Source organism: Ranitomeya imitator, chromosome 5 (genome assembly GCF_032444005.1).
Source record: "Ranitomeya imitator isolate aRanImi1 chromosome 5, aRanImi1.pri, whole genome shotgun sequence".
Lineage (NCBI taxonomy): Eukaryota > Metazoa > Chordata > Amphibia > Anura > Dendrobatidae > Ranitomeya > Ranitomeya imitator.
In genome coordinates, this window is record NC_091286.1 from 4,649,690 (window position 1) to 4,721,778 (window position 72,089).

At 49.7% G+C, this 72,089-nt stretch overlaps 1 protein-coding gene across 1 annotated transcript; it reads left to right on the top strand.

Annotated features, from left to right (window-relative positions):
- The first annotated feature begins 19,045 nt into the window (after positions 1-19,045).
- LOC138681027 (zinc finger protein 318-like) lies at positions 19,046-43,411 on the top strand. The gene is made up of 10 exons (XM_069768225.1): positions 19,046-19,411; positions 25,637-25,743; positions 34,961-35,108; positions 35,414-36,904; positions 38,749-38,848; positions 38,932-39,182; positions 39,380-39,820; positions 39,977-40,067; positions 40,148-40,266; positions 40,421-43,411. Exons 1-10 carry the CDS (start codon positions 19,076-19,078, stop codon positions 42,638-42,640), a joined length of 5,304 nt encoding a protein of 1,767 aa, XP_069624326.1. The 5' UTR covers positions 19,046-19,075; the 3' UTR covers positions 42,641-43,411.
- Positions 43,412-72,089: the final 28,678 nt, after the last annotated feature.

Sequence of the window (72,089 nt, forward strand, 5' to 3'; positions counted from 1 at the left end):
CGTATTCGGGCACGCTGCAGACCGGTAGGACGAAAGGTTCACGTTCGTGATGAGCCTTCATCATGTTGACGTGAAAGGCCTTTCGCCTACCCCAAGCGTGGTCAAGCGTGACCACGTAAGTGACCGGGTTGAGCTGTTGGTGGACGACGTACGGGCCCTCCCAGGCTGCCTGAAGCTTATCCGTTGGTACGGGGACTAGCACCCACACCTTTTGACCCACGTGGTAGGTCCGCTCTCGGGCGTTCTGGTCGTACCAGTGCTTCTGGTCAGCCTGAGCCTGCGTCATGCACCAACTACGTCAAGTTCTGCATCTTGTCACGGAAGCGCATGACATACTCCACTATGGACACTTCAGAAGGGTTCGGCTCCTCTTCCCAGGATTCTCTTACCAACCCAAGGGGTCCCCGGACTCGCCTGCTGTACAGCAGCTCGAAGGGGGAGAACCCTGTCGAGGCCTGCGAAACCTCTCGGTAAGCGAACAGCAGGTGTGGGAGGTACCGCTCCCAGTCACGCCCTTGAGTCTCAACCAGCATGCGTAGCATCTGTTTGAGGGTACCATTGAAGCATTCACACAAGCCATTGGTCTGTGGGTGATACGTACTCGATACCAGGTGCTTCACCTGCATCCTCTTACAGAGAGGCTCCATTAGGCGAGACCTAAATTGGGTCCCTTGATCAGTAAGCATTTCCCTGGGAAATCCTACACGTGAAAAGATAGCCAACAGGGCATCCGCCACCTTATCTGCCCTAGTTGACAGAGCTACCCGGGTACCGGGTAGCGTAGTCTACCACAGTAAGGATGTATTGCTTTCCAGAGCTGCTGGGGACGGCCAGCGGGCCCACAATGTCCACCGCGATCCTCTGGAAAGGCTCCTCTATCACTGGCAAAGGGATCAGGGGAGCCTTAAGATCAGGCCCCGCCTTCACCACTCTTTGACAAGTGATACAGGAGCGGCAGTAGTTTGACACATCTGTCCCCATCTTAGGACAATAGAAGTGTTGAGACAGCCGGGCCTTAGTTTTGCTGATCCCCAAGTGTCCAGCTAGCGGGATCTCATGGGTAATCCGTAACAACTCACCCCAGAATTGCTGCGGGACGACCAGCTGTCTTTCCCTCAACCACTCCTTTTGTGATTCTCCGGGTACTGTCTCCCGGTACAACCTTCCTCGTTCCCAGAACACCTTCTCCTTATCAGTCTCGGAGAAGAGCGTCCCGGCGAGTTGTCTCAAACTCTCTAGGCTCGCATCTGTGTGCAGAATGGCCTGAAACTCCTGGCTAGGGGAAGCCAAAAGCGACGTCAGGGTCCCTTCCCCACGGGAACCCTCTTGGACCTGCTCTGGGTCCACCTCTGGTTCAGTCACAGTGATTACTGAGGAGGGTCCGGAAGGCAGACAGTTATCTGCGTTCCGGGCACTCTGACTGCGGGTGACAGCAGCTACGTAGGCTGTCTCCCCGGGGGTTTCTACAGGCCCATCAGCCGGCGCTGCTATGGGCTCTACCTCCCCATCCACCCCCAACACTCCAGGGGCAGTGCTACTTATGGGCCAGTTACCTTCCTCGGTGGCACTGGTCACTTTCATGGCATCACCTTCCTCACGGTTCCCATGCATCTCCCCATTTCCTGTAGCTCCGACACTTGCCCCTGTTAGGGGTTTCTCAGCCGTCTCACTCCGCAGAGCAACATGGCTGGGCACGCCTGTACCTATGGACACATTAACCTTCACAGAAAAATCATTATCAGGTTCAGTTGGCACAGGTACAACATTTTCACCATCAATCCTAGGGAAAAAATGGTTAATAGATGCATCATTACAAGATAAAGCATGGTCAGGTAACACATGCGATTTCCCATCATCATCATCATCAGGGTTAACTTTACCCTTATTAGTAGATTGGGGAGGGGTGTCAGGGACGTAGTATGCAAACATCCTCCCCAAATCAGTCCCCAACAAAACATCAGTGGGCAAATTATCAGACAGCCCCACTTCCTTCACCCCGCTCCCGGCACCCCAATCAAGATAAACCCGGGCTATCGCTAAGGGACAGCTGATGCCCCCAATCCCCGTGACAGTTAGGGTTTTCCCCGGAATGATTTCTCCAGGGGCCGCCAGTTCGGGTCGGATGAGGGTTCGTTCAGCCCCGGTGTTCTTGAGGCCTGTAGCCACATAGCCTCCCACCGTGACGTGCTGTACGTTGTCACACACCCTCCCAACCACACCACCCACCAAAAGAACTGCTGCATTAGGCCCTGGGGCCTTGGCTGGGGTGTTCTTCTGCTTGTCTGGACAGGAGGGACTGAGATGACCAGTCCGATTGCAGAAGTAACACTTGCAAGGTTCGGTGGTAGGTCTGGTGTTGTTGGCCACGGGGCCAGGACCTCTGGTGTGTTGGCTGGCAGGGGTACTGGCGTTGGTTGCAGGCTTACCCCCTCTCCAGCTGGTGGTGACTGGCTTCTGCACTTCCAATCTACGGTTGGCCTCATAGGCATCGGCAATCTGCGCTGCTTTCGTCACGTCTTTGGTTTCTCTGTCCATCACGAACTGTCGCACCTCAGCTGGGCAAAGATGAAAGAACTGGTCTTTGATCATCAGGTCTCGCAGCTGTGCAAAGGTGGTCACTGACAGTCCTTGGGTCCACTGGTCAAAGTGGGTCCCCAGTCCATGCACCACATCACTGTAACTGTCGTGTGGGCCACGTTGGAGGTTCCGGAACTTTCTACGGTACACCTCGGGTGTAAGCTGGTACTTTGCTATCAGGGCCTGCTTGATGGCCTCATAGTCTCCATCTTGTTCTTGAGGGAGGGCACCAAACGCCTCCAGAGCTGTGCCTCTCAGCCCTGGTGTCAGGTATTGGGCCCATTGGTCTGCAGGCAGCCTGTACTGTCTGCAGGCTTTCTCAAAGGCCCGCTGAAACGTGTCCAAGTCCCCATCCTTTTCCATCACAGGAAAGTGCTCAGGCCGGGGCTTCGGTGTCTGAGCGCTGCTGGGCTCACAGCTGGACTGGGACGACCCCTGCATTTGCAGTTGGGCCATCCGCAGCTGGTACTCCCGCTCCGCTTGCCGCTCGGCTCTCTCAGCCTCTCGCTCGGCTCGCTGGGCCTCTCGCTCGGCTCGCTCATGGTATTGCTGAATCAGCTGCCGACGTCCCTCATGGTCGTCAGTGGGGAATTCTTTCAAGGCCGCCTGCAGGTGGGGGTCCAATTCGCCCGGATTGCTAACAGGGCCAGCATTCAGTGGTTGGACCTCTGCTGCAGCACCATGTTTGCTTGTGCTGGCTTCTGCGGCCTCTGAGCTCTGAGAGTGGTCTAGAGCGGCTTCCCATTGCACCAGATCTGCGACCAGTTGGACTTGCATAAGATAACAAGGGTGTCTCTGGTCTGCTTCTCATAAGACTTCTCCCAGCACAACCATGGTTGCCAAATAAAAGATAGGACAGAAAAACAAAGAGAAGGGTAGGGGATAATTACCAGTACACATTTGTCTCAAGACTAATAAACACTGAGTTCGTTCTCCAAACTTATTTGCGCAGAGTTCTCGCAAGAACTTTCTGCAAGTTTTTAGTGAGAGGAATGATTGCTCAAACCAAATCACTAATGCTCTAATATCCCACCGCCTTGCCACCAATTTGTCAGGAATCCCTGACCGCTGCCACCAATTTGTCACGATTCACACCGTGACCGTCACCCCTACGTCACGGATCGGGGTGACTTTGGGCCAACAGACGGCTATCACATGTGCCGGGGGGCTTATCTTAGTTATCCCTCCACTGCTAACAATGTGATGAAAAAACACCCACAAGGCTATTAACCTCTTAGTTTACAGCAGGGGCTTATTCTAGGTATCCCACTGCTTTTCAATATACCACGAACTGCAGGGATTTATGTATATCCCGCTTACAGTTCCACTTAACACTTGCAGCTCTCTGGCGCCCGCCTTACTCTCAGGTCAGATTAAGTACTGCACCCTGGGTAATTAGTCGCCAGACGGGCTGCCTGCTATGTACTGGCTATTGGGCACGCTGCAGCGACGCGATAAACTACTCCCACTCAGGCAGGAACAATAATTATCAACGCCGCAGTCGCTACAACATCACCCCAAAAGCCTGCACGGTATCGCTGCCACCAGCTTCGATTAAACGGGTCCGAAGCTAACCCAAAACAGTAGCGTAATTCCCTTAAGGAGACTTAGTTTACGTTTTTAGAGCATGGAGAAAGAACTGGCATGAAATAATATACTCCACAAAAGTTAGGCAGTGCTTTATCAAAATATTTTACAAAGATGTTACAAATGAGACAATTGCAAATATGTACAAGGTAATTATAACATAAAGGGGATTAAAGGAGAATAGATAACACTCACATGTTCTCAGTTCATTGCATTGCAGGCAACCATACCTCCCAGTTCATTGGAAGTGCTCAGGGCTTCAGGAGAAGACAAGAAATCAAGAAGAAGACTGAGCTGGGGATCTTGGCAGTTATAGCTTCAGCCTGTGACATCCCAGAAAGGGGTTGGATCACCTCGTCCCTCCTACCTCTTCAGTCTAACTAAACTTTAAACTATTTTCTCTAACTATAACTTCGCTACAAAACATGTCAGAGTCATAACAAACCCAGCATTCATCTCGGATTAACGTGGGCATTCTGAGATCAAATATGTCCTGTCTGTGATATATATTTACAGAGAAATCCCTACTTCTTTACCAGATGGAGTTAGAAGCCCGTGTTTAGAGGGATGGGTAGATCCACCGAGGGAGATTAAGAATATATATTTTCGTGTTCTTAACGTAAACGGTTTGCATAATATATTACAAAAACAGAACAAAGAACTTCCATGGATTTCTGGAAACTTCTAGACACTTCTAAACAGTTCTCTGCTAGAGGAAGATTTGAGCCTAGTCGTAAATACCTTCCGGCCATAAAACTCCCCCCAGTACATTGACAAGGCAGCTCTTGGCTGAGTGAAAGGGAAGGGGGGGCTTTTTAGCCCGCAGCCTAACAAGAGAAACTACTTATATGATATTTCATACCATATCGTGACATACTGGTGCGGGTGTAGTAAGATGACGCGGTCTGTACAGTTGTAGCGGTGCGGGTGTAGTAAGATGACGCGGTCTGGACAGATATAGTGGTGCGGGTGTAGTAAGATGACGCGGTTTGTACAGATGTAGTGCGGGTGTAGTAAGATGGCGCGGTCTGTACAGATGTAGTGCGGGTGTAGTAAGATGGCGCGGTCTGTACAGATGTAGTGGTGCGGGTGTAGTAAGATGGCATGGTCTGTACAGATGTAGTAGTGCGGGTGTAGTAAGATGGCGCGGTCGGTACAGATGTAGTGCGGGTGTAGTAAGATGGCGCGGACTGTACAGATAAAGCGGTGCGGGTGTAGTAAGATGGCGCGGTCGGTACAGATGTAGTGCGGGTGTAGTAAGATGTCGCGGTCTGTACAGATGTAGTGTGGGTGTAGTAAGATGGCGCGGTCTGTACAGGTGTAGCGGTGGGGGTGTAGTAAGATGGCGCGGTCTGTACAGATGTAGTAGTGCTGGTGTAGTAAGATGGCGCGGTCTGTACAGATGTAGTGGTGCGGGTGTAGTAAGATAGCGCGGTCTGTACATATGTAGTGGTGCGGGTGTAGTAAGATGGCGCGGTCTGTACAGATGTAGCGGTGCGGGTGTAGTAAGATGGCGCGGTCTCTATAGATGTAGTGTGGGTGTAGTAAGATGACACGGTCTGTACAGATGTAGCGGTGCGGGTGTAGTAAGATGGCGCGGTCTGTACAGATGTAGCGTGGCGGGTGTAGTAAGATGGCGCGGTCTCTATAGATGTAGTGCGGGTGTAGTAAGATGGCACGGTCGGTACAGATGTAGCGGTGCGGGTGTAGTAAGGTGGCGCGGTTTATAGATGTAGTGCGGGTGTAGTAAGATGGCGCGGTCGGTACAGATGTAGCGGTGCGGGTGTAGTAAGATGGCGCGGTCTGTACAGATGTAGTGGTGCGGGTGTAGTAAGGTGACGGTCTGTACAGATGTAGTGGTGCGGGTGTAGTAAGATGGCGCAGTCTGTACAGATGTAGTGGTGCGGGAGTAGTAAGATGGCGCGGTCTGTACAGATGTAGTAGTGCGGGTGTAGTAAGGTGGCGCGGTCTGTACAGATGTAGCGGGACGGGTGTAGTAAGATGGCGCGGTCTCTTTAGATGTAGTGCGGGTGTAGTAAGATGGCGCGGTCGGTACAGATGTAGCTGTGCGGGTGTAGTAAGGTGGCGCGGTCTCTAGATGTAGTGCGGTTGTAGTAAGATGGCGCGGTCTGTACAGATGTAGTGGTGCGGGTGTAGTAAGGTGACGCGGTCTGTACAGATGTAGTGGTGCGGGTGTAGTAAGATGGCGCAGTCTGTACAGATGTAGTGGTGCGGGTGTAGTAAGATGACGCGGTCTGTACAGGTGTAGCGGTGCGGGTGTAGTAAGATGACGCGGTTTGTACAGGTGTAGTAAGATGGCGCGGTCTGTACAGATGTAGTGCGGGTGTAGTAAGATGGCGCGGTCTGTACAGATGTAGCGGTGCGGGTGTAGTAAGATGGCGCAGTCTGTACAGATGTAGCGGTGCGGGTGTAGTAAGGTGGCGCGGTCGGTACAGATGTAGCGGTGCGGGTGTAGTAAGATGGCACGGTCTGTACAGATGTAGCTGTGCGGGTGTAGTAAGATGGCGCGGTCTGTACAGATGTAGCGGTGCGGGTGTAGTAAGATGGCGCGGTCTGTACAGATGTAGCTGTGCGGGTGTAGTAAGATGGCGCAGTCTGTACAGATGTAGTGGTGCGGGTGTAGTAAGGTGACGCGGTCTGTACAGATGTAGTGGTGCGGGTGTAGTAAGATGGCGCAGTCTGTACAGATGTAGTGGTGCGGGTGTAGTAAGGTGACGCGGTCTGTACAGGTGTAGCGGTGCGGGTGTAGTAAGATGACGCGGTCTGTACAGGTGTAGCGGTGCGGGTGTAGTAAGATGACGCGGTCTGTACAGATGTAGCAGTGCGGGTGTAGTAAGATGGCGCGGTCTGTACAGGTGTAGTGCGGGTGTAGTAAGATGGCGCGGTCTGAACAGATGTAGTGGTGCGGGTGTAGTAAGGTGACGCGGTCTGTACAGATGTAGCGGTGCGGGTGTAGTAAGGTGACGCGGTCTGTACAGATGTAGTGCGGGTGTAGTAAGATGTCGCGGTCTGTACAGATGAAGTGTGGGTGTAGTAAGATGGCGCGGTCTGTACAGGTGTAGCGGTGGGGGTGTAGTAAGATGGCGCGGTCTGTACAGATGTAGTAGTGCTGGTGTAGTAAGATGGCGCGGTCTGTACAGATGTAGTGGTGCGGGTGTAGTAAGATAGCGCGGTCTGTACGGATGTAGTGCGGGTGTAGTAAGGTGACGCGGTCTGTACAGATGTAGTAGTGCTGGTGTAGTAAGATGGCGTGGTATGTACAGATGTAGCGGTGCGGGTGTAGTAAGATGACACGGTCTGTACAGATGTAGCGGTGCGGGTGTAGTAAGATGGAGCGGTCTGTACAGATGTAGTGGTGCGGGTGTAGTAAGATGGCGCGGTCTGTACAGATGTAGCGGTGCGGGTGTAGTAAGATGACACGGTCTGTACAGATGTAGCGGTGCGGGTGTAGTAAGATGGCGCGGTCTGTACAGATGTAGAGTGGCGGGTGTAGTAAGATGGCGCGGTCTCTATAGATGTAGTGCGGGTGTAGTAAGATGGCACGGTCGGTACAGATGTAGCGGTGCGGGTGTAGTAAGGTGGCGCGGTCTATAGATGTAGTGCGGGTGTAGTAAGATGGCGCGGTCGGTACAGATGTAGCGGTGCGGGTGTAGTAAGATGGCGCGGTCTGTACGGATGTAGTGGTGCGGGTGTAGTAAGGTGACGCGGTCTGTACAGATGTAGTGGTGCGGGTGTAGTAAGATGGCGCAGTCTGTACAGATGTAGTGGTGCGGGTGTAGTAAGATGGCGCGGTCGGTACAGATGTAGCGGTGCGGGTGTAGTAAGATGGCGCGGTCTGTACGGATGTAGTGGTGCGGGTGTAGTAAGGTGACGCGGTCTGTACAGATGTAGTGGTGCGGGTGTAGTAAGATGGCGCAGTCTGTACAGATGTAGTGGTGCGGGTGTAGTAAGATGGCGCGGTCTGTACAGATGTAGTAGTGCGGGTGTAGTAAGGTGGCGCGGTCTGTACAGATGTAGCGGGACGGGTGTAGTAAGATGGCGCGGTCTCTATAGATGTAGTGCGGGTGTAGTAAGATGGCGCGGTCGGTACAGATGTAGCTGTGCGGGTGTAGTAAGGTGGCGCGGCCTCTAGATGTAGTGCGGGTGTAGTAAGATGGCGCGGTCTGTACAGATGTAGTGGTGCGGGTGTAGTAAGGTGACGCGGTCTGTACAGATGTAGTGGTGCGGGTGTAGTAAGATGGCGCAGTCTGTACAGATGTAGTAGTGCGGGTGTAGTAAGGTGGCGCGGTCTGTACAGATGTAGCGGGACGGGTGTAGTAAGATGGCGCGGTCTCTATAGATGTAGTGCGGGTGTAGTAAGATGGCGCGGTCGGTACAGATGTAGCTGTGCGGGTGTAGTAAGTTGGCGCGGCCTCTAGATGTAGTGCGGGTGTAGTAAGATGGCGCGGTCTGTACAGATGTAGTGGTGCGGGTGTAGTAAGGTGACGCGGTCTGTACAGATGTAGTGGTGCGCGTGTAGTAAGATGGCGCGGTCTGTACAGATGTAGCGGTGCGGGTGTAGTAAGATGACGCGGTTTGTACAGGTGTAGTAAGATGGCGCGGTCTGTACAGATGTAGTGCGGGTGTAGTAAGATGGCGCGGTCTGTACAGATGTAGCGGTGCGGGTGTAGTAAGATGGCGCGGTCTGTACAGATGTAGCGTGGCGGGTGTAGTAAGATGGCGCGGTCTCTATAGATGTAGTGCGGGTGTAGTAAGATGGCGCAGTCGGTACAGATGTAGCGGTGCGGGTGTAGTAAGATGGCGCGGTCTGTACAGATGTAGCGTGGCGGGTGTAGTAAGATGGCGCGGTCTCTATAGATGTAGTGCGGGTGTAGTAAGATGGCGCAGTCTGTACAGATGTAGTGCGGGTGTAGTAAGATGGCGCGGTCTATAGACGTAGTGCGGGTGTAGTAAGATGGCGCGGTCGGTACAGATGTAGCGGTGCGGGTGTAGTAAGATGGCGCGGTCTGTACAGATGTAGCGGTGCGGGTGTAGTAAGATGGCGCGGTCTGTACAGATGTAGCGTGGCGGGTGTAGTAAGAAGGTGCGGTCTCTATAGATGTAGTGCGGGTGTAGTAAGATGGCGCGGTCGGTACAGATGTAGTGCAGGTGTAGTAAGATGGCGCGGTCTGTACAGATGTAGTGCGGGTGTAGCAAGATGACGCGGTCTGTACAGATGTAGTGCGGGTGTAGTAAGATGGCGCGGTCTGTACAGGTGTAGCGGTGCGGGTGTAGTAAGATGGCGCGGTCTGTACAGATGTAGTGCGTGTGTAGTAAGATGGCGCGGTCTGTACAGATGTAGTAGTGCGGGTGTAGTAAGGTGGCGCGGTCTGTACAGATGTAGCGGGACGGGTGTAGTAAGATGGCGCGGTCTCTATAGATGTAGTGCGGGTGTAGTAAGATGGCGCGGTCGGTACAGATGTAGCGGTGCGGGTGTAGTAAGATGGCGCGGTCTGTACAGATGTAGTGGTGCGGGTGTAGTAAGGTGACGCGGTCTGTACAGATGTAGTGGTGCGGGTGTAGTAAGATGGCGCAGTCTGTACAGATGTAGTGGTGCGGGTGTAGTAAGGTGACGCGGTCTGTACAGATGTAGTGGTGCGGGTGTAGTAAGATGGCGCAGTCTGTACAGATGTAGTGGTGCGGGTGTAGTAAGGTGACGCGGTCTGTACAGGTGTAGCGGTGCGGGTGTAGTAAGATGACGCGGTCTGTACAGGTGTAGCGGTGCGGGTGTAGTAAGATGACGCGGTCTGTACAGATGTAGCAGTGCGGGTGTAGTAAGATGGCGCGGTCTGTACAGGTGTAGTGCGGGTGTAGTAAGATGGCGCGGTCTGTACAGATGTAGTGGTGCGGGTGTAGTAAGGTGACGCGGTCTGTACAGATGTAGCGGTGCGGGTGTAGTAAGATGGCGCGGTCTGTACAGATGTAGCGGTGCGAGTGTAGTAAGATGGCGCGGTCTGTACAGATGTAGCGGTGCGGGTGTAGTAAGATGACGCGGTCTGTACAGGTGTAGCGGTGTGGGTGTAGAAAGATGACGCGGTCTGTACAGGTGTAGTGCGGGTGTAGTAAGATGGCGCGGACTGTACAGATGTAGTAGTGCGGGTGTAGTAAGATGGCGCGGACTGTACAGATGTAGTAGTGCGGGTGTACTAAGATGGCGCGGTCTGTAGAGATGTAGTGCGGGTGTAGTAAGATGGCGCGGTCTGTACAGATGTAGTGCGGGTGTAGTAAGATGGCGCGGACTGTACAGATGTAGTAGTGCGGGTGTAGTAAGATGGCGCGGTCTGTACAGGTGTAGTGCGGGTGTAGTAAGATGGCGCGGTCTGTACAGGTGTAGTGCGGGTGTAGTAAGATGGCGCGGACTGTACAGATGTAGTAGTGCGGGTGTAGTAAGATGGCGCGGTCTGTACAGGTGTAGTGCGGGTGTAGTAAGATGGCGCGGTCTGTACGGGTGTAGTAAGATGGCGCGGTCTGTACAGATGTAGCGGTGCGGGTGTAGTAAGATGGCGCGGTCTGTACAGATGTAGTGCGGGTGTAGTAAGATGGCGCGGTCTGAACAGGTGTAGTGCGGGTGTAGTAAGATGGCGCGGTCTGTTCAGGTGTAGTGCGGGTGTAGTAAGATGGCGCGGTCTGTAGAGATGCAGTGCGGGTGTAGTAAGATGGTGCGGTCTGAACAGGTGTAGTGCGGGTGTAGTAAGATGGCGCGGTCTGTACAGGTGTAGTGCGGGTGTAGTAAGATGGCGCGGTCTGTACAGATTTAGCGGGGCGGGTGTAGTAAGATGACGCAGTCTGTACAGGTGTAGTGCGGGTGTGGTAAGATGACGCGGTCTGTACAGGTGTAGTGCGGGTGTAGTAAGATGGCGCGGTCTGTAGAGATGTAGTAGTGCAGGTGTAGTAAGATGGCACGGTCTGTACAGGTGTAGTGCGAGTGTGGTAAGATGACGCGGTCTGTACAGGTGTAGTGCGGGTGTAGTAAGATGGCGCGGTCTGTACAGGTGTAGTGCGGGTGTAGTAAGATGGCGCGGTCTGTACAGATGTAGTGTGGGTGTAGTAAGATGGCGTGGTCTGTACAGGTGTAGTGCGGGTGTAGTAAGATGGCGTGGTCTGTACAGGTGTAGTGCGGGTGTAGTAAGATGGCGCGGTCTGAACAGATGTAGTGCGGGTGTAGTAAGATGGCGCGGTCTGTACAGGTGTAGTGCGGGTGTAGTAAGATGGCACGGTCTGAACAGATGTAGTGCGGGTGTAGTAAGATGGCGCGGTCTGAACAGATGTAGTGCAGGTGTAGTAAGATGGCGCGGTCTGTACAGATGTAGTGGTGCGGGTGTAGTAAGATGGCGCGGACTGTACAGGTGTAGTGCGGGTGTAGTAAGATGGCGCGGTCTGTACAGATGTAGTGCAGGTGTAGTAAGGGATTCAAGCTTCAGGAGGCTAATTTGCATATCCCAGGTGCCTTCTGGGAGAAGCGAAGTCTCCCTAAGCTAGAAGATCGTTGGGTTCAGCCGGGACCAGCTGCTTCGAAAGCATCACCAAACCAGGGATTCAAGCTTCAGGAGGCTAATTTGCATATTCCAGGTGCCTTCTGGGAGAAGCAAATTTTTGCCTGTAGGACATTATTGCAAGAGAGCTTGGCTGAGTAGATTACACAAGAAGGAAAACACACAGCAAGTCAGCAGGATCTAGGAGCAACATGGCAGATGTGACAACCTACATGGTGAGCTGCAGCATGTGCTACATGTTCACAGATCGACCAGAAGAAGAATCCAATTTCACCTGTCAGAAGTGTAGACTAGTGGCCCTTTTAGAAGAAAAGGTGCGGGGTCTGGAAGAAAGAATAGCAACTTTGAAACTCATCAAAGAGAATGAAGACTTTCTAGACAGAACAGAAGCATCTCTACTGGTCACAGAAGGTGCAAAAAGTGTCAGAGAACCTCCAAAAGCAGATGAGTGGAAGCATGTGACCAAAAGAAGCAAGAAGACCATGGAGAAATCACCAACCACACAACTGAAGAACCGATATCAAATCTTTGTAGAGGATGAAGATGGCACACCTAAGGATGAAGCAATACCAGCAAGCAAAAAAGAAAAGGGCACACAGCAACAAGTGACAGCAAAAAGTACAGCCAAGAAGCAACGAAGAGTGGTGGTGGTGGGAGACTCACTACTGAGAGGCACCGAAGCAGCCATCTGCAGACCGGACATAACTGCAAGAGAAGTATGCTGCCTTCCAGGTGCGATGATCAAGGATGTGACCGATAGGATACCAAAGCTCTTCAGCTCCAAGGACGTCCACCCATTTCTTCTGATACATGTTGGCACCAATGACACGGCAAGGAAGGACCTACCGACAATCTGCAAGGACTTTGAAGAGTTGGGGAAGAAAGTAAAGGAACTGGATGCACAGGTAGTTTTTTCTTCTATCCTTCCAGTAGACGGGCATGGCACCAGGAGATGGAACAGGATCCTTGATGCAAACAACTGGCTAAGACGATGGTGCAGACAACAAGGATTTGGATTCCTGGACCACGGTGTGAATTACTGGTATGATGGACTCCTCGCCAGAGACGGACTACACCTCAACAAACCTGGGAAACACACATTCGCCAGAAGACTCGCTACACTCATCAGGAGGGCGTTAAACTAGAAGAAGAGGGGACGGGAAGAAAAACATTAGACTCGAACAAAGACGACCCAGGAAAACATACTCAGAAGGGAGGTAAGAACATTTCTAAAACAATCCACAGTGAGGAGATTGGAACAAAACAAAATCCTCTAAACTGCATGCTCGCAAACGCCAGAAGCCTGACAAACAAGATGGAAGAACTAGAAGCAGAAATATCTACAGGTAACTTTGACATAGTGGGAATAACCGAGACATGGTTAGATGAAAGCTATGACTGGGCAGTTAACTTACAGGGTCACAGTCTGTTTAGAAAGGATCGTAAAAATCGGAGAGGAGGAGGGGTTTGTCTCTATGTAAAGTCTTGTCTAAAGTCCACTTTAAGGGAGGATATTAGCGAAGGGAATGAGGATGTCGAGTCCATATGGGTTGAAATTCATGGAGGGAAAAATGGTAACAAAATTCTCATTGGGGTCTGTTACAAACCCCCAAATATAACAGAAACCATGGAAAGTCTACTTCTAAAGCAGATAGATGAAGCTGCAACCCATAATGAGGTCCTGGTTATGGGGGACTTTAACTACCCGGATATTAACTGGGAAACAGAAACCTGTGAAACCCATAAAGGCAACAGGTTTCTGCTAATAACCAAGAAAAATTATCTTTCACAATTGGTGCAGAATCCAACCAGAGGAGCAGCACTTTTAGACCTAATACTATCTAATAGACCTGACAGAATAACAAATCTGCAGGTGGTCGGGCATTTAGGAAATAGCGACCACAATATTGTACAGTTTCACCTGTCTTTCACTAGGGGGACTTGTCAGGGAGTCACAAAAACATTGAACTTTAGGAAGGCAAAGTTTGAACAGCTTAGAGATGCCCTTAATCTGGTAGACTGGGACAATATCCTCAGAAATAAGAATACAGATAATAAATGGGAAATGTTTAAGAACATCCTAAATAGGCAGTGTAAGCGGTTTATACCTTGTGGGAATAAAAGGACTAGAAATAGGAAAAACCCAATGTGGCTAAACAAAGAAGTAAGACAGGCAATTAACAGTAAAAAGAAAGCATTTGCACTACTAAAGCAGGATGGCACCATTGAAGCTCTAAAAAACTATAGGGAGAAAAATACTTTATCTAAAAAACTAATTAAAGCTGCCAAAAAGGAAACAGAGAAGCACATTGCTAAGGAGAGTAAAACTAATCCCAAACTGTTCTTCAACTATATCAATAGTAAAAGAATAAAAACTGAAAATGTAGGCCCCTTAAAAAATAGTGAGGAAAGAATGGTTGTAGATGACGAGGAAAAAGCTAACATATTAAACACCTTCTTCTCCACGGTATTCACGGTGGAAAATGAAATGCTAGGTGAAATCCCAAGAAACAATGAAAACCCTATATTAAGGGTCACCAATCTAACCCAAGAAGAGGTGCGAAACCGGCTAAATAAGATTAAAATAGATAAATCTCCGGGTCCGGATGGCATACACCCACGAGTACTAAGAGAACTAAGTAATGTAATAGATAAACCATTATTTCTTATTTTTAGGGACTCTATAGCGACAGGGTCTGTTCCGCAGGACTGGCGCATAGCAAATGTGGTGCCAATATTCAAAAAGGGCTCTAAAAGTGAACCTGGAAATTATAGGCCAGTAAGTCTAACCTCTATTGTTGGTAAAATATTTGAAGGGTTTCTGAGGGATGTTATTCTGGATTATCTCAATGAGAATAACTGTTTAACTCCATATCAGCATCGGTTTATGAGAAATCGCTCCTGTCAAACCAATCTAATCAGTTTTTATGAAGAGGTAAGCTATAGACTGGACCACGGTGAGTCATTGGACGTGGTATATCTCGATTTTTCCAAAGCGTTTGATACCGTGCCGCACAAGAGGTTGGTACACAAAATGAGAATGCTTGGTCTGGGGGAACATGTGTGTAAATGGGTTAGTAACTGGCTTAGTGATAGAAAGCAGAGGGTGGTTATAAATGGTATAGTCTCTAACTGGGTCGCTGTGACCAGTGGGGACCGCAGGGGTCAGTATTGGGACCTGTTCTCTTCAACATATTCATTAATGATCTGGTAGAAGGTTTACACAGTAAAATATCGATATTTGCAGATGATACAAAACTATGTAAAGCAGTTAATACAAGAGAAGATAGTATTCTGCTACAGATGGATCTGGATAAGTTGGAAACTTGGGCTGAAAGGTGGCAGATGAGGTTTAACAATGATAAATGTAAGGTTATACACATGGGAAGAGGGAATCAATATCACCATTACACACTGAACGGGAAACCACTGGGTAAATCTGACAGGGAGAAGGACTTGGGGATCCTAGTTAATGATAAACTTACCTGGAGCAGCCAGTGCCAGGCAGCAGCTGCCAAGGCAAACAGGATCATGGGGTGCATTAAAAGAGGTCTGGATACACATGATGAGAGCATTATACTGCCTCTGTACAAATCCCTAGTTAGACCGCACATGGAGTACTGTGTCCAGTTTTGGGCACCGGTGCTCAGGAAGGATATAATGGAACTAGAGAGAGTACAAAGGAGGGCAACAAAATTAATAAAGGGGATGGGAGAACTACAATACCCAGATAGATTAGCGAAATTAGGATTATTTAGTCTAGAAAATAGACGACTGAGGGGCGATCTAATAACCATGTATAAGTATATAAGGGGACAATACAAATATCTCGCTGAGGATCTGTTTATACCAAGGAAGGTGACGGGCACAAGGGGGCATTCTTTGCGTCTGGAGGAGAGAAGGTTTTTCCACCAACATAGAAGAGGATTCTTTACTGTTAGGGCAGTGAGAATCTGGAATTGCTTGCCTGAGGAGGTGGTGATGGCGAACTCAGTCGAGGGGTTCAAGAGAGGCCTGGATGTCTTCCTGGAGCAGAACAATATTGTATCATACAATTATTAGGTTCTGTAGAAGGACGTAGATCTGGGGATTTATTATGATGGAATATAGGCTGAACTGGATGGACAAATGTCTTTTTTCGGCCTTACTAACTATGTTACTATGTTACTATGGCGCGGTCTGAACAGATGTAGTGCGGGTGTAGTAAGATGGCGCGGTCTGTACAGATGTAGTGCGGGTGTAGTAAGATGGCGCGGTCTGTACAGATGTAGTAGTGCGGGTGTAGTAAGATGGCGCGTTCTGTACAGATGTAGTGCGGGTGTAGTAAGATGGCGCGGTCTGTACAGATGTAGTGCGGGTGTAGTAAGATGGCGCGGTCTGTACAGATGTAGTAGTGCGGGTGTAGTAAGATGGCGCGTTCTGTACAGATGTAGTAGTGCGGGTGTAGTAAGATGGCGCGGTCTGTACAGATGTAGTGCGGGTGTAGTAAGATGGCGCGGTCTGCACAGATGTAGTAGTGCGGGTGTAGTAAGATGGCGCAGTCTGTACAGATGTAGTAGTGCGGGTGTAGTAAGATGGCGCGGTCTGTACAGATGTAGTGCGGGTGTAGTAAGATGGCGAGGTCTGTACAGATGTAGTAGTGCGGGTGTAGTAAGATGGCGCGGTCTGTACAGATGTAGTGGTGCGGGTGTGGTAAGATGGCGCGGTCTGTACAGATGTAGTGCGGGTGTAGTAAGATGGCGCGGTCTGTACAGATGTAGTAGTGCGGGTGTAGTAAGATGACGCGGTCTGTACAGATGTAGTGCGGGTGTAGTAAGATGGCGCGGTCTGTACAGATGTAGTGCGGGTGTAGTAAGATGGCGCGGTCTGTACAGGTGTAGTAGTGCGGGTGTAGTAAGATGGCGCGGTCTGTACAGATGTAGTAGTGCGGGTGTAGTAAGAATGCGCGTTCTGTACAGATGTAGTGCGGGTGTAGTAAGATGACGCGGTCTGTACAGATGTAGTGCGGGTGTAGTAAGATGGCGCGGTCTGTACAGATGTAGTAGTGCGGGTGTAGTAAGATGGCGCGGTCTGTACAGATGTAGTGCGGGTGTAGTAAGATGGCGCGGTCTGTACAGATGTAGTAGTGCGGGTGTAGTAAGATGGCGCGGTGTGTACAGATGTAGTGCGGGTGTAGTAAGATGGCGCGTTCTGTACAGATGTAGTGCGGGTGTAGTAAGATGGCGCGGTCTGTACAGATGTAGTGCGGGTGTAGTAAGATGGCGCGGTCTGTACAGATGTAGTAGTGCGGGTGTAGTAAGATGGCGCGTTCTGTACAGGTGTAGTGCGCGTGTAGTAAGATGGCGCAGTCTGTACAGATGTAGTAGTGCGGGTGTAGTAAGATGGCGCGGTCTGTACAGATGTAGTAGTGCGGGTGTAGTAAGAATGCGCGGACTGTACAGATGTAGTAGTGCGGGTGTAGTAAGATGACGCGGTCTGTACAGATGTAGTGCGGGTGTAGTAAGATGGCGCGGTCTGTACAGATGTAGTAGTGCGGGTGTAGTAAGATGGCGCGGTCTGTACAGATGTAGTAGTGCGGGTGTAGTAAGAATGCGCGTTCTGTACAGATGTAGTGCGGGTGTAGTAAGATGGCGCGGTGTGTACAGATGTAGTAGTGCGGGTGTAGTAAGATGGCGCGGTGTGTACAGATGTAGTGCGGGTGTAGTAAGATGGCGCGTTCTGTACAGATGTAGTGCGGGTGTAGTAAGATGGCGCAGTCTGTACAGATGTAGTAGTGCGGGTGTAGTAAGATGGCGCGGTCTGTACAGATGTAGTGCGGGTGTAGTAAGATGGCGCGTTCTGTACAGATGTAGTGCGGGTGTAGTAAGATGGCGCGGTCTGTACAGATGTAGTGCGGGTGTAGTAAGATGGCGCGGTCTGTACAGATGTAGTAGTGCGGGTGTAGTAAGATGGCGCGTTCTGTACAGGTGTAGTGCGGGTGTAGTAAGATGGCGCAGTCTGTACAGATGTAGTAGTGCGGGTGTAGTAAGATGGCGCGGTCTGTACAGATGTAGTAGTGCGGGTGTAGTAAGAATGCGCGGACTGTACAGATGTAGTAGTGCGGGTGTAGTAAGATGACGCGGTCTGTACAGATGTAGTGCGGGTGTAGTAAGATGGCGCGGTCTGTACAGATGTAGTAGTGCGGGTGTAGTAAGAATGCGCGTTCTGTACAGATGTAGTGCGGGTGTAGTAAGATGACGCGGTCTGTACAGATGTAGTGCGGGTGTAGTAAGATGGCGCGGTGTGTACAGATGTAGTAGTGCGGGTGTAGTAAGATGGCGCGGTGTGTACAGATGTAGTGCGGGTGTAGTAAGATGGCGCGGTCTGTACAGATGTAGTGCGGGTGTAGTAAGATGGCGCGGTCTGTACAGATGTAGTAGTGCGGGTGTAGTAAGATGGCGCGTTCTGTACAGGTGTAGTGCGGGTGTAGTAAGATGGCGCAGTCTGTACAGATGTAGTAGTGCGGGTGTAGTAAGATGGCGCGGTCTGTACAGATGTAGTAGTGCGGGTGTAGTAAGAATGCGCGTTCTGTACAGATGTAGTGCGGGTGTAGTAAGATGGCGCGTTCTGTACAGGTGTAGTGCGGGTGTAGTAAGATGGCGCGGTCTGTACAGATGTAGTAGTGCGGGTGTAGTAAGATGGCGCGTTCTGTACAGGTGTAGTGCGGGTGTAGTAAGATGGCGCGTTCTGTACAGGTGTAGTGCGGGTGTAGTAAGATGGCGCAGTCTGTACAGATGTAGTAGTGCGGGTGTAGTAAGATGACGCGGTCTGTACAGATGTAGTGCGGGTGTAGTAAGATGACGCGGTCTGTACAGGTGTAGTGCGGGTGTAGTAAGATGACGCGGTCTGTACAGGTGTAGTGCGGGTGTAGTAAGATGGCGCGGTGTGTACAGATGTAGAGGTGCGGGTGTAGTAAGATGACGCGGTCTGTACAGATGTAGTGCGGGTGTAGTAAGATGGCGCGGTCTGTACAGATGTAGTGCGGGTGTAGTAAGATGGCGCGGTCTGTACAGATGTAGTAGTGCGGGTGTAGTAAGATGGCGCGGTCTGTACAGGTGTAGTGCGGGTGTAGTAAGATGGCGCGGTCTGTACAGATGTAGTAGTGCGGGTGTAGTAAGATGGCGCGGTCTGTACAGATGTAGTAGTGCGGGTGTAGTAAGATGGCGCGTTCTGTACAGATGTAGTGCGGGTGTAGTAAGATGGCGCGGTCTGTACAGATGTAGTAGTGCGGGTGTAGTAAGATGGCGCCTGCCGTGATGACGTAGCACGTAGAGCGTGTGACGCAGCAGGACTCAGCCGCAGTGATCGGAGCCTCCGCCATGTACCGGACTCCTGGACGCCGCGCTCTGTCCCCGGACTCTCCGGTCCTGTACCGGGACAGCCCCCGCTCTCCGGAGGAGCGCTCCTGGTCCCGAGGCCACTCCCCGGCCCGGAAGCCGCGCTCTCCCAGCAGGCGCAGCCGCTCACCTGACAGAAGAGGCCGCTCCCGGCTCCGCTCCCGCTCCAGACCTCGGGGAAACTCGCGCTCCAAGTCCTGGAGCCGTGCAGGCCGCTCCCGCTCCAGGCCCCGCCGCTCCCCGCCCTCCCCGCACCGGCGCCGCTCCCCGCCCTCCCCGCAACGGCGCCGGTCCCCGGATCATGAGTACCGCCGTGAGGTGAGAGCCCGCCCCCGCGGACAAACCACGCCCCCGCGGACAAACCACGCCCCCGCGGACAAACCACGCCCCTCGTGCCCTGCGGTCTGGGATCTCTGCGGTCCTACACTCGGGGGTCCGGCCCTGCGGTCTGGGGGCTCTGCGGTCCTACACTCGGGGGTCCGGCTCTGCGGTCTGGGGGCTCTGCGGTCCTACACTCGGGGGTCCGGCCCTGCGGTCTGGGGGCTCTGCGGTCCTACACTCGGGGGTCCGGCCCTGCGGTCTGGGGGCTCTGTGGTCCTACACTCGGGGGTCCGGCCCTGCGGTCTGGGGGCTCTGCGGTCCTACACTCGGGGGTCCGGCCCTGCGGTCTGGGGGTCTCTGCGGTCCTACACTCGGGGTCCGGCCCTGCGGTCTGGGGGTCTCTGCGGTTCTACACTCGGGGTCCGGCCCTGCGGTCTGGGGGCTCTGCGGTCCTACACTCGGGGGTCCGGCCCTGCGGTCTGGGGGCTCTGTGGTCCTACACTCGGGGGTCCGGCCCTGCGGTCTGGGGGCTCTGCGGTCCTACACTCGGGGGTCCGGCCCTGCGGTCTGGGGGTCTCTGCGGTTCTACACTCGGGGGTCCGGCCCTGCGGTCTGGGGTTTCTGCGGTCCTACACTCGGGGTCCGGCCCTGCGGTCTGGGGTCTCTGCGGTCCTACACTCGGGGTCCGGCCCTGCGGTCTGGGGGTCTCTGCGGTTCTACACTCGGGGGTCCGGCCCTGCGGTCTGGGGTTTCTGCGGTCCTACACTCGGGGTCCGGCCCTGCGGTCTGGGGGCTCTGCGGTTCTACACTCGGGGTCCGGCCCTGCGGTCTGGGGGCTCTGCGGTTCTACACTCGGGGTCCGGCCCTGCGGTCTGGGGGCTCTGCGGTCCTACACTCGGGGGTCCGGCCCTGCGGTCTGGGGGCTCTGCGGTCCTACACTCGGGGGTCCGGCCCTGCGGTCTGGGGGTCTCTGCGGTTCTACACTCGGGGTCCGGCCCTGCGGTCTGGGATCTCTGCGGTCCTACACTCGGGGGTCCGGCCCTGCGGTCTGGGGGCTCTGCGGTCCTACACTCGGGGGTCCGGCCCTGCGGTCTGGGATCTCTGCGGTCCTACACTCGGGGGTCCGGCCCTGCGGTCTGGGGGCTCTGCGGTCCTACACTCGGGGGTCCGGCCCTGCGGTCTGGGGGTCTCTGCGGTTCTACACTCGGGGTCTGGCCCTGCGGTCTGGGGGCTCTGCGGTCCTACACTCGGGGGTCCGGCCCTGCGGTCTGGGGACTCTGCGGTACTACACTCGGGGGTCCGGCCCTGCGGTCTGGGATCTCTGCGGTCCTACACTCGGGGTCCGGCTCTGCGGTCCTACACTCGGGGTCCGGCCCTGCGGTCTGGGGGCTCTGCGGTCCTACACTCGGGGGTCCGGCCCTGCGGTCTGGGGACTCTGCGGTCCTACACTCGGGGGTCCGGCCCTGCGGTCTGGGGACTCTGCGGTCCTACACTCGGGGGTCCGGCCTTTCGGTCTGGGGTCTCTGCGGTCCTACACTCGGGGTCCGGCCCTGCGGTCTGGGGGCTCTGCGGTCCTACACTCGGGGGTCCGGCCCTGCGGTCTGGGGACTCTGCGGTCCTACACTCGGGGGTCCGGCCTTTCGGTCTGGTGGCTCTGCGATCCTACACTCGGGGTCTGGCCCTGCGGTCTGGGGGTCTCTGCGGTCCTACACTCGGGGTCCGGCCCTGCGGTCTGGGGGCTCTGCACTCCTACACTCGGGGTCCGGCCCTGTGGTCTGGGGTCTCTGCGGTCCTACACTCGGGGGTCCGGCTCTGCGGTCTGGGGGCTCTGCGGTCCTACACTCGGGGGTCCGGCCCTGCGGTCTGGGGGCTCTGCGGTCCTACACTCGGGGGTCCGGCCCTGCGGTCTGGGGGCTCTGCGGTCCTACACTCGGGGGTCCGGCCCTGCGGTCTGGGGGCTCTGCGGTCCTACACTCGGGGGTCCGGCCCTGCGGTCTGGGGGCTCTGCACTCCTACACTCGGGGTCCGGCCCTGCGGTCTGGGGGCTCTGCGGTCCTACACTCGGGGGTCCGGCCCTGTGGTCTGGGGGCTCTGCGGTTCTACACTCGGGGTCCGGCCCTGCGGTCTGGGGGCTCTGCGGTCCTACACTCTGGGTCCGGCCCTGCGGTCTGGGGGCTCTGCGGTCCTACACTCGGGGGTCCGGCCCTGCGGTCTGGGGGTCTCTGCGCTCCTACACTCGGGGGTCCGGCCCTGCGGTCTGGGGGCTCTGCGGTCCGGGGGTTCTGCGGTTCTACACTCGTGGTCCGGCCCTGCGGTCTGGGGTCTCTGCGGTCCTACACTCGGGGTCCGGCCCTGCGGTCTGGGGTCTCTGCGGTCCTAGACTTGGGGGTCCGGCCCTGCGGTCTGGGGGCTCTGAGGTTCTACACTCGGGGGTCCGGCCCTGCGGTCTGGGGTCTCTGCGGTCCTAGACTTGGGGGTCCGGCCCTGCGGTCTGGGGGCTCTGAGGTTCTACACTCGGGGGTCCAGCCCTGCGGTCTGGGGGCTCTGCGGTCCTACACTCGGGGTCCGGCCCTGCGGTCTGGGATCTCTGCGGTCCTACACTCGGGGGTCCGGCCCTGCGGTCTGGGGGCTCTGCGGTCCTACACTCGGGGTCCGGCCCTGCGGTCTGGGGGCTCTGCGGTCCTACACTCGGGGTCCGGCCCTGCGGTCTGGGGGCTCTGAGGTTCTACACTCGGGGGTCCGGCCCTGCGGTCTGGGGGCTCTGCGGTCCTACACTCGGGGTCCGGCCCTGCGGTCTGGGGGCTCTGCGGTCCTACACTCGGAGGTCTGGCCCTGCGGTCTGGGGGCTCTGCGGTCCTACACTCGGGGGTCCGGCCCTGCGGTCTGGGGGCTCTGCGGTCCTACACTCGGGGTCCGGCCCTGCGGTCTGGGGGCTCTGCGGTCCTACACTCTGGGGTCCGGCCCTGCGGTCTGGGGGCTCTGCGGTCCTACACTCGGGGGTCCGGCCCTGCGGTCTGGGGGTCTCTGCGGTCCTACACTCGGGGGTCCGGCCCTGCGGTCTGGGGGTCTCTGCGCTCCTACACTCGGGGGTCCGGCCCTGCGGTCTGGGGGCTCTGCGGTCCGGGGGTTCTGCGGTACTACACTCGGGGTCCGGCCCTGCGGTCTGGGGGCTCTGCGGTCCTACACTCGGGGGTCCGGCCCTGCTGTCTGGGGGCTCTGCGGTCCTACACTCGTGGTCCGGCCCTGCGGTCTGGGGTCTCTGCGGTCCTACACTCGGGGTCCGGCCCTGCGGTCTGGGGTCTCTGCGGTCCTACACTTGGGGGTCCGGCCCTGCGGTCTGGGGGCTCTGAGGTTCTACACTCGTGGTCCGGCCCTGCGGTCTGGGGGTTCTGCGGTTCTACACTCGGGGTCCGGCCCTGCGGTCTGGGGGCTCTGCGGTCCTACACTCGGGGTCCGGCCCTGCGGTCTGGGGGCTCTGCGGTCCTACACTCGGGGTCCGGCCCTGCGGTCTGGGGGCTCTGCGGTCCTACACTCGGGGGTCCGGCCCTGTGGTCTGGGGGCTCTGCGGTCCTACACTCGGGGTCCGGCCCTGCGGTCTGGGGGCTGTGCGGCCCTGCGGTCTGGGGTCTCTGCGGTCCTACACTCGGGGTCCGGCCCTGCGGTCTGGGGGCTCTGCGGTCCTACACTCGGGGTCCGGCCCTGCGGTCTGGGGGCTCTGCGGTCCTACACTCGGGGTCCGGCCCTGCGGTCTGGGGTCTCTGCGGTCCTACACTTGGGGGTCCGGCCCTGCGGTCTGGGGGCTCTGCGGTCCTACACTCAGGGGTCCGGCCCTGCGGTCTGGGGGCTCTGAGGTTCTACACTCGGGGGTTGGGGGGGTGATCCGGCTCTGCACTCGTACACTTGTTGCGGGGACAGGGGGGATCCGGCTCTGCACTCGTACACTTGTTGGGGGGACAGGGGGGATCCGGCTCTGCACTCGTACACTTGTTGGGGGGGAGAGGGGGGATCCGGCTCTGCACTCGTACACTTGTTGGGGGGGAAGGGGGGATCCGGCTCTGCACTCGTACACTTGTTGGGGGGGAGGGGGGATCCGGCTCTGCACTCGTACAGTTTTTGGGGGGAGGGGGACTCGGCTCTGCACACGTGCACTTTTTGGGGGGACAGGGGGGATCCGGCTCTGCACTCGTACACTTTTTTGGGGGAAGGGGGGATCCAGCTCTGCACTTGTACACTTTTTTGGGGGAAGGGGGAATCCAGCTCTGCACTCGTACACTTGTTGGGGGGGGAAGGGGGGATCCGGCTCTGCACTCGTACACTTGTTGGGGGGACAGGGGGATCCGGCTCTGCACTCGTACACTTGTTGGGGGGGAGGGGGTCTCTGCTCTGCACACGTACACTTGTTGGGGGGACTCGGCTCTGCACTCGTACACTTGTTGGGGGGACAGGGGGATCCGGCTCTGCACTCGTACACTTGTTGGGGGGGAGGGGGGACTCGGCTCTGCACTCGTACACTTGTTGGGGGGGAGGGGAGACTCGGCTCTGCACACGTACACTTGTTGGGGGGACAGGGGGGATCCGGCTCTGCACTCGTGCACTTGTTGGGGGGACAGGGGGGACTCGGCTCTGCACTCGTACACTTGTTGTGGGGGAAGGGGGGATCCGGCTCTGCACTCGTACACTTTTTGGGGGGAAGGGGGGATCCAGCTCTGCACTCGTACACTTGTTGGGGGAGGAAGGGGGGATCCGGCTCTGCACTCGTACACTTGTTGGGGGGACAGGGGGGATCCGGCTCTGCACTCGTACACTTGTTGGGGGGACAGGAGGGATCCGGCTCTGCACTCGTACACTTGTTGCGGGGACAAGGGGGATCCGGCTCTGCACTCGTACACTTGTTGGGGGGACTCGGCTCTGCACTCGTACACTTGTTGGGGGGGAGAGGGGGGATCCGGCTCTGCACTCGTACATTTGTTGGGGGGGAGAGGGGGAATCCGGCTCTGCACTCGTACACTTGTTGGGGGGAGAGGGGGGATCCGGCTCTGGACTCGTACACTTGTTGGGGAGGAGAGGGGGGATCCGGCTCTGCACTCGTACACTTGTTGGGAGGGAGGGGGGGACTCTGCTCTGCACACGTACACTTGTTGGGGGGGGGAGGGGGGATCCGGCTCTGCTCCCGTACACTTGTTGGGGGGACAGGGGGGACTCGGCTCTGCATTCGTACACTTGTTGGGGGGACAGGGGAGATCCGGCTCTGCACTCGTACACTTGTTGGGGGGACAGGGGGGATCCGGCATTGCACTCGTACACTTGTTGGGGGGACAGGGGAGATCCGGCTCTGCACTCGTACACTTGTTGGGGGGACAGGGGGGATCCGGCTCTGCACTCGTACACTTGTTGGGGGGACAGGGGGGATCCGGCTCTGCACTCGTACACTTGTTGGGGGGACAGGGGGGATCCGGCTCTGCACTCGTACACTTGTTGGGGGGACAGGGGGGATCCAGCACTGCACTCGTACACTTGTTGGAGGTAGAGGGGGGACTCGGCTCTGCTCACGTACACTTGTTGGGGGGAGAGGGGGGACCTGGCTCTGCTCCCGTACACTTGTTGGAGGTAGAGGGGGGACTTGGCTCTGCACTCGTACACTTGTTGGGGGGGAGGGGGGATCCGGCTCTGCACTCGTACACTTGTTGGTGGGAGAGGGGGGATCCGGCTCTGCACTCGTACACGTATGGAGGGAGATGGGGGATTCGGCTCTGCTCCCGTACACTTTTTTTTGGGGTGGAGGGGGGATCCGGCTCTGCACTCGTACACTTGTTGGTGGGAGAGGGGGGATCCGGCTCTGCACTCGTACACGTATGGAGGGAGATGGGGGATTCGGCTCTGCTCCCGTACACCTGTTGGGTGGGGGGGGATCCGGCTCTGCACTCGTACACTTGTTGGGGGGGAGGGGGGATCCAGCTCTGCTCCCGTACACTCGTTGGGGGGGATCCGGCTCTGCTCCCGTACACTTGTTGGGGGGAGAGGGGGGACCCGGCTCTGCACTCGTACACTTGTTGGTGGGAGAGGGGGGATCCGGCTCTGCACTCGTACACGTATGGAGGGAGATGGGGGATCCGGCTCTGCTCCCGTACACTTGGGGGGGGGGGGGGGGGGGTGTCTGGCTCTGCCGTCTCTTCCTTTTCTCTCCTGGAGATTACTTTGCTTTTTCCTCCTCTTTGTTTTCAGCGTCGTCGATCCCCCGGTCGCCGTTCCCCCAGTTTTCGCTCCAGTCCGGCCAGGGATCCCCGAACTTCTGGGCGTCGGACTCGGGCCAGCCCACCGCAGCACGACAGGTAGGTGTGAGACCCTTGGGTGTGTGAGGCGCGCACCATGTGGTTGTGCGGTCAGAGGTGGCCAATCACAGCAGGGGGGACATTGTACCGTTGCGGTGTCACATCCTCTCGCTGTTGTTCCGGAGTTTGCTGGTTACAATGTTGTTTGTTGTTGGGAAAACCCCTTTAACCCTTTCCGTGGCGCGGCCAGTTTGCGTTTCCATGCTTTCCCTCCTGTTGTTTCTGCCCTCGTAGACGTATCAGGCTCGTGTTCTCGGTACAAGTTGCGCTCCAGTGACACCGCTCATCTTACCGCACTGGAAAATACCAAGTGCTATTCTCACCGACTTATTTGTACGCCACATGGTGTGGCCAAATTACCTCACAACACAGTTCTCCTCGTCTGTGCGGTTGCGGCCCATCGGGACACCGTTCTCCCTCTATGTTGACGTAAAGAGTCGACACATGCGCATCCCGTCATATCCGGCGCAGGTTTGTTGAAGACACTGCAAATTCGTATATATGGTGTCTTCCAATAAAATGGTGTTAGAGATTGCGGCATGTGTCAACTCTGGCGCCATTTTATTGAAGTAATGTACAGTTATATGAAAAAGTTTGGGCACCCCTATTAATCTGAAGCTTAATGATTTATAAACATTGTTTTTTTTGCAACAGCTATTTCAGTTTCATGTATCTAATAACTGTTGGACACAGTAATGTTTCTGCCTTGAAATGAGGTTTATTGTACTAACAGAAAATGTGCAATCTGCATTCAAACTAACTTTGACAGGTGCATAAGTATGGGCACCCTTATCATTTTCTTGTTTTAAATACTCCTACCTACTTTTTACTGACTTACTAAAGCACTTTTTTTGGTTTTCTAACCTCATTGAGCTTTGAACTTCATAGCCAGGTGTATGCAATCATGAGAAAAGCTACTTAAAGTGGCCACTTGCAAGTTGTTCTCCTGTTTGAATCTCCTCTGAAGAGCGGTATCTTGGGCTCCTCAAAACAACTGTCTAATGATCTGAAAACAAAGATTATTCAACATAGTTGTTCAGGGGAAGGATAAAAAAAGCTGTCTCAGAGATTTAACCTGTTAATTTCCACTGTGAGGAACATAGTAAGGAAATGGAAGAACACAGGTACAGTTCTTGTTAAGGCCAGAAGTGGCAGGCCAAGAAAAACATCAGAAAGGCAGAGAAGAAGAATGGTGAGATCAGTCAAGGACAATCCTCAGACACCTCCAGAGAGCGGCAGCATCAACTTGCTGCAGATGGTGTCACTGTGCATCGGTCAACTATACAACGCACTTTGCACAAGGAGAAGCTGTATGGGAGAGTGATGCGAAAGAAGCCGTTTCTGCAAGCACGCCACAAACAGAGACGGCCGAGGTATGCAAAAGCACATTTGGAGAAGCCAATTTCTTTTTGGAAGAAGGTCCTGTGGACTGATGAAACCAAGATTGAGTTGTTTGGTCATACAAAAAGGCGTTATGCATGGCGGCCAAAAAACACAGCATTCCAAGAAAAACACTTGCTACCCACAGTAAAATTTGGTGGAGGTTCCATCATGCTTTGGGGCTGTGTGGCCAATGCCGACACCGGGAACCTTGTTAAAGTTGAGGTACCCATGGATTCCTCTCAGTATCAGTAGATTCTTGACAATAATGTTCATGAATCAGTGACAAAGTTGAAGTTACGCAGGGGAAGGATCTTTCAGCAAGACAATGATCCAAAACACCGCTCCAAATCTACTCAGGCATTCATGCAGAGGAACAATTACACTGTTCTGGAATGGCCATCCCAGTCCCCAGACCTGAATATCATTGAACATCTGTGGGATCATTTGAAGAGGGCTGTCCATGCTCGGCGACCATCAAACTTAACTGAACTGGAATTGTTTTGTAAAGAGGAATGGTCAAAAATACCTTCATCCAGGATCCAGGAACTCATTAAAAGCTACAGGAAGCGACTAGAGGTTGTATTTTTGCAAAAGGAGGATCTACTAAATATTAATGTCACTTTTCTGGTGGGGTGCCCATACTTATGCACCTGTCAAATTTTGTTTGAATGCAGATTGCACATTTTCTGTTCGTACAATAAACCTCATTTCAAGGCAGAAACATTACTGTGTCCAACAGTTATTAGAGATATGAAACTGAAATGGCTGTTGCAAAAAAAAACAAACAATTTTTATAAAACATTAAGCTTAAGATTAAAAGGGGTGCCCAAACTTTTTCATATAACTACTACAACAACAGTGACTGGGAACCTTTAGAGACCGAGTGCTCAAACTGCAACGTATAACCCACTTATGTATCGTAAAGTGCCAACACGGGGGCAGCAGAGATCAGGCAGGGGCAACAAAGTGCAGCCACGAGCAGGGGCACCAGACTGCATATAAAAAGGAATATTCCCCCCCCCCCCCCCCCCTCATCCTGGTATATGCCCCCTGTGGAGATACGGGGGTCAGCAGCGGGTGCTCTTATCTGCTGGCTCGGGACCGCATGGACCAGAGATCTTCCCACCGCACGCCCTCTCTTTTACTGTGGGGATAATGCTACTCAGACAACACAGGGTGAGCGTAACACAATGTGATACTTTATTGTACCACAAAACAGGCAGATAATGCATAGAACAGTCCCAGTACAGTACCCAAGATGGTGCACGTTAGTCTCACCCTTCCACTGACTCATTCGGTTGATGGCAGATGTTGCGTCAGAGCCCCCAGGGTCGCTACCCCACCTGTGTTTCACACACAGAGAGGAGGTAATGACAAGCGTAGGAAGATGACAGTCCATTCAGGTTCAAGGCCAGGTGACTGGAGGGTTACAACCCGGCTTCTCCACTAACGTACCTATGGGGCTCAGGCGAACAGTGAGTCTAAATCCTGACTACCCCAAACGCATCCATGGATTCGCGATGGTATTTTTCCTATGGCTGTGGAGTCGGTAGGCTAAATCTCCGACTCCAGCTCCGACTCTGACTTCTCAATTTCCATGACTCCCACTCCCTCCTACGTGGCTCATGTTTAAGTTTGCTTAAGTTTGTGACAAATTTACTGTGGTAAAATGGAAACATCAGGCTTTTAATCATGGTACAATAATCAATCCATTTAAATAGAACATACAATATATTGGAATACAACTTTATAACAAAAGACTTTCATATTTACAATTTATTATACACTCTGCAGTAAGTGGGGGAAAAACGTTTTCAACAAAAACGTACTGAATAGCATTTGTGCAGTCTATGAATTTGTTCTGAGAAATAGTATCGCCTCCATCAGATCCTCCTCCATAGATGACGTCACATCTGAGCTAATTATTTTAAGGCTGGAGAACGACCTCTCTGCACTAACTTGGGTTGGTGATAAAGCAGTGACCACATGGGCGACATCTCTAACAATTTCAGGGTATAAAGGAATTGCCTCGTGCACATTCAGTTTTGATGAACGATTGAACTCTTCTACTTCTTTGAGAGCAAGTGAAAAATGTTGCTGAAATATGGTCACAGTTTTCTATGGGAGTGGAATTTTTTCCCTGCAGTAACGCTGTGCCTGCTCCTTGTCGTCCAAATACTTGTCGAAATCAAACTCCTCATCTGATGAGGATGAAGGAACAGCAGCAGCAGCGCTGGCAGGACCCGAGTCCTCTTGCTCTTGGCCGTCCTGTAGCCACTCATCCTAACTGCTACCTCAAGCTGAGCTTCTTTTCCTTTAGTAAGCTGTTGATCATCCAGCAATATACGATGACTCGGGTCCACATAAACAGCCGCCAGAAGAATTTTATTTTCTGATGGCAGTGTCTCCATTTCATTGAAGCAGCAATGCCATCTGTGATTAAACCTCTTTGGGACAGGGAAAACAACAAGTTCTTCCACACCTTTATAAAAAATGCCAGGACCTAAATCCTCAGCTTGTAACTTTTTAGTCACAATAAATGGGTGATGAAGCAATTCCTTCAATTCAGCCACCTGTGTCCATTGACCTTCATGTAGTGTTACCTGAGGCCATATCTACAAGGAAGGGTTTCAGCTCAAGCAATCGCTCAATCATTAAATAGGTGCTGCCCCACCGAGTGGCTTGATCCACAATTGCCCCTTTTCCAGCTCGTCTCTTCAAGATGGAATCAATTTTAGGGGTTCTGGCAGCAATCGTCAATTTCCTCACTTTGCTAATCAGAGTTCCAGCATCTCCTTCTTACAGTCTCTCTCTTAAGGTACTGTCACACTAGACGATATCGCAGCGATCCGTGACGTTGCAGCGTCCTCGCTAGCGATATCGTCCAGTGTGACAGGCAGCAGCGATCAGGCCCCTGCTGGGAGATCGCTGGTCGGGGAAGAAAGTCCAGAACTTTATTTCGTCGCTGGACTCCCCGTAGACATCACTGAATCGGCGTGTGTGACACCGATTCAGCGATGTCTTCACTGGTAACCAGGGTAAACATCGGGTAACTAAGCGCAGGGCCGCGCTTAGTAACCCGCTGTTTACCCTGGTTACCAGCGTAAAAAAACAAACAGTACATACTTACATTCAGCTGTCTGTCCCTTGCCGTCTGGTTCCTGCACTGACTGCTGGCCGTAAAGTGAAAGCAGAGCACAGCCACAGCGGTGAGTCACCTTTGTGTGACTCACCGCTGTGCTGTGCTTTCACTTTCACTTTACGGCCAGCAGTCAGTGCAGGAACCAGACGGCAAGGGACAGACAGCTGAATGTAAGTATGTACTGTTTGTTTTTTTTACGCTGGTAACCAGGGTAAACAGCGGGTTACTAAGCGCGGCCCTGCGCTTAGTTACCCGATGTTTACCCTGGTTACCGGGGACCTCGGGATCGTTGGTCGCTGGAGAGCTGTCTGTGTGACATCTCTCCAGCGACCAAACAGCGACGCTGCAGCGATCCGGATCGTTGTCGGTATCGCTGCAGCGTCGCTAAGTGTGACGGTACCTTTATTGTTAGCTGCAGCGTGCACAACACAGCGCATGTGATGAATAGAAAAGAGGTGTGAAGCAGCTTCAACAAGATCATCTAATTGTAAAGAATCATTTTGTTGTTCTTCTGTAATATCTGTTTGTTCCTCCGTTATGGGAACAGGACTGTGGTCTTCCATCTCCAACATACTGAATGTGAAATGTTCTTCTAGCTGCTGTTCACCTTCATTATTCTCTTTCTTCAGTTTAAAGGGAACCTGTCACCCCCAAAATCGAATCTGAGCTAACCCCACCAGTATCAGGGGCTTATCTACAGCATTCTGTAATGCTGTAGATAAGCCCCTGATCTATCCTGAAAGATGAACTAAAGAGGTTAGATTATACTCACCAGGGGCGGTCCCACTCCGGTTCTGGTCCGATAGGTGTCGCGGTCCGGCGTCTCCCATCTTCTTACGATGACGTCCTCTTCTCTTCACGCTGCGGCTCCGGCGTACTTTGCCCTGTTGACGGCAGAGCAAAGTACTGCAGTGCGCAGATATCGGGCCTCTCTGACCTTTCCCAGCACCTGCGCACTGCAGTACTTTGCTCTGCCCTCAACAGGGAAATAAAGTATGCCGGAGCCGCAGCGTGAAGACAAGAAGAGGACGTCATCATAAGAAGATGGGAGGCCCCGGACCGCGACGCCCATCGGACCACAACGGAACCGCCCCTGGATGAGTATAATCTAACCTCTTTTTCTCATCTTTCAGGATACATCGGGGGCTTATCTACAGCATTACAGAATGCTGTAGATAAGCCCTTGATGCTGGTGGGCTTAGCTTACCTTCGATTTTGGGGATGACAGGTTCCCTTTAATTGTACTTATGTTTGAAGCATTATCAGTTACAATAGCAAGAACCTGTTCTTTTTTGAGTTCATAATCTTGCAGAACTTTTTCCACTAAGGTCTGGAGAAACTGTCTGCTGTGATGAGATTTAGTATCTTTTACTGCCAAGCGTCTTAGTAACAATTTTTTTTGTTGTCACAAACATATCGAACGTTGATAACAACTAGTCACTCTGTGACGTGTGCAGACATCCATTTTAAGAAACACAAAGCATCTCTTCAGTATTTTTAAGATCTTCCTTTTGGTTAAGGGCTTCTTCATTCACTAATTTTCTAATACTTTCTCTTTCAAGAGAAACACCAACTTTGTGGGCAATTTCTCCATTAAGAGTTGTAAAAGCTGGTCGTGCAAATAATGATAATGGCACTGTCCTTCACAACAAGCTCGATGAGCTGTCTTTTAAACACATCTGCTGTCATTATTACAGTTACTTTGTCACTTCCAAAATATCTTTTAACTGATGTTTCCTCCTCCTTTGCCTGGCGGGAAGTGCTGGGCTCTGGTTTCTTGGTGCTGCTGTGATCTTTTTCAATCACAGCTTTGTAAATTTATGAGTGGCAGCATTGTAAATGTCTTCTTAGATTGGAAGCTCTTGAAGGAGCATTTTTACCACTGCCTGAGCATGTACTGATTTTGGCTTCACAACATTTGTTTTCATCTGGGTGACTTCTACACTGACACATAAAATGTTTTTTATGTTGAGTCACTGTGAAACGCTCAAATACAGCTGACTTCGTAGGAGGCTTCTTAGACAATTTGTAATTATGTAAATTCGCTCTCAAAATAATTTTGCCCTGTAAAAAAAAAAAAGGTATATTGTAATTCTTGCAAAAATAGGGAATCATGCACTATATAATTTAGGCTATAAATAAAGCAATCTTTGCATAAATCAATAGGACAGATAAGTATAAAGTTTGTAAAATGTTAGATAGCTTTATGCTGTGAACTTTCAATGCCACGCTTGTCTCAGGGTACAGCTCACTGAATATTTCAGATCATATTTCTTCCCAGTCTATGAAGAAGGGAGGAGGAAGGGAGCATGTTTGTGCTGAATAATATTGCAGAACACACACACAAACATATATGTTCTCATCAATCCTGTTACTGTATTTCTGAATTTGAGAATTTAGAAAAGTTTTCCCCTTTTATTCTATGTATAGTGTATATAAGTCATCAGAGCCGCTAATTTCTCCAAACATGAGCTAAGAGGAAAAACAAAGTAAAACATCAAGAATACAGAGACAACATAAGCTGGACTATTGATTTATGCACAGTTTATTGAAAGTTTAGATGTGCTTTAGGAAGTACTTACCTTCTTTAAAGGGAACCTGTCACCCCCAAAATCGATGGTGAGGTAAGCTCACCGTTATCAGGGACTTATCTACAGCATTCTGTAATGCTGTAGATAAGCCCCTGATGTATCCTGAAAGAGGAGAAAAAGAGGTTAGATTATACTCACCCAGGGGTGGTCCCGCTACGGTCTGGTCAAATGGGTGTCTCAGGTCCGCTCCGGCGCCTCCCATCTTCATTCCATGATGTCCTCTTTTGGTCTTCACGCCGCGGCTCCGGCGCAGGCGTACTTTGTCTGCCCTGTTGAGGGCAGAGCAAAGTACTGCAGTGCGCAGGCGCCGGGCCTCTCAGACCTTTCCGGCGCCTGCGCACTGCTGTACTTTCCTCTGCCCTCAACAGGGCAGACAAAGTATGCCTCTGCTGGAGCCGTGGCGTGAAGACCAGAAGAGGACGTCATGGAATAAAGATGGCAGGTGCCGGAGCGGACCTGAGACACTCATTTGACCAGACCGCAGCGGGACCGCCCCTGGGTGAGTATAATCTAACCTCTTTTTCTCCTCTTTCAGGTAACATCGGCAGCTTATCTACAGCATTACAGAATCCTGTAGATAAGCCCCTGATAATGGTGAGCTTACCTCACCATCGATTTTGGGGGTGACAGGTTCCCTTTAATCCTGCTTTCCTGTTCACTCCAGAAGTTCTGAGATGAATGCAGGCATTCCTTCCCTGTGTGTTTATTTTTTCACCTTATCTGTATAGGAGGTTCACTACTTATCATGAACATAAACTGCAGCACAGATTCATCTCAACTACAAGTCTAGACCTTAGATCAGGAATGGGACAGACATTTATAGGACATTTCACAACTTTCCCAAATTCTTATGAAAAAAATATTCCCCACAAACTGCATTGAACGACTGTAACCAATTTATTATATATTAGGTCCATTTTATACCGACTCCACCAAAATGGGCTCAAACTACGACTCTGACTCCACAGCACTGATTTTTCTACCCGGGAACATGGTCCCCTAAGCCGGCATCCTGTAAAATGACAAATGTGACCCTCATGATGGAGCCATGATGTCTTGGCTTCTGTCCCGTAGAGTGTCTCTGTGCAGCTCTGCTTTATAATACTGCACAGCCCTGGTCACTACTGAGCATGTGCATAAAGTGCAGCTCTGGGGTATAATACTGCACAGCCCTGGTCACTGCTGAGCATTTGTGTAAAGTGTAGCTCTGGGGTATAATACTTAGTAGTGACCAGGACTGTGCAGTATTATACCCCAGAGCTACACTTTACACAAATGCTCAGTAGTGACCAGGGCTGTGCAGTATTTTACCCCAGAGCTGCACTTTATGCACATGCTCAGTAGTGACCAGGGCTTTGCAGTATTATACCCCACAGCTGCACTTTACGCACATACTCAGTAGTGACCAGGGCTTTGCAGTATTATACCCCAGAGCTGCACTTTATGCACATGCTCAGTAGTGACTGGTGCTGTGGAGTCAGGGAAATTGAGGAGTCGGACGTTCGGCTTACTGACTCCACAGCCCTGGCAGCCACTATTACATCTTATGTCCAGCTCATTGTATAACATTGGGTGAACTGTCGTCATTATGGGGTTAAATTGATGTACAGCCGCCATTGTTAAAGGGGCTCTGTATGGGGAGGTGAGCTGCTCCGATGAGGTGACGGCTGCTGATGTTGCTGCGTCCTGTCAGGTATGTGTGGAGGGGATGTGATCACAGCCGCTCGCCTCTGATAGGTACCAGACCTCTGTGATACATGATGGGTACCAGACCTCCCCGTAACCTAGAACTGCTCAGGCCTCCCAACATTCACTGCTTCGGGTGCTGCAGGTTTTTGTTCTTTCCATGTTCCTGCAGCACATCATCATATTTACACATACTGTTATATCAGCGATTAATGAGCAGCTTGCTGACTGTTTCCACCCAGTGGCAGGAGATCGCACAGTGTAAAATGAAGGTTGCCCAGAAATTCCCCTGATGGGGGGAGATTGAGTTCAGAGCTGCAGGCAATGGCTGGTACCTGGGAACAGTAGCTGGTATTCCCTGGTGCGCCACAGTGAGAGCTTCCCGCCTGCAGACATGGTGTGCTTGTTGTTCCAGGTACGGTGATGTGAAGCTATTGGGCAATGATTCCTCCTTACGTAGCTGCTCTGGGGACTTGCACATTTCATCTCTGCCCATGCCCAAGAAGTCCATCCTGAAGAAACGTCCAGATGTGGAGCCCTCCAGCTCTGACAAGTCTCCCCAGGTACGGGTACCACTACTTCTGTGTCCTCCCAAGGGCCTGGTTGAGGGTGGGGGCTCTGAGGATCAATGGTAGCCATTTATAATACTGACCATGTTCCCTCTGGCCTCATAATGTGAAGTCTGCGCACACTTTTTTGTTTTCTGGCCTGAGGTTGTGGGGCCCCTTACTACGGTCTCTCCTCTGGGGTTAGGATGTATGGCTCCATTCTGCAGACTCTTCACTCACTTCTCCGGGGTCCTCGGGGATGAGGTAGTGGGGTCCTGTACTGTTCACTTTGCTCATGTAACATTTTCATATTTTTCCAGGCTGACATGCTCTTGAGCAGTAAAGATGGCAGAAGTGTGAACTCTGTGGGGGCAGGGAAGAGCACAGAGAAGAGTAACCTGACCTCAGAAAGCCCCCTCTCTATGGTGGTAAAGATGGATCCCCTCACACCCAGCACCTCCAACTCTTCTGCTTTAGCAGCTGCAGCACAGAGACCGGAGGCTCCTCTTCCACAAGGCAGTAACCCGCGTACGATAGCGCCAGCAAACTGGACAGTAAGCAGCAGCGCAGATTTTGGGGTGCAACGAAATGTCACAAGTAAAGCCCCTCTATGCGATCCAAAGGACAGCTCCAAGGTGACCACACACTCATCCACTACAGGAAACCTTTCTACCAAGAGCTCCCCTAAATCTCAGACTGCTCCATTCAGCGGTGGGAGCGACTTCCCTAAGAAGAAGGCGGCTGATGTGGCAGGCAGCTTCTTGTTGCCTCATGACCAGGATTGCAAACAGTCTTCTCTCTTAAGTAAAACTTCAGATATCAAGCAGTCCAGATCCACCGAAATTGATGATGAGGAGCGCTTCCTTTATGGAGACGAGGAGGAGAAGATGGCAGAGCAGACAAAAGCTCAATCTGACCAAACGGTCTCCACTCCGCCAGTCAAGAGCTCCGAGAACAAGCAAGAGTTTGAGAAGATCCACGACCTGCTGAAGACCATTGGCCTGGATATTGGTGTTGCTGAAATCGGGAAACTTGCCGTCAGAACGCAAGAGCGGCTTCATGGGAAGAAAGTGGCACCTAAGATAACGCAGCCTACAGCTGAGCAGCCACAGAGCGGGTCCATGGTCAACTCTGCTGAGCTCAAGGCTAAAGTGTCTGAACCCAAAGAACCTGAACCCAAAGAACCTGAACCCCAAGTTAAAGCAGAAAGGAAAGAAGAACCTGCAATGAAGACTGAGCCAGTTGTAAAACCAGTCCCTAAAGAACCACCACCCCCAGTGACGCTGCCGAGCCCGGCCCCTATTCCTAAAGAGAAGCGTCAGCTTAATTTGAAGAATCCATTACCCAAAGAGACAATTGCAGCACCGAAAGTAGAAGTCCCTGTTCAACTGCCCATCCCCTGCTCTGTGTCCGAACCCACGCTTTCTCCAATAAGTCCCTCACAAATCCCGGTCTACCCTCCATACCCACATTCCCCAATGGTCCCTGGATATAGCATGCCACCTAGCTACAATCCCTATACTCCCTATGTGTCGTATCCCACATCCAGCTGGACTATGTACTCGCCAGTGCCCCCCCAACCACCTCCAGCACACATTCCACCACCACTGCTGCCTCCTATAAGTGTCCCTGTCAGTGCACCCGCCCCAGTGTACAACCCCCGTAGCAACCTGCGCGTCATTGAAACCACTGAAGATCTTACTGATGCTAAAGCCGCTGTCAAAACAGACGCCAAACCCACAACTTCATTAGCTACACTGCTGGCAGAACGACAAGCCGACCGCAAAAATAAAGAAGCTGAGAAAATTAAAGTAAGTCAGCCCGCATCCCTGGGGCGTGCAGCCGCGTAAGGACTGCAGTGTTCATCCTTCACCTTGCATTTTCTTAGCTCTTGGGGTCGTAGCTCCTGTCATCCAGCAGAGTTTTGTGAGAAACCTTCAGCGTGTGCAGTCTTTTCATTTAATATCCCATAGTGGTGTAGGCACCTCAGTGCGACTTTCCTCTTATAGAGACCCAGAAATGGATGAATGGAAGCTCATGGTCCAACATACAGTGGGTAAATGCCCATCAGATCTGTTTTCACTGTGCTGTACGATAGCAGGTTGTGCCTAGTAGACGTGACCACTGTGCAGTGTATGATAGCAAGCGGGTCAGTGCCGAACAGACATGTGACCTCTTCTGTACGATAGCGAACAGGTCAGTCCCGAGCAGACATATGACCCCTAGGCTGTTCTATACAGAGCGGGTCAGTGCCTAACGGATATGTGAGCCCTGTGCAGTGTACGATAGCGAGCGGGTCAGTGCCAAGCAGACCTGTGACCAATGTGCAGTGTATGGTAACGAGCAGGTCAGAGCCGAGCAGACCTGTGACCATGATGCCGTGTACGATAGTGAACGGGTCAGTGCTGAGCAGACCTGTGACCATGGTGTGATGTAAGATGGTGAGCGGGTCAGGGCCGAGCAGACATGTAACCATGGTGTAGTGTACGATAGTGAGCGGGTCAGTGCCGAGCAGACATATGACCCCTAGGCTGTTCTATAGAGAGCGGGTCAGTGCCTAACGGATATGTGAGCCCTGTGCAGTGTACGATAGCGAGTGGGTCAGAGCCGAGCAGACCTGTGACCACTGTGCAGTGTACGATAGTGAGCGGGTCAGAGCCGAGCAGACCTGTGACAATGATGCAGTGTACGATAGTGAGCGGGTCAGAGCCGAGCAGACCTGTGACCATGATGCAGTGTATGATAATGAGCAGACCTGTGACCATGATGCAGTGTACAATAGTGAGCTGGTCAGTGCCGAGTAGACCTGTGACCATAGTGCGATGTATGATAGCGAGCTGGTCAGTGCTGAGCAGACCTGTGACCATGTTGTGATGTACGATAGTGAGAGGATCATTGTTGAACAGACCTGTGACCACTGTGTGATCTATTATAGCGAGCGGGCCAGTGGTGAGCAGATGTGACCATGGTGTAGTGTACAATAGTGAGCTGATCAATGCCGAGCAGACCTGTGACCACTGTGCAATAGTGAGCAGCTCAGTACCAAGCAGACCTGTGATCATGGTGTGATGTACGATAGTGAGCAGATCGGTGCCGAGCAGACATGTGACCATGGTGTAGTGTACAATAGTGAGTGGGTCAGTGATGAGCAGACCTGTGACCATGATGCGATGTATGATAGCGAGCAGATCAGTGCTGAGCAGACAGGTGACCACGGTGTGATGTACGATAGTGAGTGTTCTCAATTATTGAACTGTATGAATACGTTATTGAACAAGCCAAGAGCTAATAGTTGCCATTGAATCACATCGCCCCCTGTATGAAGGATGTGCTACTGAAAACATAATGCTATTGGGGACAGAACCCTTAAACAATCTTTCTGTCGCCATACGTTATCGGCCGATGTGAACAGGTGCTTAAACGGAGCCCTCATTAAAATGTATATGGTCGATCAGCTCTTGTTCTGGGCAAACATCTACAGTGGAAATGGACCAGTAGAGCTTATAATAAGGTGTTGTTACTGACCAGTCAGGCAGTGCGTGTGCTGTTCCAGGTAAGTGTGATCAGGGAGTTCCCATGTTTTGGGGGGCGGCTGTATTGCAGTGTGCAGATGCTGCTTACAACCCTAAGAAAAAGAGCCTTTCATTTATTGAAGGTCTTGGAGGAGCTGGGCTCTGTGAGGAAGGAGCACAAGGCCAAGAGCGAGAGCTTAAAGACCATCAGCACCAAGGTGGAGCAGCTGCGCATCCAGCAGGGTGAGTTATATGGGGGCATCCACGGAACTGCGAACAGGATTAATCCATGGCTGCGGATGACCCCTTCTCATTGTCTGTCCCAGGTATACTCCTACGGAAGAAGCGACGCGAGAAGGACGGGCACAAGGATGCACTGCTGAAAGAACTGAATAATGTATTGGAGACTGCCCAGAAGCAGATAAACTCCCTCTCTGAGGAGACCAACACAGCAAAACAGAAGCAACTGCAGCTCACTAAGGTGGCGGAGATCCTGGGTGTCAGCCCCACGGATCTGGCTGATAAGAGCGACCTTAAGAAAGAGAAGGGAAGCCCAAGTTGTCCTGCGCTGACCAAGGTGAGCCCCAGGTCTTCTTAGCGGCTGCATACAAGTATCAGTCGGTTAACCTGTCATGAATTGTAAAATCTGATCCACATTATCAAGGGCTTATTGACTCCATTGCTGTTGTGAACGATGTTACCTGTGCTCCACTCATTTGTCTGCTCCATACACCTGTCATTTTTATTCTTAGACCTTTCTTGCTTCTTATTCAGGACTCTGATAATGAATCGAGAACCAGTAAGTCAGCAAATGATCTGAAGTCTAGAAGCAACCCAGTGTCTGATGCGAATGCCAAGAGCAGCTCTGCATGTGGAGCTGACACAAAGATATTGGGGGCCACCCAGCAGTCCAATGTCACTGAGAAGTCAGAAGTCCAGTGTAAGGGCAGACCACCCAAGCCGAGCCCTGAGCAGTCCCCAGAGCCCCACTCACCTCGCATTTCAAAATCAAGAGACAAGTCACAGTCAAAAAGCCAACAACCCATGACACCATCATCCAACACACCCGCAAATGCTGAGAATCCTCTGCTTTTTGAGATATCTGAAATCTTTGAATATCATGACCCTGGCTTACATTGGTGTGAGGACTGTAATGAAATCTGCTTGACGCTGCTCGAATTCCTACTACACCTCCACGATGAGAAGCACAAGCAGGTGAGAGACCGAGCTGTGGTTTGTGCCATGAGGGGATGATGGCTGCATCTGTTGTCACTGGCTATGGCAGGATTTGGTGACCTGTTGAATCCATAGATCCGCTCTAGATGTTGTTCAGCTTTCATAGATTTCTGTTATATTTTTCATATTGTGCAGAGTTTAAAAGAGGTGAGGCGACCATGGATGAGAAAGAAACCTCAAGAACCGAGCTCTACAAAGAAACCGAGAGTAAATGTTCCCCTGAAAGGTAAAGATGTTTCCTTCACATTGACTGTGGGTGGATGGGGCTTATACAATTCCTTATGCTATTGGTGTCGCACGTTGCAGGTGCAGAATTCCTGGTCCCTGTTAATGGCCACTACTGTGAACTATGTGAGGAGACGTTCCCGGATCACACTGCTGCTGATGATCATTTGAGAACATATGCCCACAATGATAAGTACAAGGTTTGTCTCATGTCAATCTTAAAACCAGTATCTGTCCTGGTAATTCTTTCTTACAGGATTGGTTTTGTATGTCTGGTGAGGAGTGTTCTTAGACAAACGTTATGCTTGTAATCTTAGATTCTCTGGTCATTCATTGATTGATATTCCTTTACAGAAATACATTGAGGTGCACATCAGTTATGAAGTGGTACGTCGGGAGAAGAAGAAGGCGAGCTTGATTGCTGCTCAAGAAATGGACCAGAGAATAGCAGAGCAGAAACGCAAGATTGCAGAGCGGAAACATAAGATTGCAGAGCACAAATTCGAAGTCCAAGCCTGTAGCAAATCTAAGAAGCTAAAGAAGGAAGAAGAAGAAAAGAAAGTCAAATCCAAACATCACACAACTGCCTCTTCACCATCCTCCGATCAGAGGCGGAATAAGACACCAGAAAAGGATCCTGCAAAGAACACCACGTTTGGGAAGTTTGTATGGAAAACGGCAGAAAACAAAACCCAGGCTGTTGTCAACTCTGCAAAAGTGGAAGCTGCACCTATTAAACCGAAGGAAGAGGAGCCTAAAACTCTCAGTTTAAAGCAAAATGCTTTTGTCATAAAACGTCTGGGTAAACCTAGTACCCTGCCTGGAAATGCCTCTACTCCTTCCCATTCGACTGCCTCCACAACCATCACCTCTACTACTTCTATGACCTCAACATCTGCGTCACCTCCATCTACTTCCACAACACAACCAAAAGTTCGACCCAACCTGCCAAGTCTACAGAGTATCCGTTTACCGACCCCTCATGTAACAATGAGTAAACCTGCACCACTAAATACTTTCCTGTCTATAAAGTCCTCAAATGCAACATCAAAATCTATCCCAATAGTGACAAACAAACCCACAGGTGTCTTCCCTGAGAACTTGGCCTCCAAAGCTTTTAGAGGAGAAATGGTTCTATTTAAAGAGAGTGCACAGCCAAAATCCAAAGATAAAACTCCAAAAATGGAGCCTAAGAAGACAGATGGACAAAGCATGAAACCTGTAGAGGTGACAAAAGGACAAGACATGTTCAATGTCCTTGTTAATAAAAAAGAGACTGTAGAAAGGCAGGAGGTAAAAATTGAAAAAGAAAGCTCAGTCCCAAAGTTACCTTCAAGTTGGATTTCTCAGAAATCCAATCCTTTCCCCGCAACCACTTCACGTACCAACATCTTTGGTCCCATCAAACCAGCAGCAAGCACAGGACCTGCAAAGGTTCAGTACACCCCAACCACCAAGTCTCCTGTTACAAATCCAGCTCCATCTCCAATTAGCAGCACAACATCTGCTAATTCATCCTTAAACAATTCAACTAGTGGTTTGTCGAACAATGCGAAGCTAGACAACACTAGCAATCCCACTACCCCACAGACTGAAAAAGCTGGACCTACTCTAAAAGAGGAAAATGCAGTCCAGAAACCTGAAGAAGCAACTCTTAGCAAACCAGAAAAGCAGATGCCCCAAGAGGTTAAGGCCTCCAAGTTTTTAATGAACCCTGTAACGAGTCAGCAGGAGTATTTACCTACACAACAAACTAAAGCCAAGGATCCAAATCTCCAAAACTTTGAAGAAACAAAACCCTTGTCTACAGTGGTTATCAACAGGGATGATTCAAACAAAGCAGTGTCTACTCCTCTGCTATCCTTGCAGAAGGCAAAACCAACATTCAACACTACTACCAAACTCAATCAAAAATTTAAGAAAGCTCCATTGTCCCTGCCCAGTTCTTTGTTTGGTTATGTACAAGATGCTGGATGTAAAGACATCAAAATCCAGAAGCCCAAACATGGCCAAGACAAAACAGAGACTCTTCTGATTCCACCTTCTGGAAAGGTTACCTCCAGTTTGGGTACTAAACAAAGCCCTGCCAACCCCAGCGCATTGCAGCAAGAACTTGACTTGTATTATAAGATGATCGCATCTGAGGATGATCCTGAAGACTTAACCACGTCTGAAGACCAAGACTTGGAAGTTGCCCCTCAGCCCACAAGTGTAGCTAGAACTCTCCTCCAGACAAAGTTAGAAAGTCCATCTGAGAAGAAAGTCAAATTAGGAAGGGCCCATGCTCTTGTGAAAACACCAATCAGACCAATTGTTTCTGGTGAAGATGTTGATGACTACGACATGGCGTGTGAAGTTCCTGATGCTGTTTCGAGTTCCATTTCCCAGACATCTGGCTGGAACCTCAAGCACTCCAATTATGCATCAAGTAACAGCCAGCGGCCATTTAGTTTGGCATCTGGAAAAGTTTCAACGAACAAAGACCTATACAAAGACACAAGTGTGACCACAGTGGCTGCATCAGAAAACTCCATGGAAGATATGTCTGTATATGTTACTTGTGATTCTGATTAATTCCTCAAATAGAAGATACACTGAGCATCAGACCTAATCGAAGTGAACTTTCTGTAAAAGTAGTAAAGGTTTTGGGTCGGGATAGCACCGCTTCCTCTGGGGCCTAGGTTTGTTCATTGTAAAGTTCTCTGAGGGTCAGTAGTGAGGAGTCGTGTACAGTGAGCAGTATATCTCTTTTCTGACTCGTCAGTTACTTGAATTGTTCACATCTATTGGGAGCCTGATACCAGTCCTCAGTGGCTCTGCAGATGTCCCCCTGGATGTAATGTGATTATTTCAGGTCTGATACTCCGAAGATATGGTGGCACAGAATTGACCATGCTCGTTAAGCAATCTTGGCCTCTGATACGAATCCGCGTCTTGGCTTTACTGTTGTAAACTTTTTCTGTTGTATTTTTACGTTCCAGTTTTTCACATGTGAAGTTTGCATCCAGCGTGGGTGACGGCACAATGTTGTATTGATATAATTAGATCTGTTCTTCTGTTGCTTGTTTAATTCTGTAATGATTTTAATCTTGATGCATCTTGCAATCCACCTCCATCAACGTCTTCCCAAAGGACTGCGAAGGTTGAGCCTGGAGAACGAGTCTGGGTAAGAGATGTTTGTACATATTCATCCTGCTTTGGGGTTGTTGCCCTCTTTTTTTTTTTTTGTTATATAATATATCAAGACAACCTAAAGGAGAAAGTCGCAGAAATGTCCCAGGAGGTGTATTCCAGGTCTCTGATACAGATTCTGAACAATTCAATAAAAGTCTGTACCTCCATTCATGTTTGTTTCTTCTTCTTGTTTGACGTCTTGTGTTTATTCCTCTCTAAGGTCCAGTGTGTAAGGCATTGTCATACTGTACATCAACAAATGTCTGTTTGTGGCCCATCCACCTCCAGACGAGAACAGACTCCAGGGCATAAATAAGAAAATGTTGACAAAGTTTGTTGTAACAATTTAAAAGTAATATAGAAGGGATACTAAAAATATATAGGGCTAAGGCCTCAAAAACCCTAACCCTAAACAGCTTTTCAACACTTTCAATTCTATACTCCATCCCCCAGCACCTTCTCCCTCTCCTCTCATTTCTGCCAAAGACTTTGCCTCCTTCTTTAAGCAGAAGATCGATATGATCAGAGAAAGCTTTAGCTCGCAGTCCCCAATGCCCCTCTTCACTTCTTGGCCCTGTTCCTCCAAAACCAGCTTCTCCACCATGACAGAAGATCAGCTCTCCACCCTCCTGTCAAGATCGCATCTCATCACTAGCATACTTGACCCGCTCCCGTCCCACCTCATCCCGAACCTCACCGCAGTCTTCATCCCAACCCTAAGGGTACCATCACACTAAACGATATTGCTAGCGATATGTCACGTTGCAGCGTCCTGGCTAGCGATATCGTTCAGTTTGACACACAGCAGCGATCAGAATCCTGCTGTGATGTCATTGGTCACTGCAGAAAGTCCAGCACTTTATTTCGTCGCTGGACTTCCTGCTGACATCGCTGAATCGGTGTGTGTGACGCCGATTCAGCGAGGTCTTCGCTGGTAACCAGGGTAAACATCGGGTTACTAAGCGCAGGGCCGCGCTTAGTAACCCAATGTTTACCCTGGTTACCAGCGTAAAAGTAAAAAAAAAAAAACACTTCATACTTACCTTCCGCTGTCTGTCCCTCGGCGCTGTGCTTCTCTGCCCTGTGTAAGCACAGCGGCCGGAAAGCAGAGCGGTGACGTCATCTATCTGTGTGATAGCTCTCCAGCGACGCTGCAGCGATCCGGATCGTCGGTATCGCTGCAGCGTCGCTTAGTGTGACGATACCTTAACACACCTCTTTAACCTCTCACAAATTGTGTCTTCCCCTTATCCTTCAAGTATGCCTTGATCACACCCATCCTCAAAAAGACCTCCCTCAACCCATCTTCTATCTAGCTATTGCCTGATATCTCCTCTCTTATGTCTCAAAATTACTGGAACAGCATAGTCATCTTGGAACTGTTCTCCCACCTCTCTTCCTGCTCCCTCTGTGACCGCTTACAATTTGGCTTCTGACTGCATCACTCAACTGAAATTGCCCTAACTAAAGTCACCAATGACCTACTAACCGCCAAGAGCAAGTGACACTACTCTGTCCTCCTGGACCTGTCTTCTGCCTTCGACACAGTTGACCCGCCTCAACTACTGCAACCTCCTACTCTCTGGCCTCCCCTCTAGCACCTCTCCAATCCATCCTACACTCTGCTGCCCGATTAATACACCTGTCTCCCCGTTATCCCCAGCCTCTCCTCTCTGTCAGGTCCTTCATTGGCTTCCTATTGTCCATATTCTCCAGTTCAAAACCCTATGACATACAAAGCCTTCCACAACCTGACTCCATACATCTGTGACATGGTCTCCCAGTATTTACCTACACTCAACCTTAGATCCTTATGCTTCCTCCATACTCGGGAACTCTCTACCCCAACACATCAGATTCTTGCCTATCACGGAAAACCTTCAAAAAGAACCTGAAGACGCACCTCTTCCGACAAGCCTACAACCTGCAGTGATCCTTAGTCTGCTGAACCGCCGCACAACTAGCTCTTCCCTCTCCTAGTGTTTCCTCACCCATCCCCTGTAGACTGAGCCCTAACAGGCACGGTCCTCTCTCCCTCTGTACTTGTGTGTGCCTTGTATTGCTCATGTTTATTGTACTGGTCTATAATTGCCCCTGCCACGTGTAAAGCGCCATGGAATAAATGGCGCTATAAAAATGAATAATAATAAAAACCGGGAGGAAAAAACAGCTTAAGCCAGGCACAGCATAGTTTAATTAAGGGACAATTGCTCTATCAAACTAGATAATTATGAGATCCATAAAGGCTGTCACTCATTAATATCTCAGTACAAGTCACATGAAATTTATAAGTTACGTGCTAAGAATCCAATGGGAAAGTCAAAGAAATATGAAAGCAGAATAGGTAGGCTCACCGCAGGAAAACAGTTGTGCAAAATGTTCAGATATATTGTGTCCTAAGCAGTGGCAATTCTGTTAATAGCAGCAAAGTCTATAGCGTCATGGGCTAAGGCATCATAATATCCCGGTAAATAAGGCAAAAAGGAGTCCCCCTAAGAAAGTTTATTACCTGGGTGATGTAGCTAGATGAGGCGGTATTGTTCATGCTGGCCAAGATGGATGTAGCTGAGCTATGTGATCCTCGTGCCCAACGGGTGCCGTTTCCCGGCTCGCTTCCCCCGGAAGAAGCGAGCAGAGAAATGGCACCTGTCCATCTTGGCCAGCACTAACAATATTAAGATATTAATGAGTGACAGCCTTATGGATCTCATAATTATTTACAGTTTGATAGAGCAATCGTACCTTAATGAATTTACTATGCTATGCCTGGCTTAAGCTGTTTTTTCCTCCCTGCTTTTTGAGGCCTTAGCCCTGTACATTTTTACTATCCCTTCTATCTTCCTTTTTGTTTCAATAAACTTTGTAAAAATGTGACCTTATTTTTGCGTTGGAGTCTCTTCCCGACTGGTGTCGGATGGGCCACAAACAGACATTTGTTAATGCATTGTTCTTGAAGTGTCTAACAGTAATTATAATTTTTGGACTTTAATGATATTGTCATGCTGTAGACAACTTCTGGCCATCATGTCTGGAGATTTTCTACATACCAGTAGACAGGGTTGCTTTATGTTGTCCTCTAAATATCTGCAGCCTCTTGGCATTGAGTGTGCAAATTGTGGCGTAGCAAGCATCAGTCCTGTCTAGATATATATTCCCCTTTTGTCCTCACCCCACCTTTGTAATTCCCACAGTAAATATCGGCAGGCTCCAGCCACCTGCGGCTATTGTATGTCTGGCCTGCTGCTTTTCTATTGGCCTGCCCTCTGTATCTGTGTGATATATTCTGTGTCCTGTGAGTAAAGTTTTATCAGACTGGAAATACGTGGAGAAGCAGTGATCTTTTATATGCGCCCATGTAACCAAGCAATTCCAGCAAGCGTCCTTCATTCAGACTCCAGCCAAAGCAGAGTGGACCTCCTGAAACACGGGGTGGTACTGAAAGAGGTACCCCAGGTTGGTAGACCCCGTTACACTGGTAGCAGACAGTGGGATATGATACCCCTTCTACAGGAGAAAGGAATGAATAGAAAACAACTACCAGAAGTTAAAGAGGACTACATTAAAAGATCTGGTGGAAGCCCGAGGGTTGATCGCCAGCAACAAAACAAAAGCGGATTTGATAGCAGCCATCATGGAACACGACAGTGCAGCGCCCCCCAATGTGAACGTGGAGGAGACGGAATTCCAGAGGGAGGTAAAGAACAGACTGGCGTTCTATGGCCCAAACTCTGCAGTAGATATACGGGAGGTGATGGCTGATGTGTGTACTGATCTGAAGGAAAAGATTGGCTGAGCGGACCAGGATAGAGCTAGCCAAGATGGAGATGGCAGAGCGGGCCAAAGTGGAGCTGGCCAAGATGGAGATGTGAGAGAGGACAGTCAGCGAGCAGGGAGAGCTCTGGCCTTCGACCAGGTACCTTCAACAGTAAGCCACAAAAAGATCCAGTATAATGCCTTCCGACAGTTGGGGGAGGCAGAGGAAGACATTGATGGCTTTCTGCAGGACTTTTTGCGACAGTGTGCCCTACATCAAGTGAAGCCAGAGGTACGGGTTCAGATTCTGGCCAGCAAGCTGACAGGCCGGGCAGCGGACACCTATCGCATGGCACCTGATGAGGACTGTATAGACTATGAGCCGATCAGAGAAGTGATCTTGGCCCGGTATGCGCTGACACCAGAGGCATACCGCCAAAAGTTGATGATAATTTTATTTATATAGCTCCAACATATTCCGCAGCGCTTTACAAATTATAGAGGGGACTTGTACAGACAATAGACATTACAGCATAACAGAAATCACAGTTCAAAATAGATACCAAGAGGAATGAGGGCCCTGCTCGCAAGCTTACAAACTATGAGGAAAAGGGGAGACACGAGAGGTGGATGGTAGCAATTGCTTTAGTTAGTCATACCAGCCATAGTGTAAGGTTCAGGTGTTGATGTAAGGCCACTTTCACACTAGTGTCGTATGACGCAATGCGTTGTGGTGACGTACTGACGCATGCTGTGAAAGCACAGCACAACGGGGGCAGCGGATGCAGTTTTACAAAGCATCCGCTGCCCCATTGTGAGCTCCGGGGAGGAGGGGGCAGAGTTCCGGCCGCGCATAAGCGGTCGGAAATGGCGGACACAACGCACCAAAAAAACATTACATGCAACGTTTTTGGTGCCGACGGTCCGCCACAACACGACGCAACCGTCGCACGACGGGTGCGACGTGTGGTAATGCGTCGCTAATACAAGTCTATGGAGAAAAACGCATCCTGCAGACAACTTTGCAGGATGCGTTTTTTCTGCAAAACGACGCATTGCGTCGTACGACGCTAGTGTGAAAGTAGCCTAAAGCTGCATGAACCAGTTAACTGCCAAGTATGTAGCGGTATAGACACAGGGCTATAAAGTGTATGAGAACATGATGCGAGGAACCCAATTGTTTTTTTTGTTTTTTTTTAATGGGCCACACAGGGATAGGTTAATGCGTTGAGGCGGTAGGCCAATCTGAACAAATGAGTTTTTAGGGCACACTTAAAACTGGGGGGATTGGGGATTAATCGTATTAACCTAGGTAGTGCATTCCAAAGAATCAGCGCAGCATGTGTAAAGTCTTGGAGATGGGAGTGGGAGGTTCTGAATATTGAGGATGTTAACCTGAGGTCATTAGCAGAGGACATGGGTAGAGTGGTAGACAGACCAGAGAGGAGATGTAGGGTGGTGCTGAGCCATGGAGTGCTTTGTGGAAGAGGGTAGTATTGTACTGGATTCTTGAGTGGATGGGTAACCAGTGTAATGACTGGGACAAGGTAGAGGCATCGGTGTAACGGTTGGTGAGGAATATGATCCTGGCTGCAGCGTTCAGGACAGATTGGAGTGGGGAGAGTTTGGTAAGAGGGAGGCCAATTAGTAGAGAGTTACAATAGTCCAGATGAGAATGAATAAGTGAAACCGTAAGCGTTTTTGCAGAGTCGAAAGTAAGAAAAGGGCGAATTCTAGAAATGTTTTTGAGATGCAGATAAGAGCAAGCCAGTGATCGGATGTGGGGGGTGAATGAAAGCTTGGAATCAAGTATGGCCCCAAGGCAGCGGGCATGTTGCTTTGGAGTAATGGAACCGCACACGGAGATGGCAATGTCAGGTAAAGGTAGGTTAATAGAGGGAGAAAACACAAGGAGTTCAGTTTTTGACAGGTTCAGTTTCAGAGAGAGGACATGATGTTAAAGGGACTCTGTCACCTGAATTTGGCGGGACTGGTTTTGGGTCATATGGGCGGAGTTTTCGGGTGTTTGATTCACCCTTTCCTTACCCGCTGGCTGCAATATTGGATTGAAGTTAATTCTCTGTCCTCCATAGTACACGCCTGCGCAAGGCAATCTTGCCTTGTGCAGTCGTGTACTATGGAGGACAGAGAATGAACTTCAATCCAATGTTGCAGCCAGCGGGTAAGGAAAGGGTGAATCAAACACCCGAAAACTCCGCCCATATGACCCAAAACCAGCCCCGCCAAATTCAGGTGACAGGTTCCCTTTAAAGACAGCGGTAAGACAATCACTGGTGTTTACTAACAAGGTTAGCGTGTTAACAGAAGAATTGTATAATTGGGTGTTGTCAGCATAGAGATGGTACTGGAAACCAAGTCTACTGATTGTCCAATATGGGCAGTATACAAAGAGGAGGGGGCCTAGGACTGATCCTTGAGGAACCCCAACAGTAAGGAAGGTGAGAGGAGGAGGAACCAGCAAAAGATACAGTGAAGGAACGGTCAGAGAGATAGGAGAGAATGGAGTCCCTGAGGCCGATGGATTGGAGCATAGTGAGGAGGAGCAGATGATCCACAGTGTTGAATGCTGTGGAGAGATCCAAGAGAATTAGCATGGAGTAGTGACCATTAGATTTAGCTGTTAGTAGGTCATTAGAGACTTTAGTGAGGGCAGTTTCAGTAGAGTGTAAAGAGCGGAAACCAGATTGAAGAGGGTCTAGAAGAGAGTTATCTGAGAGATAGCGGGTAAGACGGGAGTGGACCAGGCGCTCGAGGAGTTTAGAGATGAAGGGAAGATTAGAGACAGGTCTATAATTAGCGGCACAGTTTTGATAGAGGGATGGTTTTTTAAGTAATGGATGTATGATGGCATGCTTAAATGAGGATGGAAAAATACCGGAAGTGAGAGAAAGGTTGAATATTTTAGGTGAGAGGTGACAGCCGGGGAAAGGGACTGGAGGAGATGTGACGGAATGGAGTCACTGGTGCAAATGGTTGGGCGAGAAGATGCAAGGAGCCTGATTACTTCTGTAACTGGTTCAAAGTCGGGGAGTGAACTAGATGCAGTGGGGGAGGGAGGACAGTGCATGGTATGAAGAGATTGGGAGATGATTTCCTGTCGAATGTGGTCAATTTTTTCTTTGAAGTAATTGGCCAGATCATCAGCGCAGAGATCTGTGGTTGAGGCATGCAATCTTGGGTTGAGTAGGGACTGGAAAGTGTCAAAGAGATGTTTAGGGTTATTGGACAGCGAGGTGATGAGGGTGTTGAAATAGGTTTGTTTGGAGAGGTGAAGGGCAGAGTTGTATGTTTTTAGCATGAACTTATAATGGATGAAATCTTCGGGTAGATTAGATTTTCTTCACAGACGTTCGGCGCATCTGGAGCACCGCTGCAGGAAACGTGTTTGCAGCGTGTGCCACGGATGTCGCCGTCTGTGCTGAGTTTTATTTATAGGAGGAGCAGCTTCATCCAGGGCACTTTGCAGGGTTTTATTGTAATGCTTCAGAGCAGAATCAGGACATGAGATGAAGGAGATTGGGGCCAATGAGGACTGCAAGTTCTTCATAAGTTTCTGGGTGTTAATGGCCTGTATATTTCTATAGGTGTGGAAAGTGGGGGTGACCTGAGCGGGATGGCAGTTCTTGATAGAGAATGAAAGAAGGTTGTGGTCAGAGAGCGGGAGGGGGGAGTTTGTGAAATCATCCACTGAGCAAAGCCGGGAGAAGACCAAGTTGAGGGAGTTTCCATCTTCATGCGTTGGAGAGTTAGTATTCTGCGAGAGGCCAAAAGAGGAGGTTATAGATAAAAGGTGAGTAGCAGATGGGGAGAGGGGTGAAGCAATGGGGATGTTGAAATCACCCATGATGAGGGTGGGGATGTCACAGGAGAGAAAGTGTGGAAGCCAGGTGGCAAAGTGATCCAGGAACTGATGAGAGGGGCCGGGAGGACAATACACCACCGCCACTTGCATGGAGAAGGGGATGTAGAGTCTGACAGCATGGACCTCGAAGGGAAGACAAGTGAGGGTACTTGGGGGATAACTTGGAAGGTACATTTGGGTGAAAGGAGCAGACCAACGCCTCCACCTGCTCTGTTGTCCGATCTCGGGGTATGAGAGAAATGTAGTCCACCATATGAAAAAGCAGCAGCGGTGGTGTCTGACTGCTGGATCCAGGTTTCAGTAAGGGCCAGGAGATTAAGAGAATTAGAAAGGAAGAAGTCATGGATGAAGGAGAGTTTATTAGACACAGCGAGAATTCCAAAGGGCACAATTAAAAAAGACAGAAGGCATGCATGGAATATTAATAAGGTTAGAGGGGTTTCTGAGTGTAGAAGTTGGGAGGTTTGACTGGCTATAACATGGGGGGCCGGGGTTGGGAGAGATGTCTCCAGCGACTAGGAGAAGGAGGATAGAAAGAGTGAGCAGATGGTTAAGTGATTTGTGAGAGCGTCTCTTGTGTTGGATGGTGGGACTGATTGGATCTGTGCTGTTGAGCAATGTGAACAGAGCATGAGTGCTATACATAGGAGAGGCAAGGACAGGGGGGCCGATATGGATGGAATGTAGAGAGTTAATGTAAGGGCGGTAAATGCGGCAGCCAGAATATACAAATACATATGGTGACTATTAGTTCTGTTCCAAATGAACAGGGAATAGATTTAGATTGTCTTACCTGTCTCCTGCCCTGTCTAACTGCCATGTTATAACTGCCAGTACTTAGAAAAAGTACTTTGAATAAATGTACACGAATAATAGTGCACGAATGCACCCCTGGACGAATGCATCCCCAAAGTATGTCTACAGTTATAGTTCCGTGGACTTATAAAACGCGTAACTGATACCCACGCTGAATGGGCATGTAAATTACGGCGGTCACTGTTACAGTGTTTACAAAGGAGCCAAGCAACTATTGAGGACGTCCAGCTCTTCTTGTTAGAACGATTCTTTAATGGACTAACCCCCGAGACACAGGAGTGGCTTCGGGACAGGCGGCTGTGGGGAAACGGAGAGACTGCATGGACCACGGCCCATACCACTGAATGCCCGCTCTATCTCCCAGTGGGCAATACACTACACAGACAACAAATGGTTAAGGTAAAACAGTGTGGCAATACTTTATTGAACCACAGCACACAATAGCAAACAGAACAATCCCAACATGGCTGGAATTCCTTGATTACATGGGCGCATATAAAAGATCACTGCATCTCCACGTATTTCCAGTATATGATGTCAGAGCTCCCAGGGTCACTACTTCATCGGTGGATGAACGCACAGAGAAGAGGTAACGACAAGCATAGGGAGATGACCAAGAACTGTCCATAGAGTCCATACAGGGTCCAAAGCCAGTTGACAATTACATGGGCGCATATAAAAGATCACTGCGTCTCCGCGTATTTCCAGTATATGTCAGCTCCCAGGGTCGCTACTTCATCTGTGGATGCACGCACAGAGAAGAGGTAATGACAAGCATAGGGAGATGACCAAGAACTGTCCATAGAGTCCATACAAGGTCCAAAGCCAGTTGACACGAAAGTCACACCACCTGGCTTATCTAACCATCTACATGGAACCAGGCGACCAGCGGGTCCCAAACCTGGCTTTCTCCAAACATCTATGGTTCGGAGATGGTCACTGGATCAGATCTGTGTCCTTCCAACCGGAGCCGAAAACCACTAGGTTGTTTCCTATAAAAGCATAGATCAGTGTCCCTCGTGATGGTGCCATGATGAATTGGCTGCAGTCCTTTCTCTTGTCTGTTGGGTGGTTTGCACAATGCAAAGTCGATGTCCCAACTGGACTCAGCATACCCAGAGTCGGGAACAGCTACCTTCAGCTGGGCTGCTGTACACTGCTACCCAGGCGAAGCTGACCCGGCATTGGGGGCTATGACTAAACAAGGGGTGGAAGAGATAGAGGATGTGCTGCATGAAGTAGACCCCGTGCAGGCAGCCAGGGCAGATAATCGTCAACAGCATCGACAGGTCGTGTGGATTAATGGGAAACGTATGCAGGGACTAAGAGATTCCGGGGTAACTTTGACCCTTGTGAAGCCCCATCTCGTCCGGGACCAAGAGAAGATGGACCGGACAGTGGCAGTCCGTGTAGCAGGGGGAGCTATACATCGACTGCCTACTGCCAGGATTCACCTGAACTGGGGAGTCGGGGATGGCCTTGTTGAGGTCGGCTTGATGGAGGATTTGCCTGCAGACGTTTTGCTGGGAAATGACTTGGGGCCCATGTTGTCTGCCTTCTCTGTTGCCCCTCTGGCTGAGACATATCCTGTGACCACCCGGAGACAAGCTCGAGCTGCGGAGGTGGAATCACACTCAGAGGAGGCCCAGGTAAGACATCCCAGCCCTACATGTATTCCCATAGCCAGACACATTTCTTGGGCCACCCCAGATGAATTTAAGAGGGAGATACTTGAGGATCCTTTATTGGAGGGATATCATGGGAAGGCACAGGAAGGGAGAGGGGTAGTGGAAGGGGAACAGTTTGTATGGAAGCACGGACTCCTCTACTGGATCACAGAGCAGCACCACACAGGGACGAGCCCCACTATAAAATGACAGCTGGTAGTTCCCAAGAAGTATAGGCAGGAGTTACTGCGAATCTCTCATGACATACCCTTGGCCGGGCACTTCAGCGTCAGTCGCACCAGGCATCGTCTGACACAAAACTTCTTTTGGCCAGGGGTTACCTATGATGTTCGTCAGTACTGCCAGACCTGTGACAGTTGCCAGCGCATTGGCAAGAGGGGAGATCGATGCAAGGCCAAATTATGCCCCCTCCCCATTGTGGAGGAACCATTTAGCCGAGTAGCGGTCGATCTGATGGGGCCGTTAGCCAAACCCAGTCCATCAGGGAAAAGGTACATATTGACAGTAATAGGTTATGCCACACGGTATCCAGAGGTGGTTGCGTTACCTAACATACTGGCAGAGATGGTGGCGGCCGCCCTGCTCCAGGTTTTCTCACGGGTTGGATTTCCCTGGGAGATTATCTCAGACCAGGGTACCCAGTTTACAGCAGAGGTGACCAACCAACTGTGGAAGCTGTGCGGTGTAAAGTCAATTAGAAGCGCCCCGTACCACCCGCAAACCAATGGGTTGTGTGAACTCTTTAACGGGACGTTAAAACAACTCATTGGGACTTTTACCAGGACCTACAGGGACTGGGAGAAATTCTTGCCACACCTCCTGCTTGCCTATCTGGAGGTGCCCCAAGAATCCATGGGGTTCTCCCTGTTCGAGCTGGTATACGGGAGATGGGTAAGGGGACACCTAGACTTAGTGCTAGAACATTGCGAAGGAGAGGGCCTCATAGAAGTGCTGGAATTCCGGAACCGCCTACAGGAGCTGACCCAGGCTGTACGTGGGAACATGCAGGCGACCCAGCGGCGCCAGCACGTATAGGACGATCGGAGGGCCAGAGAGCGCACCTTGAAAATAGGACAGAAGGTCCTGGTGTTAGAGCCCACTAGGCAGAACAAGTTCCAAGCTGCATGGCAGGGCCCTACCAGGTAGTGGGGAAAATAGCCGACACAACCTATAATGTCGCCGATTGTGACGACCCCAGGGTTATCCGCATGTTCCACGTGAATATGCTGAAGCCCTATCGGGAGCGCCCTGAAGAGGTAGTGGCCATCTGTGCACCTGAAGCAGAGGATTTAGCCGGACTTCCCTTGCCTGATGTCTTAAGGGAGAGGACTCAGTCTAAAACATGGGACCAGGTACAATGGGGTGAAGACTTAGATCCCCGGGAGAGACAGCAGGCGGAGGAGTTGTTGAGGCAGTGACAGAGGATGTTTTCAGGGAAACCCAGGTACACTCACCTGGCACAACACAAGGTTGAGACCCAGGATCAGACCCCCCTGCGACAACCCCCCTTCCGCGTCCCTGAGTCTGTACGAGAAGGGATGCGACAAGAGATACAAGAGATGTTGCATTTAGGGGTCATTGAAGAGTCAGATAGTCCCTGGGCATCCCCCGAAGTGTTAGTGCCCAAGAAGGATGGGACTACACGGTTTTGTGTAGACTATCGTAAGCTCAATGAGAAAACAGTGATGGATGCATATCCCATGCCGCATGTGGATGAGTTGTTAGACCGGCTGGCAGGGGCAAAGTATTTGACCACCATCGATCTATGCAAAGGCTACTGGCAGAGTCCTCTTAGTCCTGACGCTATTCCCAAGTCGGCATTTGTCACCCCGTTTGGCTTATTCCAGTTTCAAGTTATGCCATTCAGGATGAAGAATGCCCCGGCGACCTTCCAGAGGCTGGCTGACCGGCTTCTGGATGGTCTCCAGGACTATGCTTGTGCCTACCTGGATGACATCGTCATCTACAGTGCGACATGGGAAGAGCATCTAAATCACCTAGAGACAGTATTGGACAGGATCCACAAGGCCGGAATCACCCTGAACCCAAGCAAGTGTCACGTGGACAAAGCAGAGGTTCAGTATTTATGGCATTGGGTGGGAAGTGGGAAACAGAGACCAGAACCAGCCAAGATTGAGGCCATAGCCAAATGGCCCACTCCACGCACTAAAACCCAGGTCATTTCTGGAGACAGCGGGGTATTACAGGAAATTTGTTCCCAATTACAGCACTGTAGCCAAGCCCCTCACTGATCTGACCCGTAAGAACCACCCCCGCCAGGTAACCTGGACCCCGGAGTGTGAGGAAGCCTTCTGCCAACTAAAGGACGCCCTCACCAATACCCCAGTATTGGCCGCACCAGATCCAACTAAACGTTTCCTTGTTCACACAGACGCTTCTATGTTTGGATTGGGGGCAGTACTGAGCCAAGTCGGGCTGGATGGCCAAGAACACCCGGTAGCTTACCTGAGTCGGAAACTACTGCCTCGTGAAGTAAACTATGCGGCCATCGAGAAGGAGTGCCTGGCGGTAGTATGGACGCTCAAAAAGATGCAACCATATTTGTATGGACGACAGTTTTCCCTCCAAACGGACCATAATCCCCTAGTCTGGCTTAATCGGATCTCCGGAGACAACGCCAGATTGCTGCGGTGGAGTTTAGCCCTACAACCATCCACTACAGACCCAGCAAACAAAACGGTAACGCCGATGGACTAAGTCGACAAACGGAACTTATACCAACCCTATAAACTTCGGTCATCCCCAAACCGATCCGTTGAGGATCAGACTGTGTATGCCGATCGCATCGCTGAAAAGGAGAGCCGTGTTACGTGTTACGGAACTCCTCAGCACCCAGAATATGTTGTGCAGTTATATGTATGTATAATAGGTTCTATGTGAGATGCATCAGCCCACAGGCTGCGCCCCTGGGCAGAGGGGACAAGATATCCCCCTTCTGACCGCCCCCACTTTTGTAATTCCCACAGTAAATATCGGCAGGCTCAGGCCCCCTGCGGCTATTGTAATGTATGTCTGGCCTGCCGCTTTTCAATTGGCTTGCTCTCTGTATCTGTGTGATATATTCTGTGTCCTGTGAATAAAGGTTTGTTAGACTGGAAATACGTGGAGAAGCAGTGAGATTTTATATGCGCCCATGTAATCAAGGGATTCCAGCCAGCGTCCTTCATTCAGACTCCAGCCAAAGCAGAGTGGACCTCTTGAAAAAAATTGGGGTTGTACTGAAAGAGGTACCCCGGCACAGTAGACCCCGTTACTCTATTGCTTCTTAAAAAATTATCCGGAGTTACCAGCCCTGCTCCTGAAGGTGCGAAGACTTTGCTCGCACATCCGCCGGTCGCCTGTATACTCCAGCCGTATGCTGAACCATTAGCAATCGCTGAATCTTCCCCAGCACCGCCTAATAATTGACATTGCAACAAGGTGGAACTCCACACTCCACATGGTTCAGAGGCACGATTATTTATTCATTGTTACTATTTTTGCGGATTGCACATTCTTAATTTATGTATATCATGATATTAGTGTGATTTATCTTTGTCCGGTTTCATTATGCAATGCTCGGGATAGAACTATATATGATTACCTGCAGTATCTATGGTGGCTTGCCCCGTAAGTGGTCTCCTTCTGTGCGCGTGCGCGTCCTCCGTCAATGGGCTGTGCGTTGTTCAATGGCGTCTCCATCGGGTCCTGCGCTCATGTGACCGCCTTGAGGGGCGCTCGCATGGACGTGGCTATCTGATGACGCTGTGGATGACTCGGGCCTCTTGGCGGCGGCGCATGCGCCGCACCAGGGAGGCGGCCATATCACATGGTATATTTTAATTATGTATGATTGGACGGCAGTACTATTTAATCTGACTTGTGATCTGATGATGCCACTCCCCCGGAAGAAGGCACACGCGGCCGAAACGCGCGTAGGGGCTCTGGCACCACCAGACCTGAGGTAATGTAAGGCGTGACTTACTATGTATGTCTTTTTATGCCACATTTGTGATACTATGAACTACGGGATATAGGGTTATCATGCCACTTTGCATAACTAATTGTTAATCTACGGGAGATCTATATAATGTGGCAGTAAGGATACTTATAATAAGCGTGCCTCAGGTCTATGGTGCCTTACCATTGGTATTTATCACCATCATTGTTGTCTTTTGTTGTGTTTTAACCTTAATAAAGTTTGGTATTATTTGTACTTTGAGGTTTGACTCGTACAATTTATTATAGGTATATATGGTTCAGAGGCTGTGTGATCAGAGGCGTGCTGTAATTAATTTGTGGGAGGATACACATACACGGGCAGGCAGTTGGATGGCAGACATGGAGTTTTCTCGTGTGCAGTGGTCAAAGCTACAAGACCTCTGTCAAGTCCTTCAGTGTTTTGAGGAATGCACACGGCTGATAAGTGCCGACGACACCATCATAAGCATGAGCAACCCCCTAATGCGTCTGCTGATGCAAAGTTTGACGCACATTAAGGAGCAGGCGTCTGCGGCCGAGGAGGAGGGAAGCCTTGATGACAGTCAGCCATTGTCTGCTCAGGGAACTCTCCTGGACGAGGTGGTGGACGAAGAGGAGGAGGATGATGGGAATGAATATTTATAGGAGGAGGATGCTTCTCAGGGGGCAATACAAACTGGTGGCGTTGCAAGGTCAGGTACAAGGTTTTTGCGGGACACAACTGATGTTGATTTGCAAGAAAGTGCTCCTCAACCCAGCACAAGCAGTGAATTGACACCTGGAATATTGGCCCACATGGCGGATTATGCCTTGCGTATCCTAAAACGGGATCCCCGCATTATCAAAATGATGACCGATGACGATTACTGGTTGGCCTGCCTCCTGGATCCACGATATAAAAGAAAATTACAAAATATCATGCCACATGAGAACCTTGAGCAAATATTGGCTACCAAACAAGCAACTCTTGTAGACCGTTTGGTTCAGGCATTCCCAGCACACAGCGGCAGTGATGGTTCTCACACGAGCTGTAGGGGGCAACAGGGCAGAGGTGTTAGAGGTGCACAAATCCAAAGTGGCGTTGGACAGAGGGGTTTTATGACCAGGATGTGGAGTGATTACGCAATGACCGCAGACAGGACAGGTACTGCTGCATCGATTCAAAGTGACAGGAGACAGCATTTGTCCAGTATGGTTACCAACTACTTTTCCTCCCTTATCGATGTTCTCCCTCACAGATCATTCCCCTTTGATTACTGGGCATCAAAAATAGACACCTGGCCTGAATTGGCAGAATATGCATTACAGGAGCTCGCTTGCCCAGCAGCTAATATGCTATCAGAAAGAGTATTCAGTGCTGCTGGTTCAATACTGACCAAAAAAAGGACTCGTCTGGCTCCCCGAAATGTAGATGATCTAACCTTCATTAAAATGAACCAATCATGGATTTCAAATTATTTTGCCCCACCTTCCCCTGCAGACACGTAGCTTGCCTGAAAAATGTCTTGCTTTTGGCCTCCTCTTACTGACCGCTCCAATTCCTCCATTTGCAGCTGCTGACTGTCCACCATAAGCCATTTTTATACCTCCCTAAATGGGCTGACTCCCCCCACAGGGCCGTGGTCACCACCTGGCGTAAGCACCCGTGCGAGTGCCGTTTGCCTGGACAGGTGGGTGTGCCCACTCTTGGGCGACGGCACTGGCACAGGGTCCCTCATAGTACAATGAAGTGTCTCTGATGGTGGTGGTGCGCAACCAACATCAGACACACAGTCATAATGGTGACCAGAAAAATGCACACAGGAAAATTGCCCACAGGAAAAATGCCCACACGGAAAATTCCCCACACGGAAAATTCCCCACATGGAAAAATTGCCAATTGCATCATCACAAAGTTTCAGATTTATGATATTGCAGGTGCAAGGTGTTCACATGATAAGTGAAAAGTGCCCACAGACATGAATACTCACAGGAAAACAGTAGAAAGTTATAGGTGAGATGCTCTGCAGAACAGAGAATAGCTATAGGCTAAATGCTCTGCAGGACAGGGGGATAGTATGCAGGTATAGGTGATACAGTGGGGCAAAAAAGTATTTAGTCAGTCAGCAATAGTGCAAGTTCCACCACTTAAAAAGATGAGAGGCGTCTGTAATTTACATCATAGGTAGACCTCAACTATGGGAGACAAACTGAGAAAAAAAAATCCAGAAAATCACATTGTCTGTTTTTTTATCATTTTTTTTGCACATTATGGTGGAAAATAAGTATTTGGTCAGAAACAAACAATCAAGATTTCTGGCTCTCACAGACCTGTAACTTCTTCTTTAAGAGTCTCCTCTTTCCTCCACTCATTACCTGTAGTAATGGCACCTGTTTAAACTTGTTATCAGTATAAAAAGACACCTGTGCACACCCTCAAACAGTCTGACTCCAAACTCCACTATGGTGAAGACCAAAGAGCTGTCAAAGGACACCAGAAACAAAATTGTAGCCCTGCACCAGGCTGGGAAGACTGAATCTGCAATAGCCAACCAGCTTGGAGTGACGAAATCAACAGTGGGAGCAATAATTAGAAAATGGAAGACATACAAGACCACTGATAATCTCCCTCGATCTGGGGCTCCACGCAAAATCCCACCCCGTGGGGTCAGAATGATCACAAGAACGGTGAGCAAAAATCCCAGAACCATGCGGGGGGACCTAGTGAATGAACTGCAGAGAGCTGGGACCAATATAACAAGGCCTACCATAAGTAACACACTACGCCACCATGGACTCAGATCCTGCAGTGCCAGACGTGTCCCACTGCTTAAGCCAGTACATGTTCGGGCCCGTCTGAAGTTTGCTAGAGAGCATTTGGATGATCCAGAGGAGTTTTGGGAGAATGTCCTATGGTCTGATGAAACCAAACTGGAACTGTTTGGTAGAAACATAACTTGTCGTGTTTGGAGGAAAAAGAATACTGAGTTGCATCCATCAAACACCATACCTACTGTAAAGCATGGTGGTGGAAACATCATGCTTTGGGGCTGTTTCTCTGCAAATGGGCCAGGACGACTGATCCGGGTACATGAAAGAATGAATGGGGCCATGTATCGTGAGATTTTGAGTGCAAACCTCCTTCCATTAGCAAGGGCATTGAAGATGAAACGTGGCTGGGTCTTTTAACATGACAATGGTCCAAAGCACACCGCCAGGGCAACGAAGGAGTGGCTTCGTAAGAAGCATTTCAAGGTCCTGGAGTGGCCTAGCCAGTCTCCAGATCTCAACCCTATAGAAAACCTTTGGAGGGAGTTGAAAGTCCGTGTTGCCAAGCGAAAAGCCAAAAACATCACTGCTCTAGAGGAGATCTGCATGGAGGAATGGGCCAACATACCAACAACAGTGTGTGGCAACCTTGTGAAGACTTACAGAAAACGTTTGACCTCTGTCATTGCCAACAAAGGATATATTACAAAGTATTGAGATGAAATTTTATTTCTGACCAAATACTTATTTTCCACCATAATATGCAAATAAAATGTTAAAAAAACAGACAATGTGATTTTCTGGATTTTTTTTTCTCAGTTTGTCTCCCATAGTTGAGGTCTACCTATGATGTAAATTACAGACGCCTCTCATCTTTTTAAGTGGTGGAACTTGCACTATTGCTGACTGACTAAATACTTTTTTGCCCCACTGTATGCTCTGCAGGGCAGGAGAATAATATAGAATTATAGGTGAGATGCTCTGCAGATCAGGAGAACAATATAGAATTATAGGTGAGATGCTCTGCAGATCAGGAGAATATAGAATTATAGGTAAGATGCTCTGCAGGGCAGGAGAATAATATAAAATTATAGGTGAGATGCTCTGCAGATCAGGAGAACAATATAGAATTATAGGTGAGATGCTCTGCAGGGCAGGAGAATAATATAGAATTATAGGTGAGATGCTCTGCAGATCAGGAGAACAATATAGAATTATAGGTGAGATGCTCTGCAGGGCAGGAGAATAATACAGAATTATAGGTGAGATGCTCTGCAGGGCAGGAGAATAATATATTTTTTTATAATAATCTTTTGTTTTGAGAATTGAATGGCACTTTGAAGAGCGGTACAGTCGGCATCTCCAAGTCACCACTGCGTTGATAGTACGAAATGCAAGACATTCAAACCCCAAGTAAATCATAACTTTGTTGTTTCTCTGGCTTTTTGAAAACTCCATTGTTAGCACTACAAGAAGAAATAGAATAGTTTAGATGAACTCAAAATACACTTTTATTGAAAATAAATTAACAAATATGGGGATAGATAAGACTATTGGTTCACCAATACAAAAAAACACAGCTGTGTAATGACTGTGGTCGCAGGCATCAAGTCCACAACCAGGCAAGGGGGTCCAGGTGCCTGCTTCACTGAAGATGCAGATCCAGATGACATGCATCATGTTGCAGAGACCCGTAGGGTCCCTGCACTGCGATACATGCTGCCGGCGCGTTGGCTGTGAGCTGACATCAGAGGTGCAGCCACAGGGAGCGGTGCATGAAATGGCGCACACTCCGATGTCAGCTGCCGGGCTGTGCGGTGGCTACAAAAGACACTGGGCGACGTGGGAGCAGAGGAAAGGTGAGGAGAATGTTATTGTTTGTAATTATGCATTAGGGTCAGAACGGGGACACATACACTAGGATTGGGGACCATGTAAACCAGGATAGGGACATATATACCAGAAAGGGGCATAAATACCAGGATGGAGATCATGTGGACCATACATACTAGGATAGGGACCATATATACCAGCATTAGGACATACATACCAGGATGATGGGCATATATACCAGTATGGGGGACATTTCTACATAATGAAGGGGGAGGGGGGCAATTCTTATGTCTTTATAGAATTTAGAACACTACAGGGGCCCATATGTCTGACCAACGTGTGTGTGGGGGGGAAGGGCCAAATTTCACACTGGGGCCCATCGGACTCCACTGCAAAAGCATATCATACATTCTCAGCAAGAACACAAAGTGGTACAAGTGACAGAATCTCACCTTTCTGCTGGGCCTTCTGGGCTTCCAGGACCAACTATTGCTGCCAGCAGCAGTGATACTTTTGCGAGCACTGATAGCAGTGATGGCTCCTCTGGATCACACTGCTGCTGGTTCTGCATGTGCTGCTGTTCTGGGCTGGTGGGAGCAGTGAGGCAGAATCAGTGAGAGATGAGAGCAGACTAGATCTATCTATTGCTGATAATGACAGACTGCTGCAAACCACAGATCAGCATTTTTGCAGTTTTGCACTAGGTCAACTGTAAATCACAAGTTGATCACATATTATGTGAACATCCTCACCTTGCACCTGAAATATCATAGATCTGAAACTTTTGTGATGCTGTAATTGGCAATTTTCTGTGTGGGGAATTTTCCGTGTGGGGAACTTTCCATGTGGGGAATTTTCCGTGTGGGGAACTTTCCATGTGGGGAATTTTCCGTGTGGGGAATTTTCCTGTGGGCATTTTTCTGTGGGCATTTTTCCTGTGTGCAATTTTCCTGTGTGCATTTTGAACTGCATTTAGCCAACTTTAATATTTGGGCCTACTAACTGTGTCTGCCACTCATTACAGTTGTCCTCCACTGAGCAAAGCAATGCCGCTCGTTTAGTACTGTTACCAATTTTAAACTGCATTTAGCCTACTTTATTATTTGGGCCTATATCTGTGTTTCCTCCTCATCCTGCCCATTGCCCAGCCAGTGATAGATGAGTCTGCTGGTACATTGACCCAGACCTCTACATTCCCCTTGCACTCTACACAGCCAGAATCTGACCCTGCTGAAAGTGAGGTTCCCCTTCCCGCATACTATACCACCTTACACGGGGACAAAGAGATAGGAACAGATGAAAGTGCAGGTTCCTTCATCAGGTAGGGGGGCATACTCATTGGCGATGTCACTGGCACAGGGACCCTCATAGTATGCAAAAGTTTCTCTGCCAGTGAGAGGAGCCACCTGCCTTCAAACATACCGCCGTACTATGAGGGGCCCTGTGCCAGTGCCAACGAGTGGGCCCCCCCTGCTTGCTCAGGATTGCAGCACTTGCAAAGGTGAAATAGTTACCTCTCTCTGCTCCACCGCCGTGACATATTCCGCGTTTCCTGGGCCCACGAAAATCTTTTGCCAGCCCTACCCCCCACAAATTTAGCCAAATGACCCCCAGTTTTCAATGCCTATTATTATAGAGTAAATTAAGATTGACAAGCTTAATAAGAATTGATGTTTTTGGCATTAAAATGGGCACTGTAGGCGTTTTCCTGGCCTCCACTCACTAACGACTTTAATTCCCTGTTGACTTGCATTGGGTTTCGTGTTTCAGTCGGCCCCCGACTTTTCGCAATAATCAGCTGATTTCACCCGACCTGACTTTTGACAAAGTCGGGTTTCGCGAAACCCAACTCGATCTGAAAAAAGTAAGTCGCTCAACTCTACTCACCACCTGTGCCCTTGACCCCATTCCCTCCCACCTGCTCCCCAACCTCACTAACATGCTCATTCCTGCCCTAACCCATCTCTTCAACCTATCGCTATATTCTGGTACCTTCCCCTCTGCCTTCAAACATGCCACCATCACACCCATCCTCAAAAAAACTAACCTTGACCCAACTGCTATGCCCACCTACTGCCCCATATCACTGCTCCCGTTTGCTTCAAAACTCCTTGAGCAGCATATCCATGCTCAAACTTCCTCCCACCTCTCATCTAACTCTCTCCTTGACAACCTCCACTCTGGCTTCCGCTCCCACCACTCCACCGAAACTGCCCTGACAAACTAATGACTTACAGCCAAAGCTAACAGACAGTTTTCCATCCTCTTCCTTCTTGACCTGTCCTCTGCTTTGAACACAGTCGATCACTGCCTACTGCTACAGATTCTTCCCTTGGCATCAAGGTCTTGCCCTGTCCTGGATTGCTTCATACCTTTCCGACCGCACATTTAGCGTTTCCCACTCCCACACCACCTCCTCATCCCGCCCTCTCTCTGTTGGAGTCCCTCAAGGCTCTGTCCTAGGGCCCCTACTTTTTTCCATCTATACCCTTGGCCTAGGACCACTCATAAAGTCCCATGGCTTCCAGTACCACCTGTATGCAGACAACACTCAGATCTACCTCTCTGGCTCAGATGTCACCTCTCTGCTGTCCAGAATCCCGAAGTGTCTGTCAGCCATATCCTCCTTCTTCACCTCTCGCTTCCTAAAACTCAATGTAGACAAAACCGAACTCATCATCTTTCCCCCACCTCACGTATCCCCCTACCTGACCTATCTATTATGGTAAACGGCATCACGCTATCTCCCGCACCTGAAATCCGCTGTCTCGGGGTAAGTCTCGACTCTGCCCTGTCCTTCAAACCGCACGTCCAAACTCTTGCCACCTCCTGTCGCCTCCAACACAAAAATATTGCCAGAATTCGTTCCTTCCTCAGCCCCCAATCTCCTCTGTGGCTTCCCCGCAAACTCTCTTGCACCCCTCCAGTCTGTCCTCAACTCTGCTGCCCGGCTAATCCACCTCTCTCCTCGCTACTCCCCTGCTACTCCCCTCTGCAAATCCCTCCACTGGCTCCAAATTCCCCAACAAATCCAGTTTAAACTACTAACACTGATCTACAAAGCCATCCACAACCTGTCCCCTCCCTATATCTCTGAGCTAATCTCCCAATATCTTCCCTCACGTAATCTCCGATCCTCCCAAGACCTCCTACTCTCCTCCACACTTATTCGTTCCTCACACAACCGCCTCCAAGACTTCTCCTGAATATCCCCCGTCCTCTGGCATTTCACGCCTCAACACGTCCGATTATCCACCACCCTCGAATCCTTCAGACAGAACCTGAAAACCCATCTCTTCAAGAAAGCCTACAGCCTGCAATAACCATTCTGCCGCCTCACCATCGCCAGAGCCGCCGCCTCGCCCCGACATTCTGTCTCTTCCCCACTATCCCACAGAATGTAAGTCCGCAAGGACAGGGTCCTCTCCCCTCTGTACCAGTCTGTCACTGTAAATTTGTTTACTGTAAACGATATCAATAACTCTATGTAAACCCTTCTCATGTACAGCACCATGGAAATAATGGTGCTATGTAAATGAATAATAATAATAATAATAATAATTGGGTACATTGCAAATAATTATTACAGGGGTTTGACTTTAATATCGGTAATACAAAGAGCCCTGAGACACGAATCCTCCAGCTATTTTAAATGCAAAAAAAAATTATAAATCACATCTTTATGACAGGTAAATCCAATCTGTATCATACTCAGTAGCTTGTATTATGGGTAATACAGTGACCCACGATGATAATTTGGTCTCAAGAATGCACCATAATCTTTTCTGTAAAATGGTCCTCTACGCTTACAGAGTCCCAGAGTACCTGTAGTTGACAGTTGCAGCCACACTGTTTCAATGACCTGTGTGAATCCATGGATACACTGTCAGGTATTGGCACATCCTTCACTGGCACACCGAACACAGCAGACATCAACCTTATTAAAGAACGCAAACAACCTGACCACAATTCCTCAAGTTTCAGAAACGGCAGATATAAGGACACGGGGTTCACCGGGTGACATGTGCGCTAGCCAAAACTTCATAGACCAGGAATAATTCCACCGAATGCCAGCTCTCTTTTTAACGTGGGCATAACACTACTCAGACAACAAAGGGTGAGGATAACACAGTGTGGCAATACATTAAACACAAAACGGGCAAATAAAGCATTGAACAGTCCCATCACAGTACCCAAGATGGTGCACATTAGGCTGGTTTCACATTTGCGGTTGTGTCCGCAGCGTTGGTGCCGCAATTTTCCGCATGCGTCGTGTATTCCTATCTTTAACATTAGGGATGCAGGTGTCTGCGATTGGTTGCGATTTGCTGCGTTTGACAACGCATGCGTTGTTTCGTCGTCTGCGGCTTGGTGCGATAAACGGTACATGTAGTTATTTTAGACTTGTCAATTTGCCGCCAAGAAACATGCGGTTGTTAGCGCAAGGAATGTGGCAAAAAAACGCATTACTGTCTATGGGAACGCATGCGCACACATGTCTTTGCGTACGCATGCATTTGATGCGCTTGTGTAGTTCGGACTGCGCATGTCCAGGAACTGATTTAGGCATGCCCATTAAAGACACACCCTCCTGGAAATATCAAACGCATGCGCATAAAAAGCGCAAACATGTAAAAACGCATGCAAACACTGCGTTTTTTTACCATCATGTGTAAGCTGATGTGGATAAAAAACGCTGCATTATCAGACGTTTGCATCTGTTTTTGCGGTTGCGGACTTAACCACAAATGTGAAACTAGCCTTACAGAGTCTCACCCTTCTGCTGACATGCCGGGATAAGAACAGCTGAAACTTCATAGTTTCCATGGCCAATTCCCCCACCTGTGGCACGCACTGTCTGGAGGCAACGACAAGCTTAGGAAGAGGACAGTCTATTGAGGTACAAGGCCAGTTGACCAGAGGGTTATCATCTGGCTTCAGCTTCTAGGGCCGACTACCCCACCTGTGGCACGAACATAGAGAGGAGGTAACAACAAGCTTAGGAAGATGAGTTTATTCAGATACAAGGCCAGTTGACCGGAATATCACAACCTGGCTTATCTGAACATCTCCATGGGGCTCAGGCAACTGGTGTGTCAAAATCCTTACTTAATTTTGGATGTCTTGGTTAAATCTATCTCCTCATACAGAGGCATAACACCTCTTTTTATTGGTAGAAACTGTCCATCATCCAGTATTCACAGGTAAAGGGGAAGAATGGTGATAACACCTACTCGCATTGTTTGATTATATAATCTATTTGCATAGTTTATCCTCTATTTTGCAAGTCAACAACCTAGCTGGACAATGTGTAATCAACAAAACAGCAAACATCAGTGTTCCATGACCCTGTTTCACAACTGTGGAGACACGAAGGGTCAGCGGGTGCCCCAGTCCGCTAGCTGAAATCACATGGACCAGGGATAGTCGCACTAAACGCCCACACTCCTTTTAATGTGGGCATAATGCTACTTAGACAATACAGGGTGAGGATAAAACAGTGTGGCAATACTTTATTGAACCACAAAACAGGCAGATAACACATAGAACAGTCCCAGTAAATACCCAAGATGGTGCACATTAGTCACTTTTCCACTGACTCATCAGGATATCAACTGTGTTACAGAACCCCAGCACCAAGAATGTTATGCTATATATATTCTGTATAATAGTTTCCATGTGAAATGCATCAGTCCACAGGCTGCGCCCCTAGACAAGATATTCTCTTTCTGAGCTCCCCCACCTTTGTAATTCCCACAGTAAATACCATCAGGCTCCGGCCCCCTGCGGCTATTGTAATGTATGTCTGGCCTGTTTTTTTCTATTGGCCGGCCCTGTGTATCTGTGTTATATATTCTGTGTGTTGTAAATAAAGTGTGTTCTTTTAGACTGGAAATTCGTGGAGTAGCCGTCACGCTTTTATATGCTCTCACGTAATCAAGGAATCCCAGCAGAGTGGACCTCCTGAAACACGGGGTGGTATTGTAAGAGGTACCCCAGCTTGGTAGACCCCGTTACAAACTGTTACTTCAGATCTTCCAGGGCCGATTACCCCTCCTATGGCACACACAGAGGAGGTAATGACAAGTGTAGGAAGAGCAGTCCATTCAGGTACAAGGCCAGTTGACCGGAGGGTCACAATCTGGCTTTCAACAAACATCTGTCGTGCCAGGTGACCAAGTTGGGACCATACAAATGTATCCATGGTTCAGCGATGGTCAATGGAGCAGATCTGTACTTTTCCAGCTGGTCCCCCTAAGCTGACATCCTGTAGAATGACAAATCTGTGTTCCTCGTGATAGAGCCATGATGCCGTGGCTGCTGTCCTGTCCCTGGTCCTCTGGATGTCTTGGCTGAATCTGTGGCAGTCTCTGTCTCTATATAGAGGCATATAACCTATGTATAATTAAAAAGTGTCCTTCATTCAGTGTTTACAGGTAATCCTGATAAGACCAATTGACATTGTTTATGTAATATTGTAATATTGTTTAACATTCATTATTTAATTTTCTTTTTAAGGTTAAAAAATACATATGAATTTGGGTAATCATTTTTGTTATGAGGTTCAAGTTTTCTATTTAATGAATATATGTAACCAGAATTGGTATTTGTTGTGAGCCGGTGTAGATTGCATACCATAGGGAGGTTTGGTGCTCTGAGATGTGTGTTGTTAGAGATTAGTGGAGGCCTCCACCCTTCTGATCAGTCATTCACAAGCATAGCTCTTACTACTCTGTAGCCTACTCCTGATGACGCAAGCTATGGGCGTGAACAAAGAAGGATTTGTTTACACTCCACTGTTGCATACAGTCACATGACACACAGCCGACACATGCGCAATTGTACCTTTTTGTTTTGACCCCATAATGGCGGTCAACACTTCCGGTTCAATACGTACGGCGGCGCATCACAGGTGATACAATGTTTGGATTATGAGGTGGGTATAAGTAGATGATCTTTTGATTGTGTCCTCATGCACCCCTTCTGAGGAAGAGACTTTTGAAATGCGCGTCAAGGGGTACGTTGTGGCAGTCTGGACTCTGGGTAACTATATGGACTCATTAGCCTCATTCATGTTGAATTGTTATTCACTTTATCTCTTGAACATGGCTGTGATGTGCAGTGAAATAATCAGCAATAAGGCTTTCTAGCAACCTTGCTTATGTATTGTGTTACCCTATTGAACTTGTTACACTTAGTCCTTTAAAATGTTTTGGGTCTATATGCACATGTATTCTTGCATGTTATATTTTTTTGCTTTTTAAGCATTGTGATGTGCACTTAATCTACCTATTATGGTTTATTATTGATATTGCTTGCATATTCATTATTTTTGCTGGACCTGTTTCACACTGCTGCCCGACGTTTGCGTGTTCTTTCTTTCATTCCTTTTTTGTATAATATCATCCCGTTTTTAATGTTTTAAATATGGTTTAATAAAATTATTTTTATATGATTTTCTTGGAGGACATTTTTTTCTTTGGTTTTCCTGATCTTCACAGTCCTCCGTGTTCATATTGTGGGGCATTCTTTTGTGCTTTCTATACAGAGGCATCTTAACCCCTGTATAATTAAAAAGTGTACTTCATTCAGTATTTACAGGTAATGCTCATAAGATCAAATTGCATTGATTATGTAATCTGTTTGCATAGATTTCCAACAAACTGGCTGGCATGGACAATGTATATAGCATATCAGCAAACACTACTACTCATCCAGGATAAGAGCACAATATGTACATCAAATGTCAACTTACAAGTAGTGTTGAGCATTCCGATACCGCAAGTATCGGGTATCGGCTGATATTTGCGGTATCGGAATTCCGATATTTTTGCGATATCGGGAATCGGTATCGGGATGAAGATTTATGTTTAAAATAAAGAATAAAAAAAAAAATATTGATATACTTACCCTCGGACGCGCCCTGGTTGTAACCGCTGCAACCGCCATGCTTCCGTTCCTAAGAATGAGCGCGTGAAGGACCTTCGATGACGTCGTGGCTTGTTATTGGTCGCGTGAGCGGTCACACGACCGCTCACGCGACCAATCACAAGCCACGACGTCATCGAAGGTCCTTAACGCGCTCATTCTTAGGAAGGGAATCATGGCGGTTGCAGCGGTTACAACCAGGGCGCATCCGAGGGTAAGCATATCAATTTTTTTATTGTTATTCTTTATTTTACACATGAATATGGATCCCAGGGCCTGGAGAGTTTCCTCTCCTTCAGACCCTGGGAACCATAGAGTATATCTTCCGATATTTGTGTCCCATTGACTTGTATTGGTATCGGATATCGGTATCGGCGATACCATCCGATACCGATACTTTCAAATATCGGATGGTATCGCTCAACACTACTTACAAGTCAATATTACAGGCTTAAACAGGCAAAAGTCTTTTCTTGACCTACCAGAAAGAAACACAAATTCAAAAGTCAACATATAGATAACAGTCTATTCTTCCTCGCTTGCTGAAAATAGATGTGTGATGTATTGCACACAGTCTATTTAGAGTCTTGTGCTTGGGTGCGAGGAAAACACAGGAGACGCAGGTTTGGTTATGACTTGCTTGTATTAGTTCATACAAGTATGCCACAGAAAAGCATAGTTACTTACCGATAACGGTATTTCTCAGAGCCCATGACAGCACCACAGAGAGGGGATCCACCCTTCAAGGACAGGAAACCCATAGGATAAAAAGGGCAGTACCTCTCCCCTGCATCAGTTTGGTTTACAGAGCATCGGAGGTCCTCCAGGTTAGTGACAACAAAAAATATACAATTTTATCGTATTGCTTAACATATGTCTATAAAAACACACTTCATATAATAAAATGTGCTCACTGCGCACGTGATGAGGGGGGAATAAGCAGGTGCTGCCATGGGCTCTGAGAAATACCATTATTGGTAAGTAACTATGCTTTTCTCAGTCCCCCATGACAGCACCACAGAGAGAATTGCAGAGATTGTTGCTTAGGGAAGGACCACAGCCTGCAGAACCCTTCTTCCGAAGGTTAAATCGGATGAAGACGCTAGGTCTAGACGGTAGTGTCTAAAAAAGGTTGAAGGTGATGAACAGGTGGCCGCTTTACAGATTTGATCTAATGATACCTCCGACCTTTCAGCCAAGGAGGTCGCCATAGCCCTTGTAGAGTGCGCTTTCAGCCCCTCCGGATCTGCGTTCCTGGTGGATGAGTACGCCAAGGCTATCGCTTCTGTTATCCAAAGTGCTATAGTGCCCCTGTAAGCTCTGAGTCCTTTCCTGGGTCCCTGGAAGCAGATTAAAAGATACCCTTCCTTCCTATGCCGCTGAGTGGATTCTAGATACTGAACTAGACACCTCACATCTAATGTGAATTTTGCTTCTTTCTTATTTTTAGGGTCTGGACAGAAGGAAGAATTATCTCCTGGGACCTGTGGAATCTGGACGCTACTTTGGGTAGATGGGCAGGGTCCATTTTTAGGATAACTTTATCATCCAGGATTTTTGTAAAGGGAGGAGACGCGGACAGGGCTTGGAGATCACTTATTTAACGGGCTGATGTTAGGGCTATCAGAAGGGCAGTTTTAAGTGATAAGATTTTAAGGGGTATTGACTCTATAGGCTTAAACGGGAATTCTGTTAAAGCTAATAGGACTAGGTTCAAATCCCAAGCTGGTAACCTTTGTATGGTTATCGGTTTTGCCATAGATTTTAGTGGTCACGGTTTTCCTACTTTTCATTAGTGTGGAGACTAATTTATCTGAGAAACCTCTTTCCTTCTGTAGTGACCTTTCAAATTTCACGTTGTTAAGTGATACAGGAAAGAAATATCTTGGTACCGTGTTAGCCAGTAGATAGAAAAATATTTAGAATGGAGAGTCTTCAGTGGTTGATACCTTTTAATGGCTAGCTGAAAAGGTGGTAACAAGTTGCAGCTTTCGAGACTACACAGGTCACGTCATCAGGCAGAGACTAAAACAAATTCTGAAGAATCACATATTTATGCACAACATAGAGAAAAAAAAAGGGGAAAACCATGGATAAGACAGGTGACATGAAGCAGAATTCTGAGTGATAAACAGTTATGTCCATAAATATTGGGCCAGCTCTTAGATAAGGAATGTTTTATTGTCCTCTGATTAGGGTCTCTGTTGTGATGACACCT

Bases quoted from the DNA above. Each gene is read 5' to 3' on its own strand.
- LOC138681027 (XM_069768225.1), top strand. From the start codon at position 19,076: ATGTACCGGACTCCTGGACGCCGCGCTCTGTCCCCGGACTCTCCGGTC. The intron at 38,849-38,931 runs GTGAGTTATATG...TGTCTGTCCCAG, and splicing joins GCAGCTGCGCATCCAGCAGG to GTATACTCCTACGGAAGAAG. The intron at 39,183-39,379 runs GTGAGCCCCAGG...CTTCTTATTCAG, and splicing joins GTTGTCCTGCGCTGACCAAG to GACTCTGATAATGAATCGAG.